The sequence below is a fragment of the Lissotriton vulgaris genome, chromosome 1_1 (assembly GCF_964263255.1).
Source record: "Lissotriton vulgaris chromosome 1_1, aLisVul1.2, whole genome shotgun sequence".
Taxonomy (NCBI): domain Eukaryota; kingdom Metazoa; phylum Chordata; class Amphibia; order Caudata; family Salamandridae; genus Lissotriton; species Lissotriton vulgaris.
Genome location: NC_141685.1, coordinates 1,948,656,713 through 1,948,728,801, shown reverse-complemented (window position 1 = coordinate 1,948,728,801; position 72,089 = coordinate 1,948,656,713).

The following is a 72,089-nucleotide window of genomic DNA, read 5'->3' as shown; positions in this document are numbered from 1 at the left end:
CACCATGCCAAAACATTCTCTTGAACACAAAAGAGATCAGAAACTGGTCGTCCTCATGAAATCGAACAGAGAAAAATTACTGACACAAGTGCACAATTGTAACCATTCTAAGAGCACTGAATTTGGAAAAGGATTGTGGCTGGATTCCATAATACAGGACAGCATGAAACAACAATGCTATTAATCTTTCAAAGATCCCGTATGTTCCAATATTTACCATTAGGTTTCTGCAAAGCCATGATCGGAGAGTTACAAGGACTTCCAGCAATTTCTTTTGAAATCTCTTTCCTCACCTATCTTCAATTACTGGTGTTATGCCTAGCACTGTCTCCGTGGTCATATTGTATATCAATGTTCTCAGATACTCAGCATTAGGCTTCACAGTGATTCAGACTGGTTCCACACCTGTTATTAGTCCGATATCTTCCCCTGTAAATTCCCAAACTTCTGGGTTCACAGTCTCTTTTAAATCAGGAGTCATCTACAGTCTCTTTTAGATGAGAATCATCTACAGTCCTCAAGGGATACAATCCAACAACTGTTTCTTATTGGGCCATTTTGAATGCAACATCTACATCATGAGTCTGAAACTCACCATCATCTGCTGTACAGTAAATGATACAACTTAATTTGCACAAACTTGGATCTTCTTTTCCCAAAAGGCGCAGGTCTGGTCCTTCCGCTGTTCTAACTGTAGAACGGGTAGCTCCAGTGTCAATCAATAATTACACTTGGTGGCCATTCATTTCTCCTTCTACAAATGGTCCACTTTGGACCACCGTCAATGGGAATTATCGGAGCTGAAACTATCATTTTCTAGCATAGGGTACTGTTGAAAAGGGTTTGGATTCAGGGTCAGAAATGGATTTGGATTTGCCTTGGTCATCTGATTCATATTAAATTCAGGATTTTACATATTCTGTGGGACCATCAGGGCTTCTGGAACTTGCATCATTGGAACCTGTCTCTGCATTGGCACTTGCATTTGCTGAACAGATCCATTCTGCACTTGATTTCCTCTTTACATTTGACCATTTCCACTCACTCTATCTGGATTCAGCCTACACTCCCTCTTCAAATGCCCAATTTTATTACAAAATGACAAGGGGTAATTTATTTCAGCGTCACAACACCAGAATTTGGCTCAATTCGAACACCTCTACCACTACCATGTGAAACACCAACTCCTCCTTGAACACCTCGAATCCGCAAACCAACACCTTGCATCTCACTCTAATTGACTTATTCATAAAAACCTTTGTCTCAAAGAGGCAAACATTTCTCCTTTCGTTTTTTCGGTTTCATCTCTTCTTTGTTGCGGCAATCATTTTCATACTTTAGAATTTCGTCTAACGGTTTTGTTTACCAGCAAATAAAACTCTGCTGTATGTGCATACAAATTACAAATAACAAAGTATACAAATATCAAATTGAGACACTAAGAATTCCATATCACCCTGTTTGGGATGCTCCATTACACTTTGTTGTTAAAACACCTGAAGCAATTGTTCATAGTCATCATGCACTTACTCCATTGGCTCCTGTGAGGTTCTTTTTATCTTTACCCAGTCAGTATCTTTTGGAGCAACCTTGCCTTTCAGAAATGTAATCATTTCATCATATTTATTCATAACTACAGGAGATGGTGCATTAGAGCGGGCGGCTCTCATAGGTTCTGCTTGTGGCCATTGTACAGCAGTTTTGCACTCAGGCCCACAAATCATAATTTGCACTGCAATATCAAAGAACGTCTTCAAATCTGTCCACAGTCATTTCGAAATCTTTCAAGTCCAACAGCTTGTGTATACCACTGTACAGGCTTTTCTCTCTCTGCTTTGTAAATGCTGCAAGATCACTTCTGCTCCAAGGTACGTAAACATACCCTCCACCCGGTATTACTTTCAACGGAAAAGCTGTGGCTTTTCTTCATCTGGGAAACCTAGCAATGGCTAATTATTTACTTTAACTGCCTCTAATTCTTTCTTGCCCATGTTCTCTCTAATTTCTCAAAATCACTCCATTTACGAATGCATTTTGCTAAATCATTTATGTATAATTGCATTCCTGAAGAACACATTGTCTCAGTGGCTTCATCATCAAATTGTGTCCTGAAAACTTTCTGCAATGAGACACTTTTAAAAGATCAACTTTATGTTTTCAGGCTAATTCAGTTAATTTATCTTGCAAGGTCGTTTCACGTCTACTAATTATTTTGCTCGAATATATCAGCTCTTTTTCTTGGTATTAATTCTTATGTTCAAGAGGTAAACATCCTCTAGTTATTTCTTCTAACTTAATTTTCAATCTCGGACATCATGTTCTCTCCTTCTCTGTCTCTTGTGCAGTGGGAGCCAGATTTTCTGCATTTCCTGCTTTCTTATTCATTTTAGTTTCTTCAAACCATGGAAAAATTCCATCTTCAAACAGATTAGTCTTATCCTGTGTTCTTGGTGTCGTAAAGACAGTCCTTCTCCCCTCTCTCAATGATTGAAATGTTTTCAATGGTGTCCAGGCAACAATATGTGAATTCTGCAATGCTGGGATAAACCCTGTCATAGGAGTTCTTCCAATAGCTCCTTGAACTACTGTATTTGGAACAATAATAATTGAAGTAGCTGTTGTGTGAATCTTTAATGGCTGTGCTGTTATGACTCTAGTAGCAGGTGTTGGTACAGTTGTAATGGAATCAGTAATACCTGGAGGTATCACTGTAGGAACATTCTCAGCCCAGGCAGGCACAGCATTATATATAACATGGAGAGGGAGACGGAAGGGATGTAGCCTTATGGCTAGAGCTGTCAACCTTGAAGCTGGGAATCGGGTTCAAGCCTCGGCATCGACGAGTAACATCCTGTGATTCTAGGCAAATCACTTAATATCCCTGTGCCTAACAAAAAACAAAATGAATGTGTCCTTGTGTAAAATTGGTGCTCATGTAAAGCGCTCTGATACCCGATATCTTCAGGTCCAGTTCACGCTATATGAAACTCCTAAAAAACAAAAAAAAAAAACAGGTTGTACAATAGGCTATTTCATCTGTGATGTACTTTCAATCTGAATGGAATTCAGGTCAGTGCCTGTGCCACTGTGGCATTACATGTCAGGGGTCACATAAGTGGTGAGCACACGGTTAACAATGCGTCCATAATTTCGTGCCCTGAATCACTATTGGTATCTGATTTCTTTCCATCTTTTTCATCTTTTGCATCATTATTTCCTGTGCTTTATTCTGTGTTTAATAGTAATAGCTGGGTAGAGTATACAGTCTTTTCTTTGACTATGACTTTCCTCCACCTCTGTTGTTCTTCATTCCATCGAGCATCTGCATAATTGTGTTTATGAATAGAATCTGTATTCCTTGTTGTGATTATTGTTATTATTATTTGGGATGTTGGTTCAACTGTTCGGGAATAACAAGTCCACAGAAAAATGATTTACTGCTGATATAAATGCGAGCAACTCGTTCTTATGAGTAATGAGCCTGTATATACGCACAAGATATTCTGTCAACACGTTAGAGTGTCATATGGTTACTACGTTTCTATATATTGTGTTAAGTTAGCATGTGCTTATTAAATGTTTAAACGCCATATTTTCTTTCTGCTTCGGTTTGCACACGACACCTAATTGTTATTGTAGCTTTCAATCTAGACGAAAGATGTGATTTATTTGAGAATAATATGTTATTGCCCTGGTATCAGTCGTGCTTGGTACACTTGGTACAACTGTCTGCACACTGAGAACTGCACACTCTAAGAATAACCTAACACAAGGTTGCTGAAGGCCTGATCCTCGCACCACGTTGGTCATAATACAAATAATGTTGCTGCCAAAATTGGGCTCTACATGGGTTTAAGATAGAGTTACAGAGAATGAAAAACACACTTGATGCTTCGGATGCTGAGAGCTGGTAGCGGTTGATGTGATCTCCTCCTACTGAGAATTAGAGGTATGGGTCCGCCCTGCTAAGAACCCAGATGAGACCTTCTTAGATATAATATAATATGCTAATTAGGGTGCGCGAAATATAGGTGATACAGAATTATATAGATCTCTGCATCATAACATGCTATCACCTTTTGCTTATTATGGATTAGTGACTATGCTGCTAACTTTGATTTTTATAATATGTATGTTGATATTATATAAGATACTGCGTTTGAGAATGTTGCATTGAAAAATAAACATTTCAAACTTGCACGTGTGTTCTCTGCCTCCCAGTTTCGGTTTGTAATGATTATATAACGAAAGAGTGTTCATGTGTTCCACGATACCTGAGGTATTCTAAGTTCATGTTCTGGATTGTCTAAGTCATTGGGAAGTATTTACTACTGATGAGACACTGTAGCTAGCTTGGTAAGGGGATTTCTGAAACAAAGGTGAGTTCTGGGTCACCCTGACTCACCCAGGTTCTAGATCTCTGTGCACAGTTCTGTGGGAGAACGGAAACCCTGCTACATGGCGCCCGTACGTTGGTTGGCCTTATATCATGACACTCGAGTAGTATAACATTCAAACCCTAACGCCTTCATTCCCGTTTCCGGAAAACAGCAGTGTCGGAAAAACCTACCTATTTTTGGAATAGGTCTTTTTCAAGCTTGAATCTATCTGTAAAAGGTTTCTTTGAATTACTACCCAGTTGTGCTACAAAGTAATCTTTGTGTTTTCACTTTTCTGTGCTGGCATGGCACAAGCCGTGGACATCCCGCAGCATAGTCGCATTGCGGTGCGTGACCATTTGCGGATGTATGATGTTCCTGTGGAAGGCTTGGCTGTTGTTCTGGTAGTGAGTGCGGAACATGCTTACCCGTACGAACTGTTTTATTCGTGGGTGACGTTTCCACCAGTGGACGCTAATTCTGGAGTGTTCCATTCATACACTGCTACAGCTGTACCGGCTGTGTATGCTCCGTACAGAGCACTGGAAGTTCCTATAGATGCATGGCAGCATGGAGTTTGGTTTGGTGGCGCCCTACCACACTCATTATCGGCTTCGAGGTTAGGTCCTTTGTCCATTCCGGGCACACCTTGGCCCGCTTTGGCTGGGTTCACTCCTCACCCTCAACGCGCCACTTGTAACGTGGCTGATCTGCGGCGGCTTCATGAAGTCGCAGTGTCAGTGATTAGAGCGCTTGTTCATTACACTAGCCGTAATGTTCAAGACGCTGCCCCACGGGGCGCACAGCTTAGGGCAGAACATGCTGGTCTGAAAATCAATCCGGTCATGGTTAATTCCGTGATGGGTAAAAAGCCCCAAGAAAAGGATGATTTTCCTTTCTGGCTTGCTGAGAAATTCGGCCAGCTGGAAGCTGTGTTTCCCAACACGAGTCCGGGTGATAAACACCGGATTCTTACACTAAGTTTGCCGAAGGATTTGGCTCCTGAACTTGTTGACTGTGAGACCTGGGCCAAGACTTTTGCAGCGGTCTATTCGAGGTGCTATGGCTCCCCGTCTGTGACCAATCTAGGTGGGGTCCTTAAACGTGTTCAAGACGAACACGGACCGGAGTCGGCTGTTGAATTGGGTATGCGCCTGTGTGGCTCCTTTGATGTAGTTTGCGATCTGATCCTTGCGAATGTCAAGGGGGATGCAGTGAACTTTCAGGTTGCTAACGCGTTGGCGTTGGTTCCCGAGGCCGAACGACCTCGACGGTTGGCAAGGATAATTGTAGCTGCTTACAAAATGGTTGGCCGCAATGCAATGGGGGTTAAAGCTTTTCCTGATAAGGAGAAGAAACAGCCCCAGGGTCAAACTTCGGAAACTAGTGGTCAACAAAAGTCCAAGAAGCAAAATTGGCCTAAAAAGCAGAATCAGGGTAAGCAACAACAACAACAAACACAGGTTTCTGCTCCTGCGTCTCCGTTGCCTGCGCAGTCGGATCGTGTTAATGATTTGCGCGACCGCGCGATGATTAAATCGCCTGAGAGGTTTCAGGCTTCTGACCAACGCTCTCCTCGTTCCTTTCAGGACTCATCGGCTCCGTCAACCGGTGGTGGAGGGGGCGGCAGGGGCAGGGGTGGCCAGCAAGGACGTGGTCAGCCCCGCCCACGAAACGGTGGAGAGCAGCAGGAAGGCTCTACGCCCAAAAGCCACAGTTTGCCACGAAGAAAGTCGCCGCCCTGACAGCGCATAGTTATGCCCCAGATAGTGAGAACGCGGCTTCGGAATCTGACGTGGGCTCTGACCTTGCTGGACAGCGCAGCAGAGATTACCATAGTGAGAGAGGCCCTCCGTCCACTGTTGAAGGTGACAGCGACTGATACTTATGTTGTGATTGAAACTGCTGAAAGGCATGTTGCTCCCCCTGAGCGACTTTTTGAAATTGTCCTGTTAATTGAAGGTGACATGCAGCGAACTGTAAAAGGGGTATTTTGGGAAAATCTCTCGTCTACGTATGACATTTTGCTTTCGGAGGCGGACTGGCCCCCACCTTTTGTTCTCGCAGCTCCGCGAGGGGAGGTGGTAATCCTGCCCAGTTTCGCGCACACTGTACCGAGAATTGAAGCGCTGCATTTTGCAGAAGAGTGGGCTCTGGCGCTTGCGCCAGCTGTATACTGCAATCAGTGTGGCTGGGATAAATTGTCTCCGAGCCACGAGATTCCTTTACGGTCTCAACCACAGCCTCAGCCTCAATATCCCATACGGCGTGAAGCCAAAGCTTCAGTCGCGGCTATCCTTGAACAATTGGAATATCAAGGTGTAATTGAAACGTGTGTGTCACCGATGAATAACCCCCTTTTTACTGTAAACAAGCCAGACGGCTCATATCGTTTGGTTTTGGATTATAGGCATTTGAACTCGCATTGCCGTAACTGCGCAGTACAGAATACTCATGGCTCTGCGTTAGTGAATAGTCTTGAGCGTAAACGGTTCAAAACCACGCTTGACATTTCCAATGGTTTTTATGCCCATAGATTAGACGGTCTAAGTTCCCAATGGACCAGTTTTACATGCGGCGGGGTGCAAAAAATATTTCGGCGACTTCCAATGGGCTATAAGAACAGTCCTGGAGTATTCTCCGCCCGCATTGTCTCTCTTCTGGAGAGCTTCGACCCAGTTGCTTGTTCGTATGTGGATGACATTTATCTCACAGACGACGATCTTTGGGAGCATCTGTGTCGAGTAAATAGCATAATTTGTAACTTTGCAGACATTGGTTACAAGTTTAACTTTGCAAAGTCGCACATTGCAGAGTACACAGTGTTGTTCCTCGGTTACGAGCTTAACAACGAGGGAAAAGGGTTAGCCCCTCACTTCCTGGAGAAATGCGCACAATTGCGCTCTCCGACAACACTGAAAAAATTACAGTCTTTGCTGGGATTTTTGAATTTCGGGAGAACATACATTCCGGAATATGCCCAGCGTATCAAGCCTTTGTATGCTTTGATACGACCATCTTTTTCCAAATCATGCTGGCTGCCTGAGCATTCGGCCATTCTGCAGTCTTTGCAGGCTGATTTGCTCGCTTCTGAATACTTACAGACTCGTGATAACCAGACCAACCTGGTGATAAGGATTATCCCTGGGGCGGTGGGTTTCACGTACCTGACTTTTAATGAAGGAGATACAGTACCTATTGCTTACAAGTCACACTTGTACGCTTCGGCTGAACTGCGATTTTCCACTGTAGAAAAAGTTTTAACGGCTGTGCAGATGGCGATTCTTAAAGAACGTGCCCTGTCACAAGGAAAACACATGTTGGTTGTTACCCCGTGTCCTGCCTTAGAGGCGGTTACGAGAGCCAGTGTACCTAATTCCAAAGCTTTGCACCCTCGGTGGATTCAATGGGCGGCATCCTTGACGTCCCAGGATGTCACGTTTATTTTTGACGCCACTTTACGTCGCAGGAGTATTTACAGTATGAGTTTGTTCATCCTGCTCCGTTAGCAATGCGGCCGTTGGAGGATTTCCATTGCATCATTTACACTGATGGTTCGGCGCAGGTGCGCATGGCTCTAAACATGCCTACGTTTCCGCTTGCGCCATTGTGGTCGGTGCCATGGTGAACGATGAGTTCAAGTCCAGTGTCGTGCACACGCAGACGCTTGGGGACTGCACCGCACAATTAGCAGAGCTTCGTGCTCTGATGCTTGCATTGGAGTACGCAGATCCTAGTGTGACGACTTTGATCGTAAGTGACTCTTACTACTGTGTCCAGTCTTACAATGAAAACATGTTCTTTTGGACTCAGAATGAATTTCATGATTCCAAAGGTGGCACAATAAAACATAAGATGATCTGGGTCCGAGTGGCGGAACTTAAAGAGAAGTTGCCACTCGTGTTTGTGATTCATACTCTCGGTCATCAGCGCGTGGGGGTCCACGCTGTTGGCAATTCGCTTGCTGATGAAGCAGCGAAGTCAGCAGTATCGAAATACTTGGTTGCAGCAGTCACAAGGTCCAAAAGCAAAATAGATGATGACATCTTGGCAGCAGTTGCTGCAACAGAGAAGGGAAGTAAATATCCTGCGGGGTTCCCTTCTAAATACACATACCACTTAAGTCCCGATAAGGTTCCTTATGTGAAAATCCCTGATGTTGGCGAACGTCTAGTTCCCAACTCGGATCGCAGGGCTGCTTTGATTACAGTGGCTCATGAAGGTGTGGCGTCTGCGCATGCGGGCTTCTCAGCCACTGTAACTCAGCTACAACAGAGGTTCTGGTGGCGGGGACTGTATAAACAGACGCGCGATTATGTCCTTCAATGTGACATTTGCCAGCAGATTAAGCCTTCAACTGCTGCGCGTCCGCCTCAGACACAGTTGTACATCTGGAATAAACCACTTGGATGCGTTTATTTGGATCACTGCGGTCCATTTTCTTCTGATACTGCGTATAAGTACATCTTAGTAGCAGTTGATTCATGCACACGCTTTGTGTGGTTTTGGCCTCATCGGAGCGCTGATTCACGTACTGTCATTAAGGATTTGCGAGTCTTTGTGGGAATTTTTGCCTGTGGTACTTTCCATTCGGATCAGGGTCCGGCTTTCGCCTCTAAGGCGTATAAGGATGCTATGGTTTCGATGGGGGTCCAAGTCAAGTTTTCGAGCCCCTACAGACCTGAGGGTAATAGTGTAGTTGAACGAATGAACCGCGACTTAAAGCAATCTTTGACAGCTCGAGTTATAGGCACTGGCAGAAACTGGTTAGCCCACCTCATTGGTGTGCAGCGTGCGCTTAATAATCTCCCTAGAAGGTCTCTGGGTGGGCGAACCCCATACGAAATGCTCTTTGGTATCAAGATGTATGTACCTGACCTCGATGGGCTAGACTCCAAGGCCCAGGCCACGGCCTTTGACGTAGATGAACATTGCAATGTTTTACAGAATCTACAAAAGACCAGAGACAGTCTTGCAAAGGAACATTTGCCCTCCACATCGGATGATGCGCTGCAGATCCCGGTAGTTGGCTGGCTACCCCGAGTTGGAGAACTGGTTCGAGAGAAGATCGATAACAAGAAAGAGTTTGTTCCCTCATATCGAGCACCGGTTCGAGTTCTTGGAGTGAAGGGCACAAGAACAGTCATTTTACCATCACTTCCTGGTCGTAAGGAAAACAGATTTATTTCTATTGACAATGTCAAGACACATAGGGTGGCCGATTCTTCATAGCATGACACCGGCTGTATCCTGTCCTTCCATGGTGAGGCACTCTGTACTAGCAATAACATCTGGCGCAGAACAGGAGGTGTCCCACGAGATGCCTGCCATATCCAGTCCTCTATTAAATACTATTCCTGTTACTAACATTGATGAGCTGACCTACACCTATCCTTCTGATTTATCAATGCCTGATTTGCAGACCCATTTGGCCAACCAGTCCAGATTCTCTTTTGACTCTGTTTCGGAACCTTCAAAGAAACCCTCAAACATTGCAAGATATGCCACGTTGTTTAAAAAAAAATGTTTAATTCCCCTTGGACATACTTTTGGTTGATCCTATTTTCATTTTATCTTTTTATGTCAATTGGTTTTGTGTTTTATTTTTTCCGTCTGATTGATGGTCACTACGTTAATTAATTAATTAATTGTGTGCTTATATAGCGCAGGAATCACTCCCGAAGGGGTACCTCCGCGCTTCGACCGCTGCGAAACCCTTCCTGGCTTCCCTGAGAGATGGTCCCTTAATGGGTATCTCCAGGGTGAGACCAGGCATCCCCGGCAGTCTGGTGGGGCCGTTAGTGAAGATGAGGCAAGCTAGTGCCCAGAGTTGCCGAGTGTGATCGCTGATCAGAGTGGGCACCGAGGCGAGAGAATTATCGAGTCCGCTGACCCTGGTCCAGAAACCTGCCGCGTCGGGAATCGAACCCTGGTCCCGGGCCGTCCTCTGCTCTCGGGTCTGCCGCCTCTAACCAGTGAGCCACACTACTTCACTGTTAAAAAGAACAGGAATTCGGTACCTTAATGGAACATTGGCCCCTCTTTCCTCTTCACATTCAGCGCACAGACTGAAACGAAACTTAAATACAGTTAACATTACTGCTTGGCCTGTCCTTGATGGGATTGTGTGGGATGCGGTTAGGTTTCAGATACATGGGCCCACTGAAGTGATTAATGTTCCAAATGTGCTTAGAGTAAACATGGGAGATGTGATTAAACAAAATATACGTTCTGATGATTGGGATATTCAGGCCGTAGAAGCATTATTCTCTGATTTGAAGTATTATGCTGCCTTCGATGCTGAGGATCTGTATACAGATTCTATTAATTATGGTGATTTGTTTTGTTTTCAACACTATGGTAATCATTTTTTACATAAAACAAATTCCAGGAGGGTTGCTGTAAATTATACACAATGGGAACACTGCCCTGCTCCATTCGGTGGCAGCTCCAATACATTTCTGAAAAAATACACCTATTTTACAGACTTTAATCAATCAAATCCCGAGTCATTCTATTTTAAAATGACACTAAAGCCCATGTCCAAAGTTAAACTTACAGATACAAAAATGCTGTATTCGGCGTCCTTTCTAGACAAGTTGGCTGTAGATGGCTACGAGTTTTGGAAAGGAACAATTGACCTTAAATCGGTTTGGGGTACCAAAGATTGGCAGGTACAAGGCACTGAGGCTTTGCACCGTGCATGTCTCATCCCGCATCACATGTTGTTTTTAAATTCAACCATTTTCCAAACAACATGCTTTGGATTGGCTACTTCTAAAAAATTAAATACACCGACCATCCCAGATTTAGAGGAATATACAGGTTGGGGTAATTTTACTGATTTGTCCATTCATGAGTTGCAAACTCTTTTACACAATTCGTCCTTTAACATTTCCAGTTTGGATTCCAAGGGTTGGCTGGTGTGGCATAGGAGTGTTGATTCTTGCCAACGCCGTTTTCTGGGTTTGGCTGAGGGGTTCACAGAAGTCAGACTCGAGCCCCGTTTTGAAGAAGACTATACTGTCACAACTTATTCTGTGGGGAAGCTGTGTCAGAATTGGTTACAACATTCCACATTAGCTGCAGTTAAACTACATCTGTCTCTATTGAATGATAATGTGGATTTGAACGATTTTATAAAAGGCCCAGCTAAAGGTAGATCTAAACGATGGCTGTATGCGATTTACAATGAAATTTGGAAAGTTACCCAGGTTGAGGCTGCTAAACGCCTGAGAGCTATTGATCAAGCAAATTTAGAAAAGGTGCTTGCAGTTGTTGATAACAGTATTAACACTCTTTCTTCCCGGATTTACACGTTAAACAATATTGTGTCTTCTGTTGTTGACATTGTACATAATGAAGTGTCCGTGTTATATCATGGTCAAAATCAATTACGTTCTGTGATGCAGTTTGCTTGGACACTACAAACTCTTAAGTCTGGTCGAGTGCCTTGGAATTTTATGAACGTCTCATCACTATTTGCCCCATTTAATCTGACTGAAAAACAGCGCATGCTATCGATGAGAGATGCGACATTTTCTATGTTACACATTGAAAAATTAGAATCCTTGCCTTTTTCTGTGGCTGAAGTGACCGCTGCTACATGGCTTATCCATGGTGTTATTACCTTACCTTTTGCTTTGTATAAATTTACAAATTGTATGAAATATATAGCCATTGGGCGATATGAACCATTAGGCAGTACTTTTCTCCATTAGACATGGTCTTTACCATACACTTATAGATGCCTAAAAGAGGGAAATGAAGTGAATCTGAATGGTGAAGAATGTACACAGTCACCTGACCGCTCACTAATATGCAGACACATCCAGTTGCATGGTTCTTGTAATCAGGACAAACCTAATTTGGCCTGTGTTTTGAAAGGGACACCAGTTCCTGCAATAGTTCCCACGTTCACTTTGTTGTCCAACGGTAGTTATTTACTTTTGAATAACGAATTTTGTTGTGGGTTAGAGGCCGGTATCGCATATGTGGTTACCGTGTCAGAAAGGGTGGTTTGCTGCAAGAATGTGTTATATCCACCCACGCATGGGAATTCAGATGTTTTAATTTGGCCAAGAATACCAACCTTGAAAGCTGAGTTCAATGGTTTAGGCCGTATAAGGGCCCTATTGTCTCAAAAGCAGGTGGCCCTGAGCTCTGCCCGCGAAACTTATGTCCTTCACATAGCAAACACACGCACAGAAGTACAGGCACTTTTAAGTACTGATTTGCCGTTTCATTTCTGCGAGCTGGTTCATCAAATCTTCAATGCCTCCTCCACAACTAGCCTGGCTCATTTTTTTAAAATGGTTAGCAGTGGTCTCGTGACTACATTTGAAAAAGTATTTGGTATTATCCCTGCGTTCTTTCATTCTATATTCGCTAGCCTGTTTGGCGGATTTCCTGTTTTGCTGGCTTTGGCTGCAGGCGTTCTGGTGATATTTTACTTTATAAAACATGGATGCCCATCCTGCGCAAGGAAACGCTCAGCACCTACTGATGCAGTTTCGCAACCGGATGCTTGATTACTATGGCTCCCTGCCGCTTGCGACTTTAAGCACGGCTTTTGAATTATCCTTCAGATTTTCCTATTTCACATGTGTCCAGCCCGTGTTTCATTGCCTGAGCTGTGATTTCGACTGGGCCATTGATTTGTGTCTCTGTTTACCGACTTCTCCTGACGTCAACTTTGATCAGCTGATGAACCCCGTAGTGGCTCACGAGCTGGTCTGTCCTGGCGAAAGGGTTATGGCTGTGGCAGCGATGCATGGACTAATGGATCAGTGGGACATATTCGCAGCGGCGCATGACTTTCTGGCACAGAGCGTTCTCGAGAACCCACTGAGTTGTCCTCTGATGTTGCTAGAGGAATCGGTGTTGGAGGAGCACGTATGTTCTTTCCCATTGCTTAATTGGATGGCTGAACTGTTTTCGGATGATGACAGTGATTTCATGTTGGAAGCTGTGGCTACCTATTTTGCATATTCATTCAACCCATGAGTGATTTTGAAGACTTCCATCATTATGGGACGTGACTTTTTAGTAATTCTGAATGGTGCCTCTTTCAATACGAACATTCGATTTTTTCAGATGTTCCGGGCCTATTAACTGAGAGTAGGCCTCAAGTTCGACTTTTTATATTTTGTGTGGCCACTATAGGCATTCATACATGAATTTTATTTTTAAATTTTACATACATTTACATATATTTAGCCTGGCTCAATATCATTGAACTCTGCTTTCATGTCCTGCCTCTCATAGAGTATTGGCTTATAATTTTTCTTTTTTAACTGTCCTCGGATCATTGGGGGGGTGTCATATGGTTACTACGTTTCTATATATTGTGTTAAGTTAGCATGTGCTTATTAAATGTTTAAACGCCATATTTTCTTTCTGCTTCGGTTTGCACACGACACCTAATTGTTATTGTAGCTTTCAACCTAGACGAAAGATGTGATTTATTTGAGAATAATATGTTATTGCCCTGGTATCAGTCGTGCTTGGTACACTTGGTACAACTGTCTGCACACTGAGAACTGCACACTCTAAGAATAACCTAACACAAGGTTGCTGAAGGCCTGATCCTCGCACCACGTTAGTCATAATACAAATAATGTTGCTGCCAACATTGGGCTCTACGTGGGTTTAAGATAGAGTTACAGAGAATGAAAAACACACTTGATGCTTCGCATGCTGAGAGCTGGTAGCGGTTGATGTGATCTCCTCCTACTGAGAATTAGAGGTATGGGTCCGCCCTGCTAAGAACCCAGATGAGACCTTCTTAGATATAATATAATATGCTAATTAGGGTGCGCGAAATATAGGTGATACAGAATTATATAGATCTCTGCATCATAACATGCTATCACCTTTTGCTTATTATGGATTAGTGACTATGCTGCTAACTCTGATTTTTATAATATGTATGTTGATATTATATAAGATACTGCGTTTGAGAATATTGCATTGAAAAATAAACATTTCAAACTTGCACGTGTGTTCTCTGCCTCCCAGTTTCGGTTTGTAATGATTGTATAACGAAAGAGTGTTCATGTGTTCCACGATACCTGAGGTATTCTAAGTTCATGTTCTGGATTGTCTAAGTCATTGGGAAGTATTTACTACCGATGAGACACTGTAGCTAGCTTGGTAAGGGGATTTCTGAAACAAAGGTGAGTTCTGGGTCACCCTGACTCACCCAGGTTCTAGATCTCTGTGCACAGTTCTGTGGGAGAACGGAAACCCTGCTACAAGAGATATTTTGACTCTAATCCCTGGAAATGTAGTTGTGCGTTCTTATCCTTGATGTAAGGAATGCAGTGTTTAATAAAAATAAGTAAAAATAAATAAATATGTCTATATATATATATATATATATATATATATATATATATATACATGAAACAATCTCAGCTTTCTCTCGCCTGAAGCCCAGTCCTGGATACCTTCGGCGCAGAAGAAGAGAGGAGACCCAAAGTGCAGGTGAGCTGTGTTTTATTCAATAGTGGAAAAGGCGCACCCAGCATAACGTTTCGGCCTTCACAGAGGCCTTGGTCACATATATATATATATATTCAATGAAAAAACCATTAGTTTTAGGCCATATATAGTTAGGGATTTGCATTTACAAAACCTTATTTTACTCGCATAAAACCATTGAAATTCCATATATAGTTAGATGCGCTAACTATATATCGCGCACCCGCAATCCACTGCTGATGATGTCACATATTACATCATTCATGACATGGTCAGTGACATCACTGATGACATCTCAAATTACATCACTGATGACCTCACTTATGACAACATCCAGTGACTGTATGTTTCTGTAAAGTTAAAATATGTCTTACATATTGAAGAATGAGTGGATGTATAAGTGTCTGGATGAAGGATTTAGTAGGTGCAAGACTGACTGTATGGGTGAGTGATTAAATGTGTCTCACTGAGTGCACGGGTTAGTGACTAAACTGTCTTAATTAGTGCATCATTATGTCTGTTGTTCTGTAAACTGCTGCATGTGTTGATCAGTAGCTATATGAGTAACTATATGGATTATTGATTGGTTGCCCAAGTATTTGTATGGGAGACTGAGTGTGTGTGTGGGTGGCTTGGAGGTGTATGACTCTGTGCATAGATGTGTGAGCAGTTGATACACTAGATGTATGGGTTCAAAAGTGCATGTGGAAACAGCTGTATGGGCGGTTGACTGTGTGCATGAGTGTATTGGTGAGTGAATGGATATCTCAGTGCTACATGTCAAAGTAAGTACATATTTAAAACACAGTACATGTGAGAGTTGACATATATAAATAACTGTGCATAAGAGCCAGTGAATGTGTGAGTGGCTGTATTGATCATTGTGAACTTGTATCAGGGATTGTATAAGAGAGTAAATATGTGTTAGTATATGTTTGAATAAGTAAGGTGTGTATAACTGTATAGTTGAGGAAATGGAGGTGTGATTGATTCTTTGCAAGACTGACTAGGTGTGTGAGTAACTCCATGGATGAGTGACAGTCTGTGAGTGTCTGTTTACACTGATTGTATCTAAGGTTATATTAGAGTCTGAAGAGGTTCATTGTATTATCACATAAATGATATCATCAGTGATGTGATCAGTAATGTCAAATGAGATATCATCAGTGATGTCATCAGTGATGTCACTGACCATGTCATGAATGATGTAATATGTGACATCATCAGCAGTGGATTGCGGGTGCGCGATATATAGTTAGCGCATCTAACTATATATGGAATTTCAATGGTTTTATGCGAGTAAAATAAGGTTTTGTAAATGCAAATCCCTAACTATATATGGCCTAAAACTAATGGTTTTTTCATTGAATTTTCAAGGTTTTGTAAATGCAAATTCCTAACTATATATGGACTATAACCTATGGTTTTTTCATTGAATTTCAATGGTTTTTTAAAAGCTAATATCTGTAGCTGTAAAATATATTCTTCTTTAAATCTTGAAATATATTTTTCATGTTCTTTAGACAATTTTTTTAAAACACTTTTTTTTTGTTTCGCTCCCAGTCCGCGAACCGGTCAGCTTCCCGTTTGCTCAATTTAACCAGTAAACGTTCCTTTAGCGTAACTGTTACGTTCGCATGACGTTTTGCGTTATCGCGTAATACGTCATTGGACGCGCCAAGTTAGCGGACCCGGAAGTGGACCGGAAAGCGGAGCAAAGCGCGAAACGTAAACACAGCAGGTCATGTGACTCGAAAATAACACTTTTCATTGGTTCATTTCACTTTTGGTTTCCTAATGATGTAATACTTGGTCATGTGATATAAAATTAACACTTTTCATTGGTTTAGAATTTTTCCTTCTCCCAAATGATGAAAACCCCTCCTTCTTTCCTCACTCTGACTTTCATCTTGGTGAGAGAAAGACCCTTTTTGATTCTTCAGCAATGGCTTCAATGGTTGCTTCAGCCAGTGTGCCCCCACCACCTCCTCCACCTCCTCATGGGAAGAAAGGACCACCTGCTTCACTAATTATAGAAGAGGAGGAAAATCAAGAAGAGGAGGAAGAGGAAGAACATCCAGAGTTTTTGCCAGAGGAGCACAGGAGATATAACAGGAAAGAAAATTACATCTGGCAATTTTTTAAATTTCCACCTGACCAAAAAAAAGTCAATGCCAGATACGTCTTTTGTCGCATTTGCGGCGATCGTCTTTCAAGGGGCACTGACAAAAAGTACAGCTATGGGAATTATACAATGCACAGGCACATGAGTCGGTGGCACCCTAACAATTACAGTAATGCCCAGCTTCGCGACCAACAACAAAATCCCCCAGAAATGGCAAGAAGATCTGTTGTTCAGGAGGTATCGGGACCGGAGGCGAGGGAGGTGATCCCGAACATCCAAATCAACATGGGGGAAGTGAAGCAAGTCTGTGTGTGGTGCAACCAGACACTTTGCTACCGCGAAAGTAGCATTACCCTTATAATGAGAGCCATCAACAATCATGTGTGCCCAAAACGCCCCAAAAAGTAAATTCTTCTTTTTTTTGTTGCTCCTGTTGAGCCCTCTTCGATGAATCATTTTTGTTTCCCCCCTCCCCCCAAAAAAACAAAAAAATATACAAAATGTTCAGAAAACTAATAAAAAAAATTTAAAACAACAAAAACAAAAAAAAAAAGTTCTTTTCAGAACTACCTCCCCATTATTAAAAAAAATTGGTAGAATTCTTTGAACTCTGCCAAGCTCTATTTCTATTAGTTCGCTCCCAGTTCGCACTCCGGTACGCGAACTTTGAGCGAACCCAAACATTTTTTTAAAAAAAAAGGAACAGTAAGTGTAAGGAAAGGAAACAGACAGTTATGTTACAAAAAAGACAGCTATAGGGAGTAAAGAAAATATACTGTTACCCGCAATTCACTTCTGATCATGTCATATATTACATAATTTTTAACATGGTCAGTGACATCATCAGCAGTGGATTGCGAGTAACAGTTTTTTTTGTTTACTTCCTATAGCTGTCTTTCTTGTAACATAAATGTCTTTTCCTATCCTTATACTTACTGTTCTTGTTTTAAATTTTTTTGGAGATCATTCAGAAACAGTAACATTAATAGAGACAGAATTAGTGAATAATAATGAAGAAGTATGAGAAGAGAGGGAGTGAGAAAAATAGTGGAAGGAGTAGAAATATTAAGTAATAGAGAAAGGAATGAGAGAAGTAGCAAACACAGGAAAGTAAAGATTAAAGAAATGAAGCAGTAGAACTAATAGATGTTAAATGTGATAGATTAAATGATTGATTGAGGGTGACGATAAGGTGTGTCCTCTCTAAAAGTTTGTTTAAGGTGAACCGTACTCTGGGTTGCATATCAAATTTATGCTTGTTGAAGAATACAGACGAGATAATAGATGTGAAGACCTACCATTGCAGTAAAACATGCCCACTTATTACATCATTCATAACATAGTCAGTGACATCATCAGCAGTGGAATGCAGGTTAAAAAAGTAGAAAACATTTACCTTATAATTCATGTTAACTTTTCAAGCACATTTTTCATACATTCAATCTGTAAAAGAGAGAACAAACATTTCCAAAAATATTAAAACATGTATTTAAAAATTAGAAAAAAGAAGGGAAAAGGTTCAAGAAGAAACAGTTTTTAAACAACTTTGACACTTACAGAAACCTCTACTTCTCTACGACCCGTACACAATCCTAACGATATTTATTTTAAACAAACAGTATCTTCATGCTGATGAAATGAGGCCTATTTTGAAACATAATGCTTCTTTTGCATTGCTTATGTCTCACAATAGTGATGCAATAGCAGCGCAAAAGAGATGTAAAGCCATCATAAAATTGTGTCTAACATTTTAAATGATTGTTTCAGGATGCAAATAAGATGTGTGCTTTCAAGAGCTTTCTTTGAGGTGAGGCCTATTTCTTTTTTTAAAAAAAAACAGTATCCAGAAGTACAGCACTGTAAGCATTAAAATTGACACTTACAGAAGACTCAGCTTCTCCATATCTACCTCACATTTCTAAATGTATATCATAAGTACAAAAAGCATAACATTAATTATACATGTTAAATGGTTTATTTTTGCTGTTCTCAGAATGTATCAAATTTCACTTAAATCAGTGACTTGAAGGTATTCATCATGTAACAGCGGGAAAAAAAAAACACAATCAAAATGACTGTGTTTAAAAAACCCATACAAGCTAAGAAAACTGATTTCAAAACTCCTTAAAATTAACTTACTTTCAATGACGTCGAAGGATCTCCTATGAACAGCATCCACTCTGTTGTGCTATAAATATTTTCAGCCCGCCACTTTCTGAAAGAAAACCTCCATCGATACGAAAAATATGTTACATAGAAAAAAAGACTTCTCTCATTCTATCACATGTTTCCACTAGGCCAAATCATGTTGCCGCGATTCGCAAGTCTTGTAATTCTTCCAATCAAATCCCGACATTTTCTATTTTCGCAACTTTCAAAAAGAAAACATTTGAGATTATTTTCACAATCCTGGACTACTAATATCTTACTCTTCTTTGTCACTCATGTTCTCCCTTTCCTATGCTTACTATGAAGCAGACTTACTTGCATCAGGTTTATATAGTTGGATTTTTAATCTAGACAGCATTGCAGACTTACATTCCCTCTACTTAAAATTTTGGTTTTAAAAACACCAGATAAGAATTTTTAAGGTCAAACGGCAATTTTTTTTTGAAAGTTACAACGGAATCATTGCAGAATGACCAGCCGTTTCGAGACTTTAAGTAAGCTGTATAATGTCCTGATGTTGTTGATGGACCATCGTGATAGATAATTGCTACAGTTACAAAAGTCCTCCCTGATATTGACAGCTGAGAAGCCACAAATTTTTTTATTAAAGTTGACAATTTTGATCCATCAGGCCTACATCGTTGGATCATTAAAATGACATACTGGCCATATCTACGTATAAATAATGTTGACATCATATCACATTTACATTGGCTACACTCCATGTTGTGATCCGCTGCATTTACTAGCTTATTAAAGGACACTGATTTACTGTCTGGCAAAGTTAAATATAAAAATCTTTCTGAGTCTATACTAGTAGTACTTGATACCATACAGTTCTCGCAGTCATGCTGCCATTGATAAGAAAGCCCAAACAGGTGATGTACATCTACACCCTCATCTTGCAAAACATCAAGCATATACATTAAAAACTCCTGACAATCTTGCTGATTATTTTCAGAGAAGTCTGTTTGACCTGAACATTCATCTAACAGATAACGAACTTCAGACACACTTTCTACTTTTGTTCGATCAGTGCTACATTTCTCGAAAACAGAATTCAACAAACAGCATAAAATTTGTTCTGAATTCAACAGAATCTGTTCTCTTAAACTCTCTAGTGAAAAGAGAACATTAACCACTACATTTGCATAGCAGTTGACACCAGAACTGTTTTCAAATTGAAAACCGACAACATCTTCAACAGAATCCACTTTCTTTCTGCTAACAATTTTCGGTTCATTGACTTTTAGTCTTTTTGCAACAACCTCCCTACTATTACTGATATTTCTACGTTTCCGGCCTACCACACGTTTCTCAAACAAAGGATATTGAGGCAAATGTGGCGCATACTCTCTTCTTAACCTATTGTATTCCTTAACACAATCTAGATCCGCACAAATGTTTGTGACATCACAGTCAATCAAGTACAATCCCGATAAAGTTCTAACTCGTGACAATGCCACATATGCCATACCCTCCTTGAACACAGAACTGCCAATATTCACCAATGCACTGTCTACACTTAAACCTTGCGATTTATGGATTGTCACCGCATATGCCAAGCAAACAGGAAACTGTTTACGGCGAACATATAAGTCTTTAACAAGCAAAAACCTAGCAGAACAACGACCAATTAGCTGTACTTCCTCAATGCCATCAAATTTAATTCTTAAAAATTCTATTCCATCTCTATTTCTGTATTTCTCAAAATCAACAACATTACCCATTGATCCATTTACCAGACCTCTTTCTACATGTAAATTCCTTCTCAAAATGATTCGGCAATTTAAACACACATTCAAAGTCTTTTCAAAACCCGCTGTTTTAGATATAGTCTTCTCTAATGAATCCAATTTTGATTTCAAATTGTCTGACAAAATAATTGTTGATCCCATATGCTCTAATTTGTCGATAGCTTCAAGTTTCACAATCTCTTGCTTTTCTAAATTCAACATTTTGTTGTTGAAGATGGCACATTCTGCAAGAGTTGGCATCAAACATATCCCGGATTTCTTCTCAGTAATTTTCTGAAAAATATTCTCAGGCACAATCTCTTGTTTGGGATATAAATTTGACAGTAATCGTGCATTTAAAGCTTCTTTCCCATGCTCGGTCACTTTTCCAATTCTAATATCTTGTAGAATATTCTTGTAATCTTCATCCTTTGCCTGACGCATATTTTCATGCAGTTCAGCATAATTGAAGTTTAACCATATATTGACGTTGCCAATGCTCCCTAGGCACTTCCTGGTATCTTCATGCGTGAGTATTTTGAACACAGGTTGACCTTTTACTGGTGTCAGCTGCAGAAAATCTCCGAAAACAATGATGTGTTTGCCACCAAATAACACATCATATTCAGTTTTAAGTACTTCTTGCATTCTCAAATGCACAAAGGCAAGCATGACATTGGAAACCATGCTTACTTCATCAATGATAAGTAGTTTCATTTTCCTCAAGACTCTTGAAACTTCACAGCAAGCATCCCCAGATAACTTGTTGTATTGTAATTTGTTGTCATGCTCCACCGGCAGCATCAGTAGACGATGCAAAGTAATACCTTTAATGTTATGTGCTGCCAGTCCAGTAGAAGCGGTGACAACACAAGACAGCGATGACTCAGTCCTTTCCTGCAAATAACAAGAAATTGCTTTAATGAGGAAACTTTTTCCAGTTCCCGCTTCTCCACTCACGTACAGTCGGACAGGCTTCAACGATGTACATGAGCACTCGTTCTTCTCATGACTTAATCCGTGCTCAATTTCCTTGGTAACTTCATCATATATTTTCCTCTGCTCAACGTTGAGTTGTTTTTCCAAGTCTTCTAAGTTAACTGAATCCTCCTGAGCATGTGCCATGGCTCTTTCTACTTCATTCATAGCAGTGGCAGCTTCATTTTCGATAATAGGTCCTCCAAGTGGATCTTGACTCAATGAAACAGAACTCTGACTGTCCTGAGAACTGTCTCTGGCAATCTCAGCTGCAATCGTTGCTTCCTGCTCAATTTCCAAAGTTAGCATTTCTTGATATTTAGGAAAAGCAGGACATTCTATGGACTCCTTGGCTGCATTGAAAGAGTCTTCGTAACAGAGGAAATCTCCAAGCAGTTCCTCTTCTGCACGCCTTGAAAAGTTGCAAAAGTGCTAAATAGAAAAACTCCTTTTTTTCTGGAGATTCACCACTCAATTTTCGATGGTTTACTAATTGGCATTTTCTTTGCTTGACCAGGCATCCCTCACTTCCAATTACAGCATACACTCCTTTCTCAATATCTTCTTTGATGTTCCTCTTGAATATATAATTTTGGAGAACCTCATATAGACAAACATTCTCAAGGTGACTGCTTCGATTTGGATAATATGTATCCAACATGTTGGTCTTCAAAATGTCGGTACTGTTTGGTTCCTTTTCTGCCAAATACTCAATTTCCCGGACAGGTTTCAGAACTCGATTTCGCGTTGCAGCAAGACCAAGACTCGCCCAAACGAGACTCCTGGATTTGGCATAGAGACTTGCTGAAGACAATCGATCAGAACATTCGTAAGCTCCGATTTCTCGATGCGACAACATCTTCAGACTGAAACTGTACAACTTCTTGCTGAGGCTCTTTTCATGGGAAATGTCCTCCCACATATCCTTCAGTTCTATCTTTTCTTTTTTGGTGATGTAAGATGTGACATACCGAGCCACAGCCATACAGTTGTCAGCCACAAACTGTATATCCATGTTAGCATTCCACATGGACAAAATCACTGGGTTGTAGTCATTGATGTACTTGGACTCTTCGTTCCTTTTCAAATTGTATGTATTCTTGGGTGATTTCCTCGTCACATTATGTCGCAGCGAAGACATCAAACTGTTCACTCTTCCTTTAGAAATCACCGGTCGTGGAAAGTTGAAACGACATTTGGTGTAGAACTTGTCCTTGTTTCTGAATTTACGACGACAGTACTTTCCACAACGATGGCTTTGGAAATGTAGAACTTGTTCTCTTAGGCTTTTCTTCTCCGTTGCATTTGGAACAGCACACGTAGAATACTGTTCTATGAAATTCATCACTAAGTCATCCGGATCTGTTCCAAATTTAGGTGCATCCTTGATCCACAATAACATATGTATATGAGGGGCACCTCTTGCTTGGTACTCCTTTCTCCAGAAGAAATCCAACACCTCTCCAAGAGGTGGATTCTTTTTATTTGTGATGAAAGACATCATAGCTTCAAATCTATGATTGAAGTACCTGCATACATTCACAGGATCCAAAGAACACAGTTCTCCAGGTGTCTTGAATTCAATGTTTTCAATATTTCCATTTGCCTCTCGTAGAAATTCAAGTAAGTCTTCCCAGCCATACTCGGCACAGCTCAGAGTGAGGAACCATGTTGGAGTTCCTAAGTTCCTCAGCATACATTTTAAATCACCATGACGACGGTACCAGTACTCATTAGTACCACGCTGACACGCCATGAGATTAATTAAGTGAGAATCCAAAATACTGTCTTGGGCATTGACTTTATGCATAAAGTCACTTGCCGAGATGTTTCGCATCTGTATACCACTTTTTAAAATGTGGTTCACTGCATATGACAGTCCTGACAGATCGCTTTCAAACAGGAGATGAAACAAATAGGGAATGCATTGACGAAACCTAGGATCTTCTGCATACAATCGTAAAGTCCGGTATTCAGATGCAGGAATTTGATGAGGTCGCTCATCATATCTTCCTCCTTGACCTGTGGGAAATAGCTGTGGGAAACACCGAGCTTCCAAACTTTCCTCCCAAACACTAATGGGACTCCCTTTGGCTTGTTTCATTTGAAACAACTCAATAGCATTCCCCATGACTTCCTTGGAATGCAAAGGATGAACACTATAATGTTCATATATTTCTTCACTATTAGACACCTCTACTTTCTCAATTTGGCCAGCACACAAAACGCTATCCTCTTCATCACTTACTTCCTCTTCTGCAACATATACATTCTTATAGTACTTATTATTTTTCTTCAAATACAAAGTTGCATTTTTCACTTTCCTAACATCCACTAAATCTTGCCATATTTTCTTATTCTTTGTCGGAACCCCATTAACCAAGATAACCAGAGGTTCCTCTTCCACTTTCTCAACTCCAATTGTGTTAATGTTTTTGTTCAAATCTAGAGGCAAATAAACAACTCTTCCCTTTAATCCTCTCTGTAAATCTGCTGGAGGCAACTTCCCTGTCTTTGGCTCCATTCTTACAATAGCCTGAAAGGGATGGATACTTTGAATCAAAATAGATTCATAAGTATTTAAATCCTTCAATTCTGAAGGTATCTCAACCAATTCCAGATTATTATGAACTGCCCTAGCAGGCATCTGGTTTTGATTTAATTTATTACAACAATAAGTACACACACGTTGATCCACTCCCAAATCAAAACAATTTTCTACCATCAAGTATGTGGCAAAATCCTTCCATTCACTATTATTTTCCCTTTCAGTTTTTGCATATAAATCCACTAACTTAGTCTGATTCTTATAATAAGTGCGTCGACAGCATACACAAGTGAAATTAGGCCTCTCACTTGATTTCATCTGAAACGTGGCAATTTCCTTCTGAAAATTATCTGAACTAGAAACCTGTATATTATCTTCAACATAACCCTCTACTTCTGGGTCAATTTGAACATTCTCATCTCTACTACCAAAGTAACAAAACTCAATTTCTTCACAAATATTCTTCACATCTATTTCAGAACCATGCAAAAGAGCAGCACATAATTGTTTAAGCATAATTGCTGGACTCTTAGCATAATACAACATTCTCACTAATTTTCTCACTTTATTATGATGCACTGCTAGCATCCTGAAATGATGAAAAACACTCTGGCATACTCTCCTGGAAAGACAAGCCAGTGAATGACCACGCAAACCTGTCATTTGTCTCACTCTGCAAGGATCTAAATCTTGCAACAACTTCATTTTCTGCTTCAAACTTTTCTTATTAAATGTCCGTATAAAATCACAAAGCAAATTGATGGAAACCTGTCGCACACTGCAAATAGAACTACACTTCCAAATGTACACAGGACCCTTAGGACGTCTTCCTAAAACCTCATCACTTAGCGCCTCTTCTGTCTCTGTTGTCACAAGTTGTTCTTTTTCAACTGGACAACCATCCTTCACTTCATAAGCTCGACCACTGGTGTCAACTGCAAACACCAAATCATTATCTTGAAAATAACTCTCCTCATTAAAAAATGCCTCACAACTTGAACTATGCATCCATTCTCCGGAAAAAACTTCACAAAAGTTAGTACGATTTACTACTCTCTTCCATCTACTTTTTGTTTTGAAATCAGAAATTACCTTGCTTAGTTTCCTAATTCTATTGATTACCAAAATAAACAACTTTCGCTTAATTTCAAAAGCATGATCAATAATTTTCTCTACATTTTTCTTCTTCTTATAAAATGCCGCTTTCTGTTGGCCTTTTTTTTTAATATTTTTCAATAAATTAACTATTATCCTGTTACGGAACATTCGATGTCGAATGTCCCTAAACTGTTCTTTCCTTCTACTATCATGCACAGAGTTATCTCTTCCTCTACCAGTAACATTTTTGATGGGTCTCTCCTTTCCATTTAAATTGCTTTTCTTTTTGTGGACTGAAACATTTTTGGGAGAAATACTTTTTTTACTACAAATATTTCTTAAGAATGATTTCGTGCTCTTACCCGGACCTTTCTTGGTGTTTTGACAAGTATTTGGGGAAGAGGACTGCTGCAATAAAACATCATCCTGCTGTCTTTGACGTTTTCTCGCCTTTCTAATTCTATTTTTTGTAGGCATTTTCCAAACTATGAAAGAATCTGCAGTTGAATCTGTGGAAAAATATAATAAAAAATGTTATTAACCACTATTACCAAACAGTAAATGAATAACAGTCATCTAAAACGTAATGCCCTACTAATTATTTAACATAGCAAATCTTTTGCACCAGCACTGCATCACAAAAATGACACTCAATGGTACAAAACAGGCATAGAACAATCATAAATCTCTCCCTAATATTTTAAATGATTAATTTAGGATGACGATAAGATGTAGCCTATCTAAAGGTTTGTATAGGCCCAGATCTTTGGACTGGGGTGAATGTGTGTCATTGATCCACATTCGATCCATCACCTGTTTTGTTTATTTGAGGTGAGGCCAACACATGGTTGCAGAAATAAGTCATTATTTGAAAACCATTACATTTCTGGAAATATGCACTGCTAGTGCTTCATAAGTTGTTTTGGGTCATATTTATAAGGCATTTGAGTGTCTATTATGCTATTTTACGTTCTTCATGGTGCAAATTTCTTGTAAATACGCTCCCACCTGCGGTTGGCAAATTTAGATTTTGATTATGGGAGTTACATAGGCATGTTAATAATTTCCCAAAAAAGGTGTATGACCCCAAACAACCTATGAAGCTCTAGCAGGACATATTCAGAAATTTAATTGATTTCAAAAATGTTTTTTTAAAAACAACATATCTGTTTCAGCTTACATAAGAGACCATGGAATGGACTTCATATACAACAATAACTTGTGTTACTGCATGCCAGAATGGTGCACCGAATATGCAATTACAATTTCTCAAAGAAACAAAATCTATTTCTATATCACTACAGACAAAGCCACAGTTTAAAAACACAGCTTTCTTCATCATTTTCTCCTTAGCAAGATTTATCGCAAATGCGATAAAAAACAGCTGCAATGCATGAATATCGCTGAAAAGTCAGCGATATTCATGCATTATCCAGCAAATGCTCTTAGCCATGTTATCCACCTTCCATTGGATAACATGGCTAAGAACTGCTCGCAAATGCAAAAAAAAAGCCCGCAATGCATGAATATCGCTAAAAAGTCAGCGATATTCATGCATTTTCCAGCAAATGCTCTTAGCCATGTTATCCACCTTCCATTGGATAACATGGCTAAGAACTGCTCGCAAATGCAAAAAAAACGGCCGCAATGCATGAATATCGCTGAACAGTCAGCGATATTCATGCATTTTCCAGCAAATGCTCTTAGCCATGTTATCCACTTCCCATTAAATAACATGGCTAAGAACTGCTCAGGGCCCCATGAGGAACACTATCCATTTTAAAAGGAAAACATAACATCAAAGACACTCAAATGCCTTATAAATATGGCCCAAAACAACCTATGAAGCTCTAACAGTACATATCCAGAAATGTAATTGATTTCAAAATTCGTTTTTAAACACAGCATATAAATCAATTGTATACCTGCATTCATGAGGAAATGACTGAAAATGTCCTTGAGACACATGAAAGTGTTTTCTGGAATGCCCTAGCACCATTTTTGGGACACTATTAACATGGCTAGGTAACTCCCATAATCAAAATCTAAATTTGCCAAGCGCAAGTGGGAGCGTATTTACAAGACACTTGCCCCATGAAGAACGCTTTCCATTTAAAAAGGTAAACATAACATCAAAGACACTAAAATGCATTCTAAATATGACCCCAAACAACCTATGAAGCTCTAACAGTACATATCCAGAAATGTAATTGATTTCAAAATTCGTTTTTAAACACAGCATATATATCAATTGTATACCTGTTTTCAAGAGGAAAGGACTGAAAATGTCCTAGAGACACAGGAAAGCGTTTTCTTGAATGCCCTACCACCATTGTTTGGACATTATTAACATGGCTATGTAACTCCCATAATCAAAATCTAAATTTGCAAAGCACAAGTGGGAGCGTATTTACAAGAAATTTGCACCATGAAGAACGTAAAATAGCATAATAGGCACTCAAATGCCTTATAAATATGGCCCAAAACAACCTATGAAGCTCTAGCAGTACATATCCAGAAAGGTAATTGATTTCAAAATTCGTTTTTAAAAACAACATATCTGTTTCAGCTTACATAACAGACCATGGAATGGACTCCATGTACCACAATAACTTGTGTTACTGCATGCCAGAATGCTACACCGAATATACAATTACAATTTCTCAAAGTAACAAAATCTATTTCTATATCACTAAAGACAAAGCCACAGTTTAAAAACACAGCTTTCTTCATCATTTTCTCCTTAATTCATACTATTCTCTATCTAAAATAAATAAATCTTTTCTCACCTTAGCAAATACTTTTTGAGTTTTGAAAACAGTCTCAGAAATACACCAAATTGTCTTCAGCAGAAGAAAAACGATGCACTCCAGAGGCTGCAGCTATTGAAAGCACAGAAATACAGATATTCATTTCACATATCTCTCATATTAGCCAATCATAACTCTTCCCTCACTTTTTTCAAATCAAAACCCTTCCCCCCTCTGCCCTCTCTGCCTTTTTTCCATAGCAACCACCTCCTGGAAGACCTCTCATGTTTGCAAATTCACACAACAATGTTTCAATTGAACTCTGAACTCTCAGTGCACCTGCGTATCCAGTGCAATCTTTCATTAAATGTTTCTTCCTTGACCATTCAAATTACATCTTTCAAAGAACACATCCATGCACCCTAACTTTCTGTTTTCAGAAATGGAAATGCACCAATCACTGCTAATGATTCATTAGCATTGGAAATCCACAGTTTTTTTTCTTTACAAACTCCTACTGTTTCAACTGCCCTTTCATTACCACACTTCATCTGACTGCAGAACAACCTTCTCCCACCATTTTTAAGGTCTGGATTGTTGACATAGTTACATCCACTGGGCTCAAAGGTATGCTGAGAACAGACATTTACACAACCTCAATTTACAGGATGTGGAAATTAAGTGGTTGGGCCAAAGAGGATTAAAATGTCACCAATTGATACCATTGGTGAAAACCTTTATGCATTTGCCAAAACCTGACCTGTTAATAGTGTACTGTGGAGGTAATGATTTGGGCACTTTGACAGGGGTAGGTCTGGAAATGCTTTTAAAGGACACCTTTGAGCAATTAATGGCACTTTTTCCTCAAACTGCTTTGGTATATTCCAATATATGCCAAAGACAGAAATGGAGGTGGTCCAACCAATTTTCTCCACAAATTGAGAAAGCGAGGAAGCATGTAAACAAATCTGTTTCAGCTTTCATGAGAGACCATGGAATGGGCTCTCTGTACAACAATAACTTGCGTTACTACATGCAAGATATCTACAGAGGAGATGGAGTTCACTTCTCAGATGAGGGCAACAGAATTTTCATTCTGAATTTAAGACTGTGCATTGGTACCTACTTATAAGTACCTAAATGTACCATAAAACCAAAAGCTCTTCTCAGAGCTACCCTTCATCTGATCACTCACAATTATTGTTTTTTTCTAACTTTTTTCTGTAATTTTCAACAAACTACGCTCAAAGACCGCTATCCGGTACGCGAACTGGAAGCTAACCGCGCAAAATTTCAAAAAAAAAGTTTTTTCTTCGCACATATAGTCCTCCTCAGCCACCCTCAGAAAACGTAGGGGGGCAAACTACTTGTACCATGCCCCCTTCTACCCATTCAGAACATTATTTACCCTCCATTTTATACCTTGATTCGACCGAAACACAAAATGGTGGACTCCCGTTACGCTCCTAGTTCGCGGACCGGACCGCTTTCCGGGAAGCGGTCCAAAAAAAAGGTGGGAAAGTAATTTACAGAAAAACGACTAGAGACACTCTCACCAAATATAAATTAGCTCATACTACATAACAATCCCTTTCATTCTCACAAATTTGATTGAAATTTCATTTAGCCATTTAGCCTGTAGACCTCTCCAAGTACCGTGAGGTAAATTACTTCACAAAACACATCTGAAGTGTTGGAATTGACAACCAATGAAAATGTTACTTTCATTTTCTACTTTTATTACCTGACATTTGATTGGTTATATACTTGAATATATATAAAGGAAGAGAAGAAAACACAGCCATTTTGACTACTACTTCTTGTTGTACATCACATTTCAATAGCTTCCAAAAACTTCAACTTCTTTGTGAAGGTAAGTTATAATTTTTAAAAACGAAATATATTGTGCACTATAACTTAATATAATAGAATTTTTCTGCTACATATACACTATCCCTCTGTACTAGTAATGTATTTAGATAGACTTCTCTGTTATAGTTATGAATGGAGTTAGGCTTGTCTTGGTTAAATCACATACACTTTTTTATAGTCCTATTTCCACTCTGATACTATACACTGCCAAAAGATAAATTCACTGATAAAAACTGCCTATCTAAAATTAATCCCAACAGTGCCCTATCTCTACTAATATATATTTTTTTAATCCAAATTTCAGGCAAAATGGAAGGCGAAAACCAAGTTTCTTTTGAAATGGACCTGCAAGAGAGCAGCCAGGAATTGATTGAACAAATTGACATGGAATTTATGGATGAAAGCTTGGATAATGAACTGCTGCAATGTGTCCAAGCAGTAGATGCCCTCCTTGCAAATGAGGACATTTTACAACCTCACAGATTGCAAACAATATTTCAAGAAAATAATGACATTTCAGACACTGAAATGTTAGAAAGTTTAATAAATTATGAAAAACAATCAAAATAAAAAAAACTTTAAAAATAAAGAAAACAAAAAAAAAAAAAAAAAACAACAAACAATTAACATACAGTCTTTGAAAAGTGTATCATTCTATTATCCTTATAGTGCGCTGCCTAGAACGCTTTCCGGTTCGCGTACTAGGCGCTCATCGCGAAAAAAAAAAAAAAGATTTTTTTTTTGACCCTGCTGGGCCCTTTTAAAACCTCCACATAAAACCTAGGGGGTCAGGGAGGATCTACTATGCCCCCTTATGGAAATTTACCCCTTTGTTTTGGCCTCCTCTTGTCTCTCGATCCTACCGAGAGACAAGATGGCGGCTGCACCGGACTGTTTAGAATGTTGACAGACACCAAAGAGCCAATCAGCTTTCCGTGCGCAAAGTTCCATTACGCGAAAAGTACGCGAACCGGATCGCTGCCCGGACCGCTGTTACAGATATATATCTTGATTTAAACGTTAATTTCTCAAAATCCACTGAAGCACATATATTGAGACCTAGCAAAGGCACATTGGGCTAACAGTCCCTACAATTTTGCCAAGTTTCGTGGAAATCCATTCAGCCGTTCGAGCTAAAAGTGAGTCCAACCGCCCTATGGAAATTAACATGGGAAAAACGCGTTTTGGGACCCCCCTTTTTTCTCGGCCCCCCATTGACGACCCCCCCCAAATTTCCAGGAGCTGCTCAGAAACAAAATGTGCCATTTTCCAGAAAATTTCAGCCAATTCCGTCCACAAACGCCAAAGTTATTAGACATAGAATTTTCAAAAATCCCATAGGGAAAAAATCCTAACTACCGCCAGTAGGTAATATATATATATATATATATATATATATATATATATATATATATATATATATATATATATATATATATATATATATATATATATATCTCAATGCCGCACTTGCACAACAATTGCCTGATATCAGCGCTGCACTCAGGGTCATTATCATCCAGTAGCAGCTCTAAGCTCTAAGCAAACATAAATAAACACTCTTTTTTCTGCTCTGCTAAAAAAAACAAAAGGCAAATCAACAATCTGAATATTTAGGCTTTTACGCCCTTTGACTTTTCCACGCAGAAAGCTCTTTCACACATGCAAAGGAAATCTCGGCCAGCGGAAAATCACTCTAATCCAATAATGTAGCTTCACCTTTGCACATTAAGTTCTGCCTTCACCAATCCTTATTAGTACATTCGCAACAAATTATTATATATCTTAATTGTATAGTTGACAGTGCCTCACAGCACATAAACATCATCAATCAATTTAATATTCACACTCCAATACTTCATGATTAAAATGCATTAATCAAACTATTTATGATGCATAACCATGTTAATACTCACACCTTCAGTACAGCAACTGCCTTCGAAACCACACCTCAACAGTTTTCACATTTTGGGCTTTGGGCTATGGGACTCAAGCATTACTCTAATAACTAAGCTAACTATTTTCAGCTCCGGTTCTCATAAGGAAACCGTCCTCTTGCTACCAATTTTCTGGAGCGAGTATTTAGTTTAAATTAAAATCTCGGTTTACAATCATCAGGGCCAACTCCTGCTTTTGGGTCTGTCAAGGACTCTTAGAACTCACTTGTTAGCCAATACTCCCAGGAGCAGAATGTAGAGATTTTCCTAATTCCCACCTGAGGCCTTCCCACAAAAACCAAATTCACTGGCTGTCGTGTGAACCCCGTAGGGGAAAAGGGGAAGTGGACAGAGAAGAGACTGCCTTGACTTTCTTTTAATCTCCTCACTCGCTCTTTTCCTTCTTCTGAAAGCACTCTTTATTTGTTGCCTTCTCTCTCTTTTCTATTGCTTATATTGGAGATACAGTAACAGAAAACACACAATTAATACTTCTCAAAAAATCTCCTCCCTGACTCTCCGTGATATTTTTCTCCTTAAACTTCCTTACCCAACTAGTCTAAGGATTATGCTCCTCTTCTTTTCTTCTTTTAATGTAATTTACATCAGGTATCCTAAACCACAAACAAGTCTTAGTATATGTTGTCTATTATTATTACTTGACGTCAATTAAATATTACTCACTCTCACTCTTACTTGTTATTTTCTGTGACAAACTTATCTTTTTCCCCAACAGGAGGGCATTCTTGCTGTTCGCTGTTGTCAGGACCAGCAGAAGAACAGTAAGAGAATAATCTTCCAATTGCTTACTTTTATTCTTCCCAGAAAACTATGAACGGAATGCTAATTCCTAACTAACTAACCACTGCATCGAAGTGCACTAACCTGCGCAGAAGCCTAGCAATAAGAAACTACCCTAATCTCTAACCATCTAAACGCTGCTTCTTAAACCTCTTCACTCAGGAATTCCGTTGGTAAAGTGCATGGACCTGCAACTTCCCTATCATTCCTCCCTTTTGGGAATACTATACAGGTTGCCTTGTTTCGCACAACGATCACCCGTGATTTATTTCGAGCATGTGATTGTTTCAGAATTAGTTTCTTTTGGACCACAGTTGGCGCAATGGAGTTTATGAACTCCCTTCTATCCAACCCTAACAGGGTCTCTCCAGGTCCTACGGATTTTTGCCGTTATTTTAGAGAAGAGCAAGAGCTGTACATCACATACATTATAATCACAATAAATATTCTATTTTCTGTAAATAATTAAAGTTGTTTATGAATTAAAGGGCTTTATTAATCAAATCTTTAGTAATACTTTTTATTTTAAATTACAAATACATTTGTATTAATCTCGAAAATCAATATATAAACAAAAATCAAAAATGTATTTTAGTCAAGCAGAATAAAATATAGAAAATTATTCCTATTCGAGGAATGGGGAGAAAATGGTGTCAGTCAGAATCCTTTAACAGTTTAAGAGAGAGTGGGAGAGAACATGCATAAATCTTTTCCATCAAAAGTCAACTAAATAAAATCAATATTCAGTCAAAGCAGAACTTCTTATATAGAGAGAGGTTCAGGAAATTCAGTAGATTCTCAGAGCAACGTAGAACAAGGCTCAGGGTCTCGGTAGTAATAGGAGTAGAGTGTGGAAGTATTAACCTAATCTAGGACCATGTAGTATTATAGACTACACATTATCAGTGTTGCAGCTTGTGGTTTCTTCTTTCATCAGTCAGCCCATTATCTTCTGATGCTCTGATGGTCAAAGGATCACTCCTCGTTTCTCACAGAAAAGACTTTGGCTCTACTTAGCAGCTTTCAATGTTGCTTGTTTCTTAGCATCTAGCGGTTACATCTGGTCTCCTTATAACACATTTTTTGTTAAAACTACTTTTCCATGAAGAAATCTCCATCTCTATCATTCTACATGTCAACATATTTATTTGTTAGGGGCGAGCTTTGTGCAAGAAAAAACATTAGAGAAATTAGATAAAAACATTTATGCAACTATTATTCATTATAAAAAACACGTTCATGTAAAGGTCAGGAAAAAACATTATACACAGTGAGCATTTTCTAATCATGTCAGCTTGGCAGGAAATGTTGCTTCAGCCATTTAAGGCTGTAAATATGGTTTCCTATTTTTGCATTTAAATGCATTTTTCTTTTTCTTTGAAATGCTTCCCCACCATCAACTGCTTTGTCCAACTGTGCATTCATATAACCACGTATCACAAATACATTGCAATGTGAGTGATTTTTTTGGACCAACCCCATAAAGTGACAAAACCAATACAATTGAAAAGGCTTGCTGTAGAGCATAAATGTAATCCAATTTTGGTACCTGAATTTTTACACTTCATGACACCATTGATTTATATTATATGACAGATAAAGTATTGTATTTATTTGTTTTTTGGATAGTCTTGGCATCGCATCACTTTCTCCATTAAATGCTCTCATTGATTTGCCACATAAGACAGCAATTTTGTGTGTTTGCATGCGTCTTTGTGTGTGCACGTCTACACCCATAACCCCCATAACAATATACAATTGGCCGTCATCTGTACACATGTGGAAGGATTCCCTTTATGGTTGGTGTATAATTGGTGGTTAAGGTAGACTGATTTTCATAATGGCCTTTTAGACCTCATGAAGAGGTGTGGAAATGGGGGATCTTGACGAGATGTGTTTGCCATTCTTTTCTTTCAATTTTTCGATCTGGCTAGAAAGAGTGTAATGATTTCTACCTATTTCTCAGTGTCTATCTCCTCGATACTCATTTTATCAACATAACTAAAGAAGCAAAGCAGTATGCCTTTTTTTTCTTCAATTAAGGAGCTTCTCCATTAATTAGCAGATTCTTGTGTGGTTATATGGATGAGTTAATGTGAGAATGAGTGGATAGCTGTATGAGTCAGTGTTTGAATGAATGGATGAGAGGTGCAGCAGAATTTTGTGAGATCGGAAAATGCTGAGAGAGAGACAAAAGCAACAGAATTCAATAGGTGCAGTAGAAATAGATGTGCCTTCAAATGAATGGTGAAGCAGAATGACAGATGCAGAGTACCATTAATGTAGCTACAGCAGAATAAGAATGTACTCTAGAACCTCAGTACAAGAACATTGTGGCACACTAATATCATAGTCAAAATGTATAGGGCCAAAATATCCATAGGTTAGAACATGTAGAGTTGCAAAGATGTATTATTCTAGACTCCACATCTATGTAGCTTGAAGATACCACCCTCAAGCTGGCACTGCTCATAACAGTGAACCCGACACATCTCTCCTCGGACCACTTCTGGACTTATGAGAATCAGAGGAAGGATTGCTCTGCTGTATGGAGCCTGCTGTTACTACTGAAATGCCTAAAAGTAGACTGAACCAGCTTGCCATGAACCCAGGACCCCAGAACTGACTCCAAGGGCCAGTTGGCTGACCTCTGTTTTGAGCAACAGAAACACAACAAGCTTGAAGAGGCCTCTCTCCCTGAAACTACCCATCTGACCATTTCCAAATGGATCTGCCCTGCACCCAGCCAGCCTCTGTTGGAGTAAATTCTAAACCGTCAGCAGTGTCTCCCGAGGTAATGGACCCTTGTCTGGTGTGAGAGTGTACTCCTGTTAGAATTGGGGATCTCTAGTTGGCAGAGGTGGGTACCTTTGACCAAATAGGGACCCTTACTTCTAGTCAGGGTAAAGGGGCACACACTGTGGATAACCCCTGCTCACCCGCTTGGTAGCTTGGCACGAGCAGACAGGCTTATCCCCAAGGCAATGCGTAAAGTATTTTGCACAAACACCCACAATAACACTGTGACACACCACAAAAGAACACCACACAGGTAATTATCAAACATAGACTCTTTATCTAAAATTTAGGCAAGACCAAAAATCAACAATGCAAGACCATCATACATAAGAGCTTCTGTTGTAGATGAAAAGAAAAGTGGTTCTTTGATAACCAAACAAAAACGATGTGTCGTAGGGTTTCTTTAACTTATAGTTCACTTGTCCTTGCTAAAAGAACACATTCCAGCCCCCCAAAAAGGGGGGGGGGCTCAGCTCAAATCATGAGGCAGTCTCTGGGTCCCACTATCACAGAGAGTATGGCAATGCTGCTTGCTTTCAACACAGGACTCCAAACATTACATAAGCCCCCGCTGCCTCTTCGTTACGTTGGGAAAACAGTTCCTGCACACTGCCGGTAGACTCCTCTCCAGGCCTCCCCACCCCGGGTAGATTAAACATGCTCCCTGGTGCCGCTTGCGGCTCCCTTTCCCCGTGCTACTAATAGATTCAGAGCTCAGCCAGTTTACCTTGGCCTGCGGGGCAGGAGGGAGCTGCCACTGCGTGTGGGCTTCTGGCGGCCCAGTTTCCCTGGCGTCCTCTGGCCGATGCAGCTCCCTTGAGGGTGGCAGACGAGCGTTGGGCTTCCACGAGCGCTGGGCCAATCCCAGCGCGGCCTCACTGGACGAGCCCCCTCTGATGCGGCACCTCTTCCTAGCGCTGGGCCAATCCTAGCGCAGCTCACTGGGCGAGCCTCTCGCGGCAGACCAATGAGAGCGTGGCTCCTCAGGCGAGCCTCCCGCGGTGGCCCAATCTCAGCGCGTCCTCTTTGGTGATATCAGTGGCCCCGGGGCTGATAGCGGTGAGGTTCCTCAGCTGTTCTCTGTCAAGGGCAGCGGCGGTGATGTGGAAACCAGGCGATTTGGGGCGTGGCAGCCCCCTTCACAGGGCGTAGGTCGCAAGTAGGCCGCCCATGATGGCACAAAATCGCTCAGGGGAATTACCGACACAGGAGGCCCAACAGTCCCACGGCCAGCGTTAGTTGGGTGCCGATAAGCACACCGATCCTCCCACACGGTAGGCAGTCAGTAGCTAAGCACAGCTAGGCGAATAAGATTTTTCTTACAGCGTCTAGGCTCTTCTTGGGAACTTTTTTTAACCCTGTGTTCCAGGAACAGGAGGCCAGCTCTTCTCAGGCCCTTGGAGACTCTAAGCAGACACAGCACACAGCAAAGTCTTGGTTGCAAGCATGTTGGGGGGAGCACAGCACCCAGCAAAGTCCCCTTCTTCTCTCCTTTAGTTGAAGCAGCAAAACAACAGGTCAGCCTCAGAGCAAACAGCAAGGGCAGTCTTCCTTAGTTTCTCCAGCTGTTCTTCCTCCGGCAGAGGTTCCTCTTGATTGTAGAAGTCTAATTTTCAAGGGGTCTCTGTTCTACTTTGATACCCCTAAAGTCTTTGTTCTTCATGTGTTGGGGGTTCTGGACCCAGTTCAAACCAGTCCTGGGGCACTCTGCCAGTGCACAACTTCTTCCTTTGAGACAGGGGGCCAGGGTCCTCAGACGCCCCGCAGGAGATGGAGCCAGTCCTTTGTGGAGGCAGGCACAGCCCAACCCAGCTACAGGGATTTCCCCACCCACCTCTCTAAATGCAGATGGGCCTATTCAGCCTAGGACTGCACACCCAGACTCCTGGAACCAAGACACCTCACCAGCCCCTGTCACTCCCCACAGCCAGACAGTCAATCTACAAACAGGCAGAGACACACAGGAAGGTTGGAACAGAGAAACAGCAGCTTTCTAAAAGTGCCAATTCTAAATGCAGGATTTAAAAACGATCTTTGCAAAAAGATGTGTTATTAAATTCTGAATTCAAGGGTACCAGTCTCCATGTCTCCATCTTGTTCCTATGGGAAGATAGGCTGGTATGATGGTACACAGCCTTCCCCATTCTATCCTATGGGCAAGATGGCCTCCCAATAGTGAAAAACTAAATTGGCTGTATTTCACTACTAGGACGTGTTACACACATCAGTACATGTCCTACCTTTCACCTGCACTGCACCCTACCCAGGGGTGTACCTTGGGCCTACTATAGGGGTGTCCGATGTGCACAGAAAGGGAAGGGTAGGGCCTGCCAGGTGTGGCATTTGCCAGGATGACATGGCAGTTCACAGACTGCACCCAGGCACTGAGTTGGCAGGCCTGAGACACCATTTTAGGGCTACTCATGTGGGTGGCACAATCAGTGCTGCAGGCCCACTAGTAGCATTTGTTATCACCAGCCCTGGCACACTCAGTGCACTTTACTAGGAATTCTATAATGCATATTAACAAGCCCATTATCGCCGTTTTAGCAGCAGTTTTCTGCCGCTAAAACGGCAATTATTTTAACGAGCCTCTTGCTAATGTGCCCCAAAAAGAGGCAATCAGGCTTGTTCTTGTGCATAGGCATCATGTTACAGCCCCAGAGCATAAAACAACAGTAGAGAAGAGTGAGACAGATGGGTGCAGCAGAATGAAAGGTACATGGATAGGGGAATATGATGTACAGATGCAATAAATTGAGGCACATTGCTGTGAGTATATATGAAAATATCTATAAAAAATTAAACCAATTGCCACATAAATGAAATGTACAAAGTTGGCTATGGCTGTTCTAGATCAACTGAGTAATGTCAACAAGAAATATGTTCCTTTATATTTACTTGCATAAGAGTACTATCTTTGGGAACCTCAAGAGTGCTCATATCAGTAAATGAACAATATAATTCAATGTTTGAATACACATATATTATGGACACAGGACACACTGACAAATGTGCAGGTTTGATCATAGGTGCTTCTATTGAAAAAACAACAAAAGTGAATAGTGCAAAAACTGATAGGTGCTCCCACACATATACAGTGTGCTGCTGTCACATAGGCAAACGTCCCTATAGCCCAGACTTAGTATATGTTCCTGAGTATAATGTCCAAAATAAATGAGTGCCCAAGTAATACGCAATCAATTTGATTGACCCAGAATCTATATTACAATGCAGCTGTTCCTTTTGGTACAGCTCAATTGCAGAATTGGGTTTGGATTACATAAGCTAGAAATGGCTACCGTGTATGGGTAGATGAGCTGGTAGCTGTGATTACCTTGAAGAGTGATTCAATGTCATGTGGATGGAAGTACAACCATTTGGTAACTAATCTTCTTGGTTTGCAAGGGAGAGAGGTTGAAGGTGAGAGATTTAGATCAAGGCATATCTTTTCTAATTGCTCGGCAAGATGAAGCTTTCAAATATTTGAGCTGGGAATTTAAGGTTTTTGAGTATTTTGTGAGCAGTTTGTTGATACTTTCTTGGTAATTCTAGTAAATTATTTGGATTGTGATATCTATGGAGAACCAAAACGATGCATGCTAGCAGAACTCACTGAAGTTTCTAGGGCTGTCAGTACTTAATTTGTGAAAAGAATATGTGTTGCGGCCCTCATCAGCCACTGCAGCTAGTACTACCCATTATCCCTGCAAGCGCTGCCAATGATAGTACTAACACAACTACTGCCATCGGGAAACATCGTTAACAACGCGGTCAGTACACCGCAATGCTGTTACATCGCGGTCGTTACAACGACTGCGATGTAACCACGCTATGCCATTACAACGCAAGTCTTTACATCGACTTGCGCTAGATGGCGTGTTAACATTAAAAATAGTGTAGTTTACTATCCCAACACCTTCCCTACTGATAAGTGGTCTGGAGTTGGAATAGTAAATGACACTTTTTTAATGTTAGCATGCCACCTAGCGCAAGTCGATGTAAAGACTTTCGTTGTAAAGGCATAGCGTGGGAACATCGCAGTCGTTGTAACGAGTGCGATGTAACAGCACGCGTTGTAATAACACGCGTTGTAACATCATACAACCACTGCCATCACACACCTACATGTGTGATAATGTTAACTGTTTAGGGCCCACAACACTATAAGAATGGCTTCGATGGCAGGTATCAGTCATTTTTAATGTATAGTGAATAAATAAACAGCTGTTGTGCTACTGCTAATCTCTAAATCAAACAGCGCCACCATGTGGCACACTGTCATAAGTGCCAATGTTGGCAATTAAGTGCCACAACTTAAGCACTGAGGACTGTATATGAAGGTTAATATATTTAGGATTTGAAGACGGGATGATCCTCTTCAGAAGCTACTTTGAAAGCCAATGAACAGTAACACAATCGTAGAGACATACTTGGGGAAAACTATCAATAGGTGGAAAAAGCCAGAGGTTTAAAAAACCTCATCAGAAATTGTCAACAGGGGCACATAAACTGTAAACAAATGGTAAGGACTTGTGGTATGGATTGAAAAGGCTCAAAAAATGCTACTGGATTGATAAAAAGGGAAATCCACATTTTTAAAAATGGTCCTTTAAGCAGGGTCAGCCCCAAACCTTTTGCCTTCAACTTCCACTTTTTCTCACCTTGTACTTACTGGTATTAGGACTCTGTGTACTTTACCATTGCTAACAGTGCAAAGGTGCTTGTGGTCTCACCCAATTGCATGTTTAATTTAGTATAGGTCCCTAGTAAAGTGCACTACATTTTCCCAGGGCCTATCATTTAAATGCTACTAGTGGGCCAGCAAAGAGAACAGATGATAGACGGAATACTGAACAAATCAAACATTCACCCCAGTCACAGATCTGGATTTAATCCATCATTTTTTTGCTCACCACTCTACCCCAGTTTGGACCCAGCCATATGCAAATCAGTCTGGAACCTGCTCCCCATGGGAACAGTCTAGCCCATACTGTCTGGCCAGATCCTCCCTGGAGTCAGGCTAGCTTGAATCTAGTTGCACAGTGAGCACAGGCCCCACGTCTGGGCATACCCTTCTCACTTAGGGAGAAAAAAGAACAGATGATAAAATGGTGGGCATGCAGCACTGATTGTGTGACCCACTTAAGTAGTCCTTTAACCACCTCTCAGGCCTGCCACTGCAGAGCCTGTGTCTGCGGTTTACACTGCCTTGTCGACCTAGCAAACCCCAAACCTTCCCTTTTTATACATATTGGTCACCTCTAAGGTTGCCCCTGGACAATCCAAAGAGCAGAGTGAAATGTATTTAAAAGGCAGGACATGCATGTTTAACTTTAACATGTCTTGATAGTTAAAAACACTGAAAGTCTTTTCACTACAGCAAGCTCCATCTCGCCCATAGGATAGCAATGGGATTAATTTATTACATTTTATGAGTGTAGCTTCTAATTGGGACGAGATGAAACCTCAAAGTCTGGTGTCTCTGCAATCCTAACTTAAAATGCTAACTTGTGGTGAAGTCAGATTTTAAATTAAAATTCTGAAAATGGCACTTTTAGAAAGTTGACATTTTCTTACTTTAGCCATTTGGTGCCTGCTGTCTCTGATCACATGTCTGGTTGGGTGAAAGTTGCGTTTTCTGTATTCCTCCTAGACAGCCACACACAATGGGAGCTTAGGTGTGACTTGATGGGCCATTATGGCAGTATGAAAGTGAGGTACTGGACCCAGCCTCACTTACACCTGAATAGGCAATGTCCTGTCCCCACACAAAGGGCTGCATACCCCCCTGTATTAAGCCTGAAGCCAGGGCAGGACCTTTGTGCACTTCAATCGTCTGTCTTTGAAGTCCCCCCTTCAAAGGCCAACATGGGTATAAGTACTGAACCTCTGGCGCAACCACTTCAGTACACCTCTGGACCTGTGGATACTCTGCCACGAAGAAGGACTCCTGTGCTCCTAAAAGGACTGTCACTCTACAGGACTGCCACTCTGCAGGAGCTGCTGCCTTGCTGTGCTGATCTGCTGCCTGTTGCCCTCTTGCCTGGAGAGGAAGAACTGGACCTGGAATACATCTTGAATGCAGAGCCCCAGGGGGACTCAATGGGCTAGTCTTCTGGCCTCCTGATCTTAGCGTCAGGGTCATAACAGGCTCACCAGAGCTCCTGACCCCAAGAGGAGTCTCTCAGATCATGGGCCGTTGGCAATTTACTTTTTGCTCTTCAAGTCAAATGCTTGGGCTCTTCGCAAATTGGGCCATTCACTCAAAACTTAATTTCTCGCCCGGAAATCCAGCCCAAGCAGCTCCAAGTTTGCCTCTTCAAACACCAAGTATTGCCACTGGCGACCTCTAGGCTCGAGCCTGTCTATCTATGGCTCGGGCCATGGCTATTTAGAAAAAAAACTTAAAAGATATCAGCCCGCAGAATCTTGAGGTCCAGCTCTAAACTTCTACTCATCCCTCTGCACGTCTGCACTGTGCGAAATGGAGGCCGCTCTTTTTCACATCTTGCTCCTCACCCCTGAAATAGGCTTCCACTCTATCTCTCGTCCATCTCCGATAACCTGCACTTTCACAGAGAATTGAAAACATGGCTGTTCTGAATTGAAATCTGGCCTAATTCCCCAGGTAGTGGAATCCTCCGCGAGCGCCATGAGACTTAACGGTGATTTGTGGGCTATATAGGATTCTTTGACTTTGACTTTATCTGCGACGTCCAGCCAGCTCTTTGCGCCCCACCCACCATCGCCAGCAAAGCTCTCCTTGCTCCCGGCGAACTTCTTCCCCACAAACTGGACACTTGGCACAAAACTTGAGAAGGTAAATCTTCAGCAGGGTATTTCTGGGGCTTTATCCCGCCTGCGCTCCATCGCGGTCAGCCTGAACTTTTGTACTTGACCGTGTCCAGTTCAACCAAGTTGGCGCTTTATGTTTTTATTGCTATTTTACAGTTTATTCTTTAAGAATTCATAACTCTGACTCTAATTATTAGATTTTTGTCATTTTGGTCTGTTTTATTTATAGAATGTAGCTCTATCGTTCTAACTTCATGTGGTGTCTTTTTGTGTGGTGTTCTCACCGTTTTACTCTTTTATGTGTTGCACAAATACTTTACACATTGCCTTTAAGCCTGACTATTCTGTGCCAAGCTGCCAGTGGCTGAGCACAGGGTCATTGTTACTGCTTGACCAGGGCTTATATCTTAGTTAACCAAATACCCAATTTCTAACATTGGTGATCAGTGGTGACATGAGGACTTCTGTTTGTGCAGTGCCATATAATAACTTGGTGTACACTACCAATCCACATCCAAGACCAATTTGAATTTTACATTCTGCCTAATTGGCATTTTTTATTTTGGTTCAAAATCATGTGTCCAGGTGTTGGTTCTACAACTGGAAGCATGGAATGTGAGCTGAAAACCTATGGAGTGGCCTGGCTCAGAGATTTTTGCAAGTATATTGGGCTTCCTGTCAAGAGTGCCACCAAGAAGGTGGTATTACAAAAGGTGCTAAGGACCTGGACAGAAACTCACTCCAAACATGCCGACCACACATCTGTGGATGATGTATTGGGTTGATTTGGTATGGCTCTTTTGGGGAACCACCTGCAGTGGCTGAGGGTGAACACCCTGAATTTGAATCCCCGGCAGGGCAGGGAGCAGTGTCTCCTCCCATGGCCTATATCCAGAGGAACTGGGAGAGAGGAGGGAGAAAAGAGCATTCAAAATTAAAATGGCCAAATAAAAAAAGAGGAAAGAAAACTGGACATGAAAGAACAGAACACTAAACGGGCCTTGGAAGAGAAAAAGTTGTTGTTTGATCAGGAAAGGAGCCTAAAAGAGCTGGATATCAAGGCCAAATGGGTGGATTACAGCAGTGATGGTGGCAGCATTCCTGCAGTACAGCAGAGAGAAATGGGCTCTCGTACCTCAGGATTTGGTGCCCAGTTATGTGTTAGGAGATGAAATTGAGAAATGGGTTTCTGCTTATGAATTTGCAGTGAAGGTAGACAGTGTTCCTGAGGAGCATTAGTGGTGGTCTGTGGAACCACATGCCTAATGAAATTTGGACTGACCCCTGAGAAGTATCACCAAAGATTCAGGAATAGCCAGAAGCTCCCTAACCAATCCTGGGAAGATTGTGTGGATTATTCCAGCACTGAATGGTTGGGTGCGGGCAGCAAGGTTAGTACTTTTAATGGGTTGTACAATTTAATCATGAAGGCGCACATGCTCATAATGTGTTTTCCTGAGTTGCACCAGCACCTAGTTGACAGAAAGCTGACTGACCTCAAGAAGCTTGCTGATGAGGCGGACATCTGGGCCAGTACCAGAGTGTTCAAGAAGGTACCTGGGTGTGACTCCAGGAAGGGTAGTTCAGGTTACCCCCATCAGAGTGAGGGGAAGGTTAACGATGACCCAGTTAAGTCCCAGAGTAAGGGCAGAGAAAAGGGTTCCCATGCCCCAGCTAGAAAACAGGGGAGTGATTCTTGTAGGTGGTGACCAAGGGTGTTGCATTGCCAACCCCATTATTTTGAGTGCTCCCAGATAGGACACAAACAGGAGGACTCTGTCAGTCCAAATAAACCACTAAAAGGTGGGAACCTCTACAAGGGTGGCTGGCCTTAGGGCTAAGCAGTGCTTAGGGGCAGTTCATAGACCATTCCTTGATTTCCCTTAGTTGGGAGATAGACTCAGAGGGTGAGCTGTGATCCCTAAGGGTGAGAGTCACCCAAACAGAGGGTGCAGGAGCCCAGATGGAGGGGCAGAGTGAGGAAGGACACACCCCTGTTCAACCTCAGGGTACAGACACTGGATTGATTGGCCATTCTGAACTGGCAGTATGTAGAGTGGACATAGGTTGCTACTGCGCCCCACTCTGAGACATATCAGAGGCCACAGAAACTACAGTAGCCCATACAGAATGCCTTGCCAGTCTCAAGGCTGCAAGAGGGGTCTACCTAATATCCCCACTTGGAGTCTCCACCTAGCAGTGGGTGACCTGGGGCCTGGGGCCTGGCTCCTAACACTGAGCTTCCATTTACTGTCCTTATGGGTAGAGTTCTCCCTGGGTTTGGGGTATAAGTCTGATCCAAGGGATAGAATGGGCCACATCACATGTGGGATAGGATCCAATTGAGCTGGTTTACATTTTGAATATTTGGGGACTAACCCCAAATCTAAACTGAGATTTACAAGTAAAACTGCAAATATATTTTAATTCAGCACACTGTGAGTAGATCTAGCATTCCCAAAAGACTATCTAAGATAGTTGCCCGAGCCTTGGAAATGTATAATGCTAAGGCTTAGGAGGCAGCCCTCTATGGCTCAGAAATTTGGGGCAGTGAATACCAGCATATTGACTGTTGTAGAAAACAAATTAATTAGATCTCTTTTGGCACTCCTTTATATTGTAATCAAGAAAATCGCAAAGAAAGTTTAGTGTACACCTTTGATTTATTGGCACCACTTATGATCCTTGACTGGTTTAGGAGCATATTGAGAGGGTCAATGCATGCTCCTATCCTCTCTTGTATTTGTAAAATACCATAGTTGAGGTTTGTTAAAGCATTATTTGGGAAATTGGGCATGGAGAGATTCTGGATATCCCCAGAGGAATTAAATTCACTATTCAATGTGGCTTTAAAAGCATTGTACTGGGAATATGTGTCTGTTCAATCTGTTCACAGTTGTAATGGTTCACTGACAGTGGAGTTTATTGTTTTTAAATCAGTTCCTTTGTATGAAAGTACAATTGATGAAATTACTCCTCCACTTGCTCATAAATTGTATATTAAATTTAGATACAAATCCTTTCCTACAAGAGCCTTTTGCAACACGTGGCATGATGTATTACCTCTGGCAGATGGCTGTCCCACTTATGAAGGGGCTTCCGAGTCAAAAATACAACATGTTATTCTTTTGACAGGCTTATGGATATCAAAGAGCAAAATGGAGTGTACCCTTGTGTAGGAATTTTAGCACAAAGCTGACATATTTAGGCTTATAGGATTCTCAGCACTGACACTACTAGAACTGTGCTATACTCCATCTCGAGATTCCTTATTACGACTTTGATTTAGCAAAGCAAGTGTATCTAAGCAAGAGAGTAGCTAATACTATTTTTATCATAATGGTGTCTTGAATACTACTATTTGGCACATATTCCTGGAATTTAAATGGATTGAAGTCTGTGCCCAGCACATGTTTCTAGGGTTATAAATGATTGATAGTCTGAGCTCATATGAGAAATTCTCGAAGTCACTTTATTAATAATTTCCACAGGTCTATCTGTACAACATTAGGGATTAGTGGGGCATTTTGCACACGATTAATCTGACCTTCTTCTACAATGTTTAATTTTTTATGTTATGTTAAATAATTTGTCAGTCTTACTTTGTTTTTATGTGTGCTTTTATAATCCTTGGTGACCTAAATAAAGTTATTATGATGATGATAAAATTGGTGTTTGTTGACCTTTAGCAAGAGCTCACATTCTTGGAAAATGTGTTCTACGTTTTGACAAGTTTGAAACGTGGTCATTGATTTGCATTTCTTGAAGAATTTTGAGGTATTATTTTCAAACAGATGGTTCTAGTCAATACAAGCTGGAGGAAATAGTTGAGGGATTAATGCTGATATTTTCCCTGCAAATTCAGTTTTTTATTGACTGAGCAATCTGTTCAGTGTTACTCGATAATACCATAAGAAATCTGCTTATATCAACCTGCCGACTGATGGCAATAAATGCAACCCTTTATAGACATGACAAGGTTTCTGTGGCATCGAAAGGAAAGTGGCTAATATAGATTGGAGTTTTATCAAGATGCCATCTGTATATCCAGTGTTTCCCCAAGCTAGAAACAAAAAGATGGGACTATGGAGCTTTTAAGGAGTAAATATAAAGTAAATATTACTAGACTAATAGCATGCCCTTTGGATATCGCCATCAATACAGAAAAGGCTCACCGCAGAATAGATGTTTGTTCATCAGAGGTGTGCAAGCCAGAGAACTCATGCACAGAACTAAGCCAGAGCTGAGCCAGTGCTTTGACATGGCTCTTAGACCCAAAGTATGCACCAATTCTTCATCAGAATTGTCATGTGATTTCTGCAACAAAAAAATGAAATTCACAAAATTGACACAATTTAATTGATGCATAGTGAGCCTCATTTATATAACAACACTTTAAAATGAAAAACAATTTTCCAAGCAAACAGGTCTTTGCATGCTGGGATATTCTATCTAATACTTATGATACTAAATTCAAAACTACGACTTCCAAAATACTAAGGGGCAGATTTATGTCGGACTTGCGCCACGTTTACGCCGCCGTTGCGTGACGCGACGGCGCGGAAACGTGGCGCATCCCTGCGCCCTATTTACACCGTGACGCATCTAGGCAGATGCGTCACGTTGTAAAGCCCTGCGCCACATGAAACCTGCGTCAGGTTTCATGTGGGCGTTCTGTCGCAAGGTGGGCGTTCCCTCGTAGGAAAGCCCCGTAAAACTGACGCAGTGAAATCTACAAGATTTCACTGAGTCAGTTTTACAAGGCTGCTGCGTCAAATCCTTACGCCTGCTTGAAGCAGGCGTAAGGAGTGACGCACCACGTTATGTATGGGTGGCCTCTGTACATTGCAGGAGTTGCGTCGCACTTGCGACGCTACTCCAGCAATGCGCCGCCCGTACACTACAAGATGCGTCACGCATCTGCCCTTCCTTGCACCATTGTGCGCCGCATGGTAAATGCGGCACATCTGTGGTACCGCAAGGAGGGAATTGCGTGACGCATCAGTTCTGACGCATCCCTGCTGATTTGCAGAGATGCGACAGAACTCATAAATCTTTCCCTTAAGTGCTGTTTCTTAAGGACTTGAATTGACTGACTGTGTCACACATTTAGTACTGGCATTAACAAACTGCCTTTAAATTCACAAGTGGCGATTATCCTTTGGTTCACGGATTCTGTGGCCAATCTGATATATGTGAATGATGTAGGTCGGATTCCAAGGACAGAACATTGTCTGCACAAATAGTTACCTAGTTTTGAGCCATACTGTTTATGCAGAAAATTAGAGCAGGATGTCCAAAAATGGAATTTGCTATAGTAGGGAGTCGATATATGCATAGGCAGTCATTCAAGCTTTGAGGCCTCTTGAGGTTTTCTTGGAAAAGGACTTGGAAAGCTCCCAAATATAGTTACATAACTCTCATGCTATTGCTGCTTTAGGATTGAAGGCGGGGCATGGGGCCCTCTCTCCACCTTTCGAAATGTTTGGAACGCAAAAGTAAGTGGCACATTATACGGCAAAGGGATCTGTGGTTGACAAAACTGAATCCACTCCTGTGACTAAAAAATTTGATGAGTATTGTTTTTGAATCTTCTTCCATGCTTTTAGTGTTCATTGCAGTCGGTGGTTCAAATATAATTTTCATCAGTTAATAGCCTGCTCTGTTTTGGGGTAGAACTTTGGTTGACTCGAAATGTTTCCCTTGGTTGGCAGTCTTTAAAAAATCTTTCAATCAGTTATGAAGCTTCAAGGCGTGGATGTCTGGATAGCTTTCCTGTCTTTGTGCTTTAATGAAATATGAGCAGACTCAAGAACTACAAGTCATGGGACATCCGAAGTAATTAGTTCCAAGCACTGGGATAAACTATTAATAGATGCTCCCAGTGCCACCTGTAAATCCTCTGTAGGCATAGAGAAATTACAATACGAAAAGGAAATTACTTGGAGGTGATGAGACTCTCATCTTAAGGTCAACAATACTAGCAACATCCTGGTGGGTATAATGCTCAATGCTGAAAAGGATTGAAACAGTCTGATTCATTCAGTAGGTGGACACTGATTTTCAGCAGAGTGCCTTAATTGTGGAGATGAATGTGTATGGGAAGTTAAATTAGCCATGTATCTGCCATAGACACCATTAACAGACTCTGTCGAAGGTCCTTTCAACATCAGTGAGAATTGTATTCATTTATTTATTTATTCAGAGAGCTTTACAAAAGAATGGCATGAAGGTAATATAACTATAAATGCAATATTGACACAGAGTAAGAATTACAAACATGAGTAATTCCAGGAGAAAGGGATCAGGGAGAAAAATACCGAAATTGGTACACAGCGGGCTAATAGGGGGCAAAACGATCAGGTAAAGGAGAGTAGCAACAAATGGATGTTTAACAGTTGTGGGCTCAGTGAATTAGAGCATATGATCCTAACCATTTTTACAGTAAGAAATAGTTCATTAAGAATCTTTTGGCTTCCAATTTGAAAGCAACCGTGGAGGAAATTCTGTGTACTTCGGTGGAAGAGAGTTCCAGATCTTTGGGGCAGCGCCGTAGAAGACTCAGTGGCAGGTTATTTTTTTGCTAAAGATCTGTGGTTTCAAGAAGAAAGTGTTAACACTTCTTGAAGGTCTACCACCCCCTGGTAATTCAAGGTTTGTGCACCAGACAAGCAATCTTTAGGTATATTCAAGCTACATAGGGCAGCCATTTAGGAGATTTTAGGACTAGAGATATGTGCGTATTTCTTCGTTTCCCTGTAACCAGCCTGGTCGCAGCATTCAATGATGCCCTTTGTGGGGCCAAGGTATATTTGGGGGGCCACATAGCGTAGCCTGCCATAGTCTAGTCTGGGCAACACAAGCGTTTGGACCACGTGCTTGAAATCAGTTTGTGGAAGGAAAGGTTTTAGGTTTCTGAGTACCCTCATCAAGTGATTAGCTCCCTTACGTATATTGCTGATGTGATTCATCATATTCAGGTTCTTGTCCAGGGTGATTCTGAGAGATTTGGCAGAGTATATGATGAAGGGGAGCAGTTGAAGGCAGTTAGGTGATTCAGCGAGAGGTCTAGTTTGGGGTTGTAGGGTTGTAGGGGAGAAGAGAAGGAATTCTGTTTTGGAGGTGTGGAGCAGTAGGTGGTTCTCGGTCAGCCAGCTTTGAGTAGACGTTAGGGTGCGTTAAGTGAGATGAAATCATCCGAGGAGGAGATTTTCAGATATAGTTGTGTATTGTCCGCATACATATGGAAGAGAATGTTCGTGGAATTCAATTCAATAAATTAGCTAAAGTTTCCAAGAACAGGTTAAAGAGTATAAGAGATATGGCGGACCCTTGGGGGACCCCCATGAATACTGGAGAGGGATGGGAGGAGAGTGGTTAGCCTTGACTCTTTGTCATCTGTGGTGGAGGAAGGACAAGAACCATTATAACACCCTACCAGAGAAGCCCATCCTGTTCTTCAGAAAGGATAGGAGGTTGTCGTAATTGACTGTGTCGAAGGCGGAGGAAAGGTCAAGGAGGATTAGGAGGCAGGGTTAATTTTGGTCAAGCATTTTTAACATGTCATCCATCACGTGAGTGAGTGCCGATTCCCTGCTGTGTCCCCTCCGAAAGCCAGATTAATGCTGTCAAGGAGCTGGAAATTCTCTATGTGAGCACAGAGTTGGGATTCAGCGCATTTTTCTAGGAGATTGGATAGGGTGGGTATGTTGGAGATGGGGCAGAAGTTGTTGAGAATCCTTGAATAAAACGTCTGTAAAAGTTGGCAAAGCCCAAAAATCTTTGGATTTCCTTGATATTATGAGGTGCTGGCCAATTCTCCACCGCTTGCACCTTTCCAGGGTCCATAGTGATTCCTTGAGAGGAAATGACAAATCCTAAAAATTCCACTTTGGACACGTGCAATACACATATCTCCTGCTGGACAAACAAATGGTGAGATTTTAGCCGCTCCAACATCAATCTTACATGTTTGATATGATCTTGTGTGTTCCTGGAGTAGATCAAAATGTCATCCAAATAAATTATGGCAATCTTATCAATCAAGTCGCCCATGATATCATTAATGAAGTGTTGAAAAACTGCAGGCGCATTACACAGTCCAAAGGGCATCACACAATATTCAAAGAGGCCGAACTTGGTACGAAAAGCAGTCTTCCATTCATGCCCCTCTTTCATGCGAATAGGGTGGTAAGCACCCCGCAGGTCGAGCTTGGTGAAAACCTGAGCCTCTTTAATTTGATCCAGCAAGACTGAATTCAACGGTAGAGGGTATCTGTTCTTAATGGTTACTTGATTTAAAGCACGATAATCAATACAGGTTCTCAAACTTCCCTCCTGCTTCTTTGGTATTAAAAATAGTGGAGAGGATATCGGAGACTGAGATGGTCTGATGAATCTATTAGCAAGATAACGATCTAAATACTCTTTTAGATGATCATTTTCGGCTTCTGCCAGGGCATAAATCCGACTGCAAGGGAGGACGGCCCCAGGCTCTAAGTCTATGGTACAGTCGTAAGAACGATGAGGCGGTAACACTTCTGCTTCTTGGTTGCTGAAAACGGATTCAAGATCTCGATACTCTGAAGGAATTTCTCCAGAAGTGTTGACTCCATAGACTGACCTCCAAAAGAAAGTAGAGACGCTTGAGAAGGTTCTTCAAAACTTTCCCTAGGACCATAGCAATGTTCCGAGCAGAATTTGGACTTCATATTAACAGTTCGATTCTCCCAATCGATGGTTGGATTGTGAGTGGTTAACCATGGTAGCCCCAAAATCAATTGAAACTGCGGGGCGTCAATCAGGATAAATTGCAAAATTTCCCAATGACCATCGGATTGAATTAACTCTAATTCTTCTGTGTGACTGGTGATGGGACCTGAAGACAAATTTGTTCCGTCCACTGCACGTACTGGTTCTTGTTTATCTTTCTTTATGGCTCGAAATCCCATTCGCTGCGCGTATTTGATGTCACAAAAATTACCAGTGGCCCCAGAGTCCAACATTATGGCCACTCCCAATATCTGATGTTCTCGGAATCTTAACGTCATATGAAGAATCACATGGGGTGTCATAGTCTGAAGAGTATTTAAAATGAAATGAGGTTCTGGAGCCGACTTGTCATCCTCCACCACCAGAGTGACTCCGCCTACTGATGGCTCGCATCGTTTCCCTTAAACGGTGTCTTAGGTCACTTGGTACATTCCTTCACGAAATGACCAGAGCCTCCACAATATAAACATAATTTCTTCTGACGTCTCTATTCGTTTTCTTCCTTACTCAAAGAACCTCTAACAACTCCAATCTGCCTGGGTTCGGTATCATTGTAGCCACCAGTTCCTTTCTCTGTTCTCATCCGATCAGAGCGAGGAATATTGACCTTCCAATCCTTCCTCTTCTCCCCTTTACGTTCTGAGTTACGGAAGTCCAATTCCAACACCAAATCCACCAACGCGGATAATTCTGTCGGACAATTAGGAACTTGAGCCAAGGTATCCTTAATCTCATCCCGTAAGCCTTGATAAAACAATGCTGTTCTCTTTTCTTCTGGCCACTTAGTTTCTATAATGAGTTTATTGAATTGAGTAAGATAGGTAATCAAATCCTTGGATCCTTGACGCAACTCCAGCAACTCGTTATCTGTGGCCTGAGAAATCCTTCTCCTGTCAAAAATTCGGAGAAACTCACTCTTAAATTGAGTAAAATCATAGAGTAAGGGATCATCTCCACTAACCAATGGCATAGCCCAATTGGCAGCATCCCCTCCAAGATATGATAAAATAAAAGCAACTCTGGACTGAGCATCAGGGAAGAGTGTCGGACGACACATAAAATGTAAAGAACATTGGGTTAAAAAAAGTTGTGCCTTTTGTGGATCCCCGGTAAACCTTTCTGGGGCTGCTAGGGGAATTAATGGAGAAACTGAATTAATCACCTGAGCTACAGTTTTAGGATCAGGACTGGGATTACTGGTACTATGAACTGGAGTACTCTTCACTGAGTTACCCATTGCCAAATCATCCACCTTCCTAGCTACACTTTAGTCTCTTGACGGGAATTTACTAAATCCAGTTTTATATTCTTATTTTCCTCACGAACTGCACCTATCTCTCTTTGAATTCCCTCAAGTATTTCACCCAATGCCTTCAAATTCATTCCCTCAGCCATGCTGCCCGGGCGAAGTAAAACCGTGGGCACTTCAATCTGTCAGAAGGCTCCAAACACTTTGCAGAGGCAGTATAGATGCTAGTCCCAATTGCCCACCCACCAGTGTCTCCGCTACTAAGAGCAAAGTACACCAGTCAGAGGGAAAAGGGGAAGTGGAAGAGATAGAAGAGACACCTTGTAAGCTGCTGCCACCTAAACTGCCTGTTGGACTGCTAGTAGGGCTTCTGCTGTCTATCCAATGGAGTACCTAATACACAGAGGGGAGAGAATAAACAACTACCCACCTATTCTTATGACACTCCCATAGCCACTAGATGCAGTCTCTGGTACTTATTTCTCCTCTTGAAGTGCACAATAAGGTACAGGGAAAGGTTCAGGGGGGAAAGGAAAAGATAGGGTAAGCGCAAGGAGGAAGGAAATGCCAGACAAGATGCTGCAATTATCCTTGGCAATGCTCAGTCTTACTGTCTGTATTCTGTCTGTATCTCCGCTGGAATTATTCTGCTGGTCTGCTGAAGACAGTCCAAAAAGGCTATGATGACCTGAAATAGTCCTGATGGCTGCGGACTCAATTCTCTGACTACTCCACTCGAAACAGGTGGAAGTTACTAGAAACGGTACACTCTGCTGCATGACTAAGGACAAGGAACCCTCTCTGAACTTCTATGACTTCGAAACTCTGGAAACTAACCCCACTAACTCCCGTCAGGAGAACTTGACGCGGAGCGGTGGACTTCGCTGTTGCTTCAGGAATTTTCGTCGTTGAAGTCCGCAGTTAGAAACTCGCGCTCTTCCCAATACACTAGACCGGGTGAATGCTCGAGATCACTAAACAGCCACTGCGGCGGCCATCTCAGGAGAAGGAAACTCATTACATAACAAGGGAAGTTAAAGGCAAGAGGTAACGGACACTATATACATGGGACTAGAAGGTCTTTTTACTGTGGGCAAGGATACCAGACATTTACCAGATTGGGTTTTGGTATTGCCCGAGTCTTTGTCCGCTGCTTGAGAGAACACAGAGCAGCAATTCTGTGGATCCTGACAAATTCTAACTGTACTTACAGTAACTTGAATTTCCTTCCATAGGCTAACATTGACTGGTTTCACTTGGAAATTCGTCTAAGTGTGAAGTTTTGGAGCTGTAGAAAATTCCTCTAAAATCAGCTAAACTACGAATTCCGATTTACTCACCTGTTATCAGGAAAGACCTCAGTGCTGCATCTTTCAGCCCACTACTAATCCTGTAAAGTAATTCTAACCATACTCACAGTAACTTGAATTTCCTTCCATAGGCTAACATTTACTGGTTTCATTTGGAAATTCTTCGAAGTGTGGAGATTTGGAACTTTAAAAAATCCCTCTAAAATCAGTTGAACTACGAATTCTGATTTACTCACCTGTTATCAGTATAAAAAAATACAACAATTAATATATTTAAAAACTGTCAATTAAAAAACCTTCGAAATTCACTGAAAAAAACATAGGTTTCAGGCCTGATATAGTTAGGAATTAGCTTTTAAAAAACCTTTGAAATTCACTGAAAAAACCATAGTTTTCAGGCCGGAAATAGTTAGGAATTAGCATTTAACTCCATGGCTGCTATGCGTTTTCCCCCTCTGTGCTGAAAATTCTTTTTTTACATTGTTTTTTGACGAGCTGGGCTCGTCATCAGTGTTTGAGGAGGCTACACCATGACGAGCCCAGCTCGTCATGAGTGTGGAAGGGGTTAAAAAACCTTAGAAATTCACTGAAAAAACAGTAGGTTTTAGGGGTGTTATAGTTAGCTGAACATTTCACTCGTACAAAACCATTGAAATTCCTCCGATATAGTTAGTTGTACTAACTATATCTCGCGCACCCACAATCCACTGCTGATGATGTCACATATTAAATCATTCATGACATGGTCAGTGACATCACTGATGACGTCTCAAATGACATCACTTATGGCATCACTGATGATATCATCCATGTGACAATCAGATACACCTCATTATACACTAGTATAACTTTTCATCACTCACTGTAAACTACAGAGCACCATATTTGAATCCATTGACACACCAATACAAGTTTCTAAAAACCCACTCAGTGATTCCAGGATCTATACACACATCTAATCACTTACCTACAGGTTCACTCATATATGCAGTCAATGATCAATAGAACACTATCAAATATACTTATACACCTATATCGACATTACACACCAGCACACATCCTATTCACTTATGAAGTCATACTATTCACTTATGCAAAGAATGGATTATACTTATATTTACTTAGCTATACACAAACACCACTGTATCTATTCATTCATAACTTATACTTAGTGTGTTATAAAATCACTAGTATACAGTTATCCATACAGTCACGCATACAAACACTGAGTCTTATGTATACTTATTTATAAACAACAACTGACACATATATTGCCTCTTATTTTTCTACTTTGTTGGACATGTACCATTGAGAGAGATATTTGCTCATCACCACGGCCATAAAGATATTCACTCACCCAAACAACTGTTATAACATGTAGTCTTAACATCATATACCTACTAAATCAACTATTCACACATCTTTGGGCAGTCACGCACCTCCCACGGAACCACATACACATTCCCTCTCCCATACAAATACTCAGTTAACTAATCAATAACTAATATAGACTTTCAAATAGCTAGTAACGAACTGGAGAAGTAGTTTACATAACAACTGACAAAGTGATACAGATGTTCACACAGTTTAGTCACTATCCAATATATTTAGTGAGACACTTTAAATTAGTCAAGTAAACAGTCAATCACACTGCTACTAAATCCTCCATCCAGATATTTATATTTATATATCCACTCATTCTTCACTGCAAATTGCTATATATATATAATACATATATAAATAACGAAGCAAACCACATTCACTGGATGATGTCATCAGTTATGTCATCAGTGATGTCATTTGAGATGTCACCAGTGATGTCACTGACCATGTCATGAATGATGCAATATGTGACATCATCAGCAGTGGATTGCAAGTGCGCAAGATATAGTTAGTACAACTAACTATATCGGAGGAATTTCAATGGTTTTGTATGAGTGAAATGTCCAGCTAACTATAACACCCCTATAACCTACGTTTTTTTCTGTGAATTTCGAAGGTTTTTTAAATGCTAAAATGCTAATTCCTAACTATATCAGGCCTGAAACCTATGTTTTTTTCAGTGAATATATATATATTACCTACTGGCTATCGCCAGTAGGTATATATAGTTAGGATTTTTTCTCTATGGGACTTTTGAAAATTCTATGTCTAATAACTTTGGCGTTTGTGGACGGAATCGGCTGAAATTTTCAGGAAAATGGCACATTTTGTTTCTGAGCAGCCCCTGAAAATTTGGGGGGTTTCATTAAGGGGGGGCCGAGAAAAAAGGGGGGTCCCAAAACGCGTTTTTCCCATGTTAATTTCCATAGGGCGTTTGGCATCACTTTTAGCTCGAACGGCTGAATGGATTTGCACGAAACTTGGCAAAATTGTAGGGACTGTTAGCCCGATGTGCCTTTGCTGGGTCTCAATATATGTGCTCCAGTGGATTTTGAGAAATTAACGTTTTAAAAAATTTATATATCTGTGACAGCGTCCCAGATAGCGCTCCAGATCGCGTACTTTTCGCGTCACGGAGCTTTGCGAAGCAATGCTGATTGGCTCTCCGGTGTCTGTCAACATTCTAAACAGTCCGGAGCGGCCGCCATCTTGTCTCTCGGTAGGATCGAGAGACAAGAGGAGGAGAAAAACGAAGGGGGAATTTAATGAAAGGGGGCAAGGTAGACCCCTCTTGACCCCCTAGGAATGATGTTGGGGTTATTAAAGGGTCCCGTGGGGAAAAAAAAAAAATTGATTTTTCACGGTAGAAGCGCTTCCCGGGCCGCGAACTGGGCCGCAAACTGGTAGCGAAACGGGAATTCGCCATTTGTGTTTCGTTTTAATTAAATTACAGGGTATGAGGGGGGACGGGAGACGTATCCTGACCCCTTATGTTTTCTGAGGGTGGCTGAGGAGGCTCATATATGTTGATACATGTCTTCCAGCGGCTGTGCGTGAGCGTTTTTTTTTTTTTTGCTGCGTGACGTCTGTTAACGTTCGATTCGATGGAAATCAGGAACTGTTGACCGCCATTTTGTCACTGCGATAAAATATTTTGTTAAAAATTAATCCTTATTGATAAACATTGTCTGCGCTATCTTGCCTTTTTTCCAATGCCATAATTTTGTCGTGCACGGCAGCCATTTTAGATGCCTTGACCAGACCCACTCTCTGCACGCCGTCGATCCTCAGCACGGCTCCCCACCCTCGCAAGCATCTCCCCCACGCACTAGTCACCCCCGCTCTCTCTCTCATGCATGGGCCAGAAACCTCCTCCCATCTGCGCTGTTCTTCTCTGAGAATCACACCCTGTGCCCGCCCGACACCTCCCTTTCACCCTATTCACTACCGCACTCTCTGACACTCCTTTTCCTCTGTGTCTGATTGTGCAGGCCGGTCTCAGTCTATCACTTAGTCCTGCCGATGTAGTTTATGGCTCCAGCTGCATAGAATCATCCATGTTCAAAGGAGTTACAGTAGATCAAGGCCCCCACCCGATGAGATCCGTCACACCACACGCGTTCCTACTATCTGATAACCATCCTGTATTGTGCTTGGGGAGGGGATTCTCACTGTGAGGGTGTGTGGGTCCGAGCCTGAAGCGGAAGATTCCAGGGATGCCTTTTTGTACATCAAAGTCTTCACAATTATGTGTCACATTAAAAATTTATAGCACTCCAACAAAGTAGAAGGAAAATAACACTTTAATAACTTATAAATATATACATCGCAACAAAAACAGTAAACACCTTAAAACATTTTTTATTAAAACAGAAGCAACAATGGTTTATGACATGGGGAACAGTAGTGATATCCTGGGCGGGTGATGGAACTGGGTTTGTTAATGGAAAAACATCTACAGAGAAAACTATTGGTAAATTATACCTCTCCGGAAATTTAAAACTCACAAATGTTTCATTTGTGTAATCGTTTTATGAACATGTACATTAAAAAAACTAAAAGAAATGCCAAAAACGTCCCATGTGAAAGTGAATTTTATCTGGCAATTTTTTTCTTTTCCTTCTCATGAAAAGAAAGTTAAAGCCAGGTTCGTTACCTGCCTGATCTGCAAAAAAAAAACTCTCGAGAGGGACCGAAAAAAAATAGCGCTATGGTAATCATACCATGCATCGGCACATGGAGAGGTGGCACCCTCTTAATTATTCTAAAGCATAACTTCGAGATTTGGGGGATAACTCCCGACCGGCAAAAACATCCACCAATGACTTAGCAATAAGCGAGTCAGAGGCAAGGGAAACGGTCCCAAATCTGCAAAAGAACTTTGGGCAGATGAGATTGACTTGTGTAGCATGTGGAAAATTAATTTCATGTGGAGAGATCAGTATTACTTCAATAAATACAGTAATCAATGATACATTGGAACTTAATATCAAATCATTTTCCGAACGTGTAATCAGTACCTGTCCCATGTCAATTCATTGTTCGAACTTCAATACCCATCCCGGATCAATTCATTGTCCGAACATATAATCAGTAAAAAGTGCGACAAGTGCAACAAAATCATATCGATAATTCATTGTGAGCAAGTACCAAAAGTGTCGACAATTCTAACCTTCAATAAATATAGTAATCAATGATGCATTAGAACTTAATATCAATTCATTGTCCGAATGTGTAATCAGTACAAGTCCCATGTCAATTCATTGTTCGAACGTATAATCAGTCTTATCCCAGATCAATTCATTGTCCGAACATATAATCAGTCTTATCCCATTTCAATTCATGTGCTAAAAACTGCATACATATCTCATGATATCAAGGCTGAGCAATCGGGGCACAATAGTTTTATTTGTACCGGCGCCATTTTGGGTGAGGTCTGGAAGGTGCAAGTATAGTCAAAATGTCTCCACCAACTCGTGGTTGGACCGGGACCTCTTTCGGCAGTCCAAAAGTTTTCGTTGAAGGATAGTAGAGGGGACTGGCGACATGAACCATCAGTCAAAGAGGGGTGGGAGGCAAAAGTCTCTCCTACCGGGTCATACTGGTGTCCCACCGGAACTGATCAAGTTGGTAGTCTTGCAGGATTTTGGTGATTTCAAGACTGAGGCCGGCGCCGGCATGAGCGCGCCGACGTCCCGCGGCTACGTCGTGGTCGTTCCGTGGGTGATCAAGGCAGTCATTCCCCATCGGGGGTCAGGGGCCCCCGTGGCTCTTATAGAATCTTCAAAGTTGAGGAGAACGTTTCTGGATGCAGGACTCATTTTCTAGTTGAACTCAGAAGCGCCGTTGCACCGCAACAGTGGACGAGACCCCCGCTGGGTGAGCGGAGCATCATTGCCTCGCAATAGTGGACGAGACCTTTTGTCGGGTGAGTGCAGCGTCGCTGCATCGCAAGAGTGGAGAAACCCTTTTGTTGGGCGAGTGGAGCGTCGCTGTATCGCAAGAGTGGACGAACCCTTTTGTTGGGTGAGTGGAGCGTTGGGGGTGCAGCTGAGGGGCCCCCACCTGGGGGGGGGTGGGAGAGGCTTGTTCGCCCCGCCTCTCCTTCCCAGTGCACCCCACGCCGACACCTGGCGTTGATATCAGTGATGTCCGGACCAGGCGATAAGGGGGGGGGGTCAAAGGCAGAGGCAAGACATCCCCCCCCCCGTGGCCTGCAGGGCGCCGCTTCAGGCCCGAACGGGGAGTTCATATCAAGCCGAGGCCAGACCAGGAGATACGAGGGGGGGGGGTCGGAGGCAGAGGCAAGACATCCCCCCGTGACCTGCAGGGTGCCAGAAGAGAATGGGAAGACCAGTACATCCCGGGCCGACCATCCCACGACTTCTCCGGCTGATGGCGGCTAGTCGGGCCCCGCCCTGCACGTGTCGAGGCCTCATCTTCCGGATGGGCGTAACCGTGGACCTGTTGCACTTCGGGAGTTTCCGGAATGGGGTAGGTATCTGCTGATTTGTATTTATTTCATGTTACCGTTATTGGGCGTGGCGGGCAGTGGGACAGACATGCTTGGAGCAGTGGGGGGGTGGCGGAGCCTAGCTACCTTGTGGCTGCCGTAACGTCAAGCTTGGCTTCTTTCACCATTTTCATGTTTCTTATTTCTAGCAAAGACAAAAACTCATCAGAGGCCTACTGATTTTGTTCGATTTCTTTCCTTTCCTTTTCAAGTGTGTTTCATGCTAAAGTTTCTGTTTAACAGGATACAGGGATTACTTCGTATTTTACATATGTCTTCTTTATTAGGGGTTCTCTCCGGTTGAGTCAGATGATGTACCTCTAATAAATGGTCCGGGTGGAAGTAGTTTCTCAATCAGTGGGGAGTGACAGATTACAACGGGGGACAAAGGTCCGCATTACCCACCCTTCACTACTTGCAAAGACTAGACAGAATATTTCTATTCCACGTTATTTGCAAACAGAGAGTACCTCGAAAGAACTATTCCTTGAACAATAAATTTCCAGCCAATCAATCAGGCATGACGGATTACAACGGGGGACAAAAGTCCGCATTACCTATCCTTCACTATCTGCAAAGGGAGACAGAATATTTCTATTCTTCTCTGTTTGTAGATAGGGAATATCTCAAACAGCAATAATCGATAAAAAAAAAGTAGGATTATAACACTTTAATAACTTATAAATATATACATCGCAACAAAAACAGTAAACACCTTAAAACATTTTTTATTAAAACAGAAGCAACAATGACAACTAACAGTAGTGATATCCTGGGCGGGTGATGGAACTGGGATTGTTAATGGAAAAAGATCTACAGAGAAAACTATTGGTGAATTATACTTCTCCGGAAATTTAAAACTCACAAATGTTTTATTTGTGTAATCGTTTCAGGTCAAACGGATTGTGGGACAATGTTCACAATGGAAGAGTCACCAAAAGGCATTTGGATCGATGTTGCAGCAGGCTGTCATGTATATAGTTATTTAATAAAACGTTTTACCCTGTTACTTTGCTGGTGTGTTGTATATTTTTATAATATTTGCATAGGGTTTGTCGTATGGCTGAGATACCCGCCACCCCCTCTCAACACAATCCCCAAAGGAGGGAAACCGGAAACAGTTCTTGAAGTTTTTGGAAGAGGGAGGGAGTAACCCTCCCGGCCGTATTTATTAAAACAAAATTAAAACATTAAATCAACATTTTATATTATGTACAATTTCATTACCACATTGCGATGTTTGGCTAACCTTAACAGATTCTCTAATACAGAGGTTCTCCTAGCCGAACTACCATCCTACACACATTTACTTGAAATTATGAAATTGTACATCCTAACGTTTAAGGGCCAACGGCAAGGTCGTAACCGGTGTCAAGATCCCTAACCAGAAATACCCCCCCTACTTGTGAGGGGCGACAGCACTGAGGCGTACCTCAAGTGCAACTACCAATTTCCCTTTGACTTGACGGGGGCACCAATAAAACTCGACGCCACTTAAAGGTCGTTCGAGGACTCGTGTGAGGTATCTAGAAGGTAGCGTAGACCCCCCCCAAAAACCCCGCACAACTTACCACATCTGCCGTCGCAGACGTCACTGGCCCCGGGAAATTCCCCAGGAGGGGGCTGTAACCCCTCCTACACAGGAAGGGGCCTTGACCGCCTTTCCTTTTCTTTCGGCGACCCATCCTTAGAAGGGACCGCCTCCCCGTTGAGGGGCCAATGGCCACCTCTCCCGAGCGCTCCCATCCGTGTTGGGTGACGCCCACTCATAGGGATCTTCCAATTAGTGCTCACCGATCATGACCTTACCGCCACAGGCCGGATAGTTGACCGGCTATCCGGACCCCCCACAAAGCTCCTACCTAAAGGTCATGTTCTAACGTTTTTAACCATGCTAAGAAGTCTCCTATGAGTAACTCATTCCCCACCCGAGACAAATGCACACCATCCCCCAAATACATACTGTCATCATTAATACAGCCATGCGAAATAGAATGCAATGTCCTGGAACGGAACAACCTACTCACTTTGTTATTAAGCTTTCTAACAGAATGATTCAAAGCAGGAATAGAAATAGCCCCTCGCCATACCTTTCGTGGGATCATATGGGACCACGCAATTATGCACCCCGGAACTCTCCTCGCCAACCAACTTACAGTGGAAAGCATTGCCTCCAGGAGAAGTCGTCTACCGGTGGTGACTAAATCATTGCCCCCTAGATGTACTATGACTATAGACGGCGGTGACCTCGTCCGCCCTAACAAACCCTCGAAAAATGCTTGAAACTGGTCAATACAGAGACCGCCTCTTCCGTAGAAGGACACCCTGTACCCGTATTCCCCAGCTACGTGAATCATGTCACCTGCCTTGAATACGTCCGCGGCACGCCTCACGTATGAGTGGCCCACGACCCACACCTCCTTTTTCACAGCCGGTGATGTCTGACCGCTGGCCCGGTGTTGGGTCGACTGCATAGTCCGCCCCGCCTCGTAGGCTTGCGCAACTGAAAATCAAACAAAAACAAGAGGCGTGAGTACATCATTACAGCTTCACAACATGTGCAACCGCACATACCTCTTATAACAATTGGAGGACCAACGCCCCACTCTTTTTACTTGTTCAACATTAAGACCCCTAGCTGTAGCTTCTGTAGCAGCCCCTATCCGAAAGGAATGGGTCCCAAACTCGCCCGGGTTCAAGCCTGCAGCGGCAATTGACATCGCAAGCACCCGCTGAAACTGAAATTTCGTCAGTGGGGTGGCGTCCGCGTGTCTCAACAAGGTCCCCCCCCATGATGCCACCCTTCGTGCTAGGTAGTCATCTAAACACTTTACCGGACACATGGAGGACCCGGGAATCCTGCGTATGATTATGCAGTCACCCATTCCACCCTGATCGGTCTTGGACCTGACAAAGGAGACAGTCATTGTCTCTCCTCTGATCTGAACGTGTTCCTGGCACAAACCCCCTGTCACATCCTGTTTGTTCCTTGCCACTAGTTCGCTTACCCGCATCGCCCCATGAAATGCCAGCGTAAAAGCGGCTCGGAACAACACTGTTTCAAACTGAGACGAACATGTGGAAGGGAGTGTGGCCAACAACTGGGCCAACCTATCCAAACCTATCGGGCGCCTATCATCTGCTCTGCGACCCTCAAGGCGTTGCCACCCACGCAGCGCTTTCTGTACCACGAAAGACGCTGTCGGGTCCTGGATACCATGAGCCCTGGCAACAAAGGAAATGGCAGCACGATGCCTCTGGGCCGTAGCCACTGATTTCCCAGCCCTACGTAAGGACATCAGAAAATTCACTACCCATTCTTCGTGGCCCCAAAGCCCCTCTCTATCGGTCCCCAAAAAGGCTAAATAGGACCGAAACGCTCCTTCATATGCCTTCCTCGTCCTTGGTGCTAGACTCTCTCCCACGAGGTGACGAAGTTCGGGGCACCGAGAGACCAGAGAGCTTCGGGAAAGGGTGCCGGCTCTGGGTCCGCTGTGGGAAGGAAACCCGAGAAAGCCTGCATATGAAAACGAGACAGTGCATCAGCCGCCTGATTCATTACCCCCGGGACATGTTTTGCTCTGAATAGCACATTCAGTTGCATACACAGCAACACAATTTCTTTGAGCAGTCTTAAAATCAGTTTACATCGTGCAGCCTGGCTATTGATGCACTCGACCACGGTCATATTGTCAGACCAAAATATCACAGAGTGATCTTTGAACCCTTCTGGCCAGGTTCTCAGGGCCACCAAAATGGGGAAAAGTTCAAGGAAAGCAATATTACTTGTCAGACCATTGTCATGCCACCATGTCGGCCACCTTTGTGCCGACCATTTTGTGCCGAAGATGGCACCAAAACCTATGCTACCTGCTGAATCCGTCCATAGCCCCAGCTCTTCCGAGGACACGGCTGGTTTGTTCCAGACGACTCGACCATTAAAGTCCGCCAGGAATGCTAGCCAAATGCGCATGTCCTGGCGGACCTCAGCCGATAGTCTCGTGCGATGATGGCCCTCCTTTAAGCCGACCATAGCTTGGGCAATTGAACGGGAGAAGGGGCGGGCCATTGGTATAACCCTCAGGGCAAAATTTAACTGTCCCACCAACTGCTGTAATTGATGCAGCGTAACTTTAGATCCATTTATACACACTCGCAGGGCTGCCCTGAACTTCAACACTTTGTCAGCTGGCAAACGAAAACAACCCTCACTGGAGTCTAACTCGATCCCCAGAAACTCGAGGCAAGTCGCAGGACCCACCGTCTTACCTGGTGCCAATGGCACACCAAACTGCTTCATTAACATACAAAATTCGGCCAAGGCCCGGCCACATTCAAGATCCCCGGCTGCCCCAAGGAACAGAAAATCATCAAGGTAATGCATTACATGTTGGAAACCCGTCTTCTTTGTGAAGACCCATTGTAGAAAACTACTGAATTTCTCGAAATAGGCACAAGATATAGAGCACCCCATCGGCATACACCTATCCATGTAATAATAACCCTGAAACATGAAACCCAGGAGACGCTGGTCGTCTGGGTGTACCGGGAGCAATCGGAACGCTGACTCGATATCTGACTTCGCCATCAGCGCCCCGGGCCCCAGGCGATTCAAAATGGCTACGGCCTCATCGAAGGATGCGTACCGCACCGAACATACATCCGGGTCTATTGCATCGTTTACAGAAAAACCACGTGGAGCTGATAAATTGTGAATCAATCGGAACTCACCCGGGTCCTTCTTGGGGACCACCCCTAAAGGAGAACAAACAAAATCCTGCACCGGGGGTACACTAAACGGGCCGGCGACCCGACCTCGAGTAACCTCTTTCCGGATCTTATCCTGTACCACGGTCGTATGCTGCAGGACCGACAGTTGATTTTTACACTTCTCCACACCCTGAAAGTCCCCTACCGGGATGCGGAAACCATACGAAAATCCGTTCCGCAGCACCCCAGCAGAAGTACGATCCGGGTATTCACTGAGCCAGGGAATCATCGCCAAGGTATCAATCGGGGTAGGTAAAGGCACCCCTCGGACTATGTTAGACCTGTTTGGCGCCTCCTCTCCCCCCGTTATCACCCGTTTTGGCTCTGCACGTGGACTCAGGATGGGGCGACCCGCACCCACTACATTCATGTTTAAATTTACACGATCATTGGGGCCTAGTACATTTAACTCTGTTGAAATTAAAGCATAACCCCTTTTTTCCTGTATTGCCGGCAGGTCTCGAGTAATCGTCGGTACCCGTACCTGAACCAAAGGGCGTCCCCCCATATTGGCGGGAGGATTCGCCAACATTACTTCCTACCAATGGCATTTTCAACATACCTGTCTCCTTCATTTTATCCCATGTCAAAGAATCGTAACAATCCCAGGTTAAGCTTTTATTATGCTCTTTAGCCTTTCTAAAAAGATTATCGTAGCAAAACCAATGGTTACCCTGGTATGATGTCGAGTACCCCATGATTCGCGACTGATAGGTCGGCAACTCGGCAAGCAACTCGGGCCTACGTTCCCCCAAGATCGACGTAAAGATTCCCCATGCATTGCCCCAATTGCCAATATTTTCATTCACTTTAAAGGCGGCCATTTTTGCGCGCCAAACACTCGGATGCCTGAGGTCTTTCTGACCCTTAACATGCTCCACCTCATAATGATCAACAAGCAAAGAGAAGATGTTCACATATTCCCCCGCCCAAATCTTCTCCTTAATTGCCAAAGGCACATGTTGACCCAACCTTTCTCTACGAGAGGGTGCTGACTCATCCCTCGCAATCGGCAATGGCCGCTTACCTGCACCGGACGCTGCCTCTGCGGTCGCAATCGTCCCTTGTGGCTTGTCAACTACTGCAACCGGTGTGGACACCTTGGCTGCATCCCGTTTCTCGCGCAATTGCTTCATCAGCGTCTGCGCCTCGGCAGCCGTGGCGCCCTCACTACTTTCGCCCAACCACGCTGCAAGTTGTGCTGCCAGCTCGGGCGGCATATCCTCATTGGACACCGGGGTGACCACCACGGGAATCGGGTTCCCCTCCGCCGGTACTGGGGTTGGCGCTTCGAGCGGGGTACAGGGAACCGGGACGTCTCCCCCAGCCGGTCCCCTCCTTGGCCTCTTGGCTCTCCCTCCTGGGGCTGCTCCAGCCGGCGGACGTTCCGGCCCCCCTTCCCCGTCTCTCTCCGCCACCCGCTTCTTCAGCTCGGTCATCTCCTTCATGAGGACCCGCACCATCTGTTCAGTCGTCATTCTCTTCCCGCCTTTCTTGGGCATTTCTCCGACAGAGTATCTGTAAGACAAAAGAGAGATTACAACGCTCAAAATTGGCTCTTCGTTCCGTCTCGAGCTCACGTGCAGCGAGGAGGTGCAGCTTCAGAGCACAGGAACAAGAGGATGCCTTCCGGTCTTGCGTCCCCTTTTATCCGTCTTCAGGGCGGGCGTAAACCCGCCCCTGCCTGCCCCGAGGGCGTGGCCAGCCGCGTCAGTGTCTAGGCCAGCCCACTCTAGGGCGGGAAAAAGCGCGCCCCGGCTACGCCGCTTCGGGCATACCAGCCGAGACACGCCTCCCGCCCAAGATGGCTTCCCGGGGGGATCGTGGTACTCTGCCATACGTGCGGGGGGACCGAGTGGTCGCCCCTTTCCATTATTTTGGGAGGGGTGGGGTGGGCGGCGGAGTCGAGCTGTCTTGCAGCCATCATGGTGTGGAGCTAAGTTCATCTTACTAGTTTCGTATTTCTCATGAGGGGTTGTTCTTAATGTTTCTATTTTAGCGAGGTCAAAAACAGATCCCATTAGTGGCCTACTGATTTTGCTCGATTCCTTTTGTTTTTTTAAACGATTTTTCACTATCTGCAAAGACTAAACAGAGTATTGCGACTCTGTGCTTGTTTGTAAATACAGAATGAACCAAAGAGAACCAATTCAAAAACATTAAATGCTTGGATAACAATCAATCAAATGGAGAGAGAAGCAGGCACGACGGATTACAACGGGGGCAAAGGCCTGCGTTAACTACCCTTCACTATCTGCAAAGAGAGAGTACTCCTAAGAGAAAAGAGGGGGGGGGGCAGGGTTCAAAGCACATCAGCGTGCATAAACACAAAAATGTTTTTACCTATCATGTACTTGACATTTGACAGCATTTGATATTTGCTATTAAAAAACCATTGAAATTCACTGAAAAAACCATAGGTTATAGACCATATATAGTTAGGAATTAGCATTTACAAAACCTTGAAAATTCACTGAAAAAACCATAGGTTATAGACCATATATAGTTAGGGATTAGCATTTAAAAACCTTATTTTACTCGCATAAAACCATTGAAATTCGCATATATAGTTAGTTGCGCTAACTATATATCGCGCACCCGCAATCCACTGCTGATGATGTCACATATTACATCATTCATGACATGGTCAGTGACATCACTGATGACATCACTGATGACATCATCCAGTGACTGTATGTTTCTGTAAAGTTAAAATATGTCTTACATATTGAAGAATGAGTGGATGTATAAGTGTCTGGATGAAGGATTTAGTAGGTGCATGACTGACTGTATGAGAGAGTGATTAAATGTGTCTCACTGAGTGCATGGGTTAGTGACTAAACTGTCTTAATTTGTGCATCATTATATCTGTTGTTCTATGAACTGCTGCATGTGTTGATCAGTAGCTATATGAGTAACTATATGGGTTATTGATTGGTTGCCCAAGTATTTGTATGGAAGAGTGAGTGTGTGTGGGGGGGTGGCTGGGAGGTGTGTGACTGTGCATACATGTGTGAACAGTTTATTTACTAGATCTATGGGTTCAAAACTGCATGTGGAAACAGCTGTATGAGCGGTTGACTGTGTGCATGAGTGTATTGGTGAGTGAATGGATATCTCAGTGCTACATGTCAAAGTAAGTACATATGTAAAACACAGTACATGTGAGAGTTCACATATATAAATAACTGTGCATAAGAGCCAGTGAATGTGTGAGTGGCTGTATGGATCATTGTGAACTTGTATCAGGGATTGTATAAAAGAGTAAATATGTGTTAGTATATGTTTGATTAAGTAAGGTGTGTATAACTGTATAGTTGAGGAAATGGAGGTGTGATTGATTCTTTGCATGAGTGACTAGGTGTGTGAGTAACTCCATGGATGAGTGACAGTCTGTGAGAGTCTGTTTACACTGATTGTATCTAAGGTTATATTAGAGTCTGAAGAGGTTGATCGTATTATCACATGAATGATGTCATCATTGATGTGATCAGTAATGTCAAATGAGATGTCATCAGTGATGTCATTTAAGATGTCATCATTGATGTCATCAGTGATGTCATCAGTGATGTCATTTAAGATGTCATCAGTGATGTCATCAGTGATGTCACTGACCATGTCATGAATGATGTAATATGTGACATCATCAGCAGTGGATTGCGGGTGCGCGATATATAGTTAGCGCAACTAACTATATATGCGAATTTCAATGGTTTTATGCGAGTAAAATAAGGTTTTTAAATGCTAATCCCTAACTATATATGGTCTATAACCTATGGTTTTCTCAGTGAATATATATATATATATATATATATATATATATATATATATATATATATATATATATATATATATAGATATATATATACACTGAAAAAACCATAGGTTTTAGCCCATATATAGTTAGGGATTAGCATTTACAAAACCTTAATTTACTCGCACAAAACCATGGAAATTCGCATATATAGTTAGATGCAATAACTATATATCGCGCACCTGCAACCCACTGCTGATGATGTCACATATTACATCATTCATGACATGGTCAGTGACATCACTGATGACATCTCAAATGACATCACTGATGACATCTCAAATGACAACATCCAGGGACTGTATGTTTCTGTAAAGTTAAAATATGTCTTACACATTGAAGAATGAGTGGCTGTATAAGTGTTTGGATGAAGGATTTAGTAGGTGCATGACTGACTGTATGAGAGAATGATTAAATGTGTCTCACTGAGTGCATGGGTTAGTGACTAAACTGTCTTAATTTGTGCATCATTATTACAGTAGTTCTATAAACTGCTGCATGTGTTGATCAGTAGCTATATGAGTAACTATATGGGTTATTGATTGGTTGCCCAAATATTTGTATGGGAGAGTGAGTGTGTGTGTGGGGGTGGCTGGGAGGTGTGTGACTCTGTGCATAGATGTGTGAGCAGTTGATTCAGTAGATGTATGGGTTCAAAAGTGCATGTGGAAACAGCTGTATGGGCGGTTGACTATCTGCATGAGTGCATTGGTGAGTAATTGGATTTCTCAGTGCTACATGTCAAAGTAAGTACATATGTAAAACACAGTACATGTAAGAGTTGACATATATAAATAACTGTGCATAAGAGCCAGTGAATGTGTGAGTGGCTGTATGGATCATTGTGAACTTGTATCAGGGATTGTATAAGAGAGTAAATATGTGTTAGTATATGTTTGATTAAGTAAGGTGTGTATAACTGTATAGTTGAGGAAATGGAGGTGTGATTGATTCTTTGCATGAGTGACTAGGTGTGTGAGTAACTCCATGGATGAGTGACAGTCTGTGAGAGTCTGTTTACACTGATTGTATCTAAGGTTATATTAGAGTCTGAAGAGGTTGATCGTATTATCACATGAATGATATCATCAGTGATGTGATCAGTAAAGACAAATGAGATGTTATCAGTGATTTTATCAGTGATGTCATTTGAGATGTCATCAGTGATGTCATCAGTGATGTCATTTGAGATGTCATCAGTGATGTCATTTGAGATGTCATCAGTGATGTCATCAGTGATGTCACTGACCATGTCATGAATGATGTAATATGTGACATCATCAGCAGTGGGTTGCGGGTGCGCGATATATAGTTATTGTATCTAACTATATATGCGAATTTCTATGGTTTTGTGCGAGTAAATTAAGGTTTTGTAAATGCTAATCCCTAACTATATATGGGCTAAAACCTATGTTTTTTTCAGTGAATTTCAATGGTTTTTTAATAGCAAATATCAAAAGCTGTCAAATGTCAAGTACGTGATAGGTAAAAACATTTTCGTGTTTATGCACGCTGATGTGCTTTGAACGCTGCCCCCCCCTCTTTTCTCTTAGTAGTACTCTCTCTTTGCAGATAGTGAAGGGTAGTTAACGCAGGCCTTTGCCCCCGTTGTAATCCGTCGTGCCTGCTTGTCTCTCCATTTGATTGATTGTTATCCAAGCATTTACTGTTTTAGAATTGATTCTCTTTGGTTCATTCTCTATTTACAATCAAGCACAAAGTCGCAATACTCTGTTTAGTCTTTGCAGATAGTGAAAAATTGTGTGAAAAAACAAAAGTAATCGAGCAAAATCAGTAGGCCACTAATGGGATCCATTTTTGACCTCGCTAAAATAGAAACATTAGGAACAACCCTTCATGAGAAATACGAAACTAGTGAGATGAACTGAGATCCACACCATGATGGCTGCAAGACAGCTCGGCTCCGCCACCCACCCCGCCCAAAATAACGATAAACTCTCTGCAAATATTATAAATATATACAACACACCAGCAAAGTAACAGGGTAAAACATTTTATTAAATAACTATTTACATAACTATTTTATACTTTTTGCTGCCTGATCCGGCTAGCTCAATCGATCGAGCATGAAACTCATGCACTCTGATAGCAAGCGTTGCTGCTGATGCTATGCAGACAAAAACTGGTTTTCTGTTTGTACATTCATCAAGATTTTTCCATCCAAGGCTGGTTGAGAGTTTGTAGAACGATGGCTTCAGATTTTCAACATACGGTGTGGTGGCGCGGACTGGGAGGGGGCGCTTGGCTCCTGCCCCCTCCCCAAGTCGTGTTGCCCTGGTGTGGCCTAAGATCGCCCCCGACATAGGCGGCCGGCTCCCGGAGTCCGGCGGAACTTTTTGCCTTTTGATGACTCTTCCATTCTGGACCTTGTCCCACAATCCGTTTGACCTGAAGACATGCTGTAGTGGGGCGCCCCTTTACCGTTTCAGTTGCCATTCCGCCCGCTTTTGCTACACTGTGCCTCTTCCGCCATTCAGCTGTTTACCGCCCGCTCTTGCGACTACAGCGTCTCGCTCACCATGTAGTTGAGTTGCTCCCGCTCTTGCGATGCAGCGATAGGCGGCTGCCACAGGACTCTCAAAATGGCGGCCGGCTCTTCAGATTTGGGCGTGGTCCACTTAAATGGCCCTGGGACACCTTGGAACTCGGATGCTTGTCTGCTAGGGCTTGGGCCCCATTCTCAAAAGCGTCCACTGAGCCTTGAAGATTCTACAAAAGTCTTGGGGGCCCCCGACTCCCGCAGGCTTCTGGTGGGAGCGGCTGCCATGATTGCTCGTGGAATGGCCACGACTGAGCTACGAGATGGTGGTGCTCTCATGCTGACGCCAGCTGCAGTCTGAAACATCCAGAAACACTGTAGACTACCAATTTGATCAGTTCAGGTAGCGCCCCAACGTGACCCGGTAGGGAAGAACTTGCCCTCCTCTCTTTGACTGATGGTTCTTGTTGCCTGTCCCTTCTGTTGTCATTTAACAGAACTTTTTAGACTGCTGAAAGGGGTTGTGTTCCGACCGCTGGTTGGTGGAGACATTTTGACTATATTCTGGACCTACGTTGTCGCGTAATGCGTTATATGACACGCCGCGTTAGCGCACCCGGAAGTGCTCCGGTGCGCGAAGCGCAGCTTCCCGGAAGCGATCCGGGGCGCGGCGCGCAGCGCGTAACGTAAGCATAACAGGTCATGTGACTTGTTAATAAAACTTTTCATTGGTTCATTTTACTTTTGTTATTCTAATGATGAAAGGCTTGGTCATATGACCTAAAAATTACGCTTTTTATTGCTTTCGAACATTATTTTTTCTTAAACATATATGTTATAATGTTCCAGGCTAATGTACTTTCCCGGAAAATTTACAACTGTCCTGCAAGTAAAATATATTCCTTTTTCTAGAAAAAGGGCGTTTCCTCGTCCCATGACGGAGCCGTTGAGCAAAAGATGCTCGGCCTGCTGTCTTAGTCGCCGATACGCCTGAATATCAGATTCTTATCGATCACTTTATGTTGCAGGAGTAGAAAACACAACAGCCCTTGACCATTTATCTTTACTGCGTTCCTGCGTATTATACCTTTTATCCGTCATGTAATTTGACTGCTTTATTTCACTTGCCTTTTACTGATTCGAAAACAGTGACTAAAATTAAAAACTTTACCAATGTAAATACTACTACCATGTTTTGTTTTAAAAACCTTTATTGTGAAATTGTCAGTATACAAATACGGGCCTATAACCACGTGGGCCGGCCACGGAGCAAACTGGAATCGTATATGATGAGGAGACATTT